Below are 71,466 nucleotides of genomic sequence, written 5' to 3'. Positions count from 1 at the left end.
TATTTTATTTTTAGTTTTAAATAAATCTCAAAAAGTAGAAATAAATGCTTTTGGGCTTAAAAAAGACCTAAGAAAAGTCATATTAGACGACCTGAGACCTCTTTCTTTGGTTGTACATAGCTGGCTATCCTAAAATTTCCAAGAAAGACTTCCACTAGGATCATTAAATCTTCATTAGAAGGGAACTGAAATGCCATTGAGTCCAAAGGCCTCACTTTACAGAAGAACAGACTGAGGTTCAGAGGTTCAGTGAGGTGCTCAGGATCTCACCACCACAAGAGTCAAGTTTTCCTACTCCCACCCCCATCAAATGAAGAAGCCTCCTGGGATAGCAGCCTGCACCCCAGCTTGAAACTCACTCACCAGGACAGGAGTTCCTCAGGCCTTCTCTCTCCACATGGAAGAAGAAATCTTCTCTGGGAACTGGAAGTCCTGGGCAAAGAGAAGATAATGGGTTTGAGCCTAGAGAGACACTTCTCATTTATTCTTCATTAGAATAGGGGGGATGCTAGGTCCACTGGGTGGTTCCAAGTGCAATTCAAAGATGGTTTTCAGGGTGCTTATTGCCAGGGGAAGAGGGCAGAGGGGAAAGGAGGCCATGCAAGCAATCTGGAATCAGAAGATCTTGATTTTGCTGTCTCCTTCACAGCAGGATGGCCACATCCCATAGATTCCATTTTCTGGACATTAGAAGTAGCTGGTAGCACAGAGAAGGGAGCACTAGGCCTGCAGTCAGGAAACCCGAGTGCAAATTTGGGTTTAGACAAATCCTGGCTATGTGACTCTGGGTAAATATTTTCATCTTTTTGCTTGAGCCTCTAGATCTGTGAAATGGGGATAAAGATGGTGCCCCAAACAAAAGGTTTTGGGGAAAGGATGATGTGCTATAATGCACATGAAGGAAGCTCTGAGCACAAGGCCTGGATCCCAGCAAATGTATAGAAAGACTACCTCCTTTCTCTTTCTCTCCCGGTATCTATAGAGACCTTTAGGGGATTTATGAAGGAAGAACAAGGGCCCACTTGCCGTAGTGGGGATTTATGAGTTATACCAGGGGCAGTGAGGTAAAAATTTATGCATTTTACCCAAAAGAACATTGCAACGACAAAATGGTTCCCCCCCAAGAGGAAGGGGGTTCCTTCTCCTATCCCAAGTTCAGTGAAAAGGGGCAGGATTGCTTTTCAGAAGGTTTGCAGATACAACTGCTGGGTTCCCATTCTATAATGCAAAAACCACTCGTAGAAGAACAGGCAGCAGAAGGACCCTGTCTCCTGGCGACAGGGGGCAGCCCTTGGGCCTTTCAAAGAACTGGTAAAAACCTGAAACTCTGCATCCTAGGGAGGGGATGGTGACACTCCTTTTGATGGCAGTTCCAGAGTTCCAAGGGAAGTGCTCCTTACCCAGGGAGAGCAAGTTCTCGACATTCTCCAGCATGACCTCCTTGTGCAGCTCTTTCTCATCCGGGTCCAACAGACCCCACTCCTCCGGGCTGAAGTCCACAGCCACATCCTTGAAGGTCACCAACTCCTAAAACACCAACACCCAGAGGATAGAAGAGTGGAAGCTGCTTCATAACTGACCTGATCCAATGCTCCTCAATTTACAGAAGGGACCTGAAGCATGGAGAAGGGATCTGCCCAAAATGACAGTCATTACAGGATTCAGAGCCAGCACTGAAACCAAAGTCCCCCAAAGACTAGTGGAATATACAGAAACACATTTTATTATTTTCAGGTGGAATAAAATTGAGAAATGTCTTACTAGGAAATTACTGCCTGTGCAAACAGGAAAGTTATGGGTTCTATCAGAGAGAGAGATGAGGATTTTTGGAGGTGAAATCAGACAGTACCATGTTAAGAAAATGGCATGAAGTGTTTGTGTGAAGCTAGCAAGTGTTGTGTATTGTAAGGCTAAAACATTTCCATGATCACTCTGGAAAAAAAAAAAAAGATCCTGTAAGTTTTCCAAAAGGAAGAAATTAAGTCTTATTTATTTTTCCAAATGCAAGTTTTCAACATTCATTTTTATAAGATTTTGTATTCCAAATTTCTGAATCACACACTTCTTAATGGATCCAGCACAAAAGTCATCAATTTACAGAAGCAAACTGAAGGAGAGAGAAGGGATTTACCCAAAGGTCACATCCTCTGTGAGAACACTTGGAAGCACAGCCATGCAAAGGCCTCCCACCTACACTGTACACAGCTGATGTGGCCACAGCTGCTGACATGTTGTCTTTCATGTTAGAACGGAAGCTTCTTGAGGGCAGGGACTGATTTTTCTTTCTTCGTATCTCCTCTATATTCCCACAGAGCCTCTTCCCTTTCTAAATGCCTGTTGCTTTGACCTAAGCAATGGTAGGAGGAGAAAAAGGCTTGGCATGAGCTGAACATGATGGAGTTATTCTAGAAGTATGTAATTACAGCTTTGGGGGCATGGAGGCTTTCAGGTGATAAAAAAAATAAAATGGAACAAAAGAAAAACTAAGGAAGCCAAGAAAGGCTGGACAGTTCCTGAACAATGTATACCATTCATTAGATAGGTTTGTCTTATATCGAATCTGCTGTTATGTTCTGCTGCTTGCTTGAAATTTCTTCTTCTCTTATTTTGTATTTAGGGTTAAAATACATTTTAATAGGGGCCATAGATGGTGCAGTGGATAGAGCATTGGCCCTGCATCCAAATTCAGGCTCAGACACTTAATTTTTCCTAGTTGTGTGACCCTGGGCAAAGTCACTTCACAGCAATTGCCTCGGGAGGAAAAAGAATATGATAATAATGGTGAAAAATGGCAAAGAGAAGGGATTCAGAGAGATTTGGGAAGGTCTGTGTGGTCTGAGGCAGCTGGAGCTGAGCAGCAGCAGGAGAACAATTTCTGCTCTCCTACCACCCAGGGAAAGGACAAGAGCTGATGAAACTTCCAGGGTCCTGCTCCAGACAACAGGGTCAAGGGGTTTTAGGAAAGTCCACAGGACCCAGAGAGTGTTTAGGTTATGTGTGTGTGTGTGTAGTGGGGAGATGGTTCTGGACCAAAGCAAAGACATGATACCTAGAAGATAAACACTCATGAGTGAAGAGATCCTCCTTGTCAGTGACCTATATTGAGGAAAAATTTAAACAAATATGTGGGGGCAGCAACTGGGGCACGGGAGTTAGTGCTCAAGATGCCAGAGGGACAGTGAATCAGTCTAAAACATAGCAGAGAGGAGGGCAGTGTTGTTATTACTGCATTCATTTTCCTGCCTATTTTTGTAAAGTAAGGATTCAATAATAATAGAGATGGCCAGCCTCACAGACCATCCTCCAGATCTGTGGAAATGGCCTCTTGGGCTGATATTGCCACATCTGTGGGCAGAATACACTCACCTGGGGTGGGGATCTGCAGCTCTCAGGGGCCATTCCCTCTGGCTCCAGGCTCCTCACTTGGGCCAGGCCTTGTCCTCTGCAGGCTATTGGGGGGAGGGGAGGGAGATGATTAAAACTGAACAGATGTTATTCCCTTCTTTTCCTGGAGAAGAGGATAGCCTACAAGACATTATACAGGGTGAAGTTCCAGGAGAGTTACCAAGCCTGGGAAATTTAAAAAGCACAACAAAATAAAAAAGCTCTCACAATAGAACATTATTGTAGTCAAAAGGAAGGTCAAAAAACAAACTCAAAAGACAAGATCAAATGTCGCCAATGTGAAATCTCAAAGAGGAATATGAAATGGTCACGAGTCCAAAAAGTCCTTCTGAAGGAAGACCAAAATGATTTTAAAACTCCAATAAGAGAAGTAGAATAAAAATTAGGAAAATAAATGGGAGTGGAACTAGAAAATCATGGGAATATAAAAAGTCACCAATTTGTTTTAAGGAAAGTACAAAAATCTACCAAAGGAAAAAAAAAAAAAAAAAACCTTTAAAAGAATTGGCCAAATGAAAAAGAAGGTACACTGAAAAAAATAATTTGTTAGAAATTTGGAAGATAATATAAATAAAATATACATGGAACGAATCCACTGATCACCTTCTGAAAAAGATCCCAAAATGAAAACTCCTAGGAACAATATACCAAATTGCAGAACTCCCAGGTCAAGAAAAAAAAATGGAAGCAGCCAGAAGCAACTCATATATTGTTCAGGCACAGTCAGCATTGCAGTATGATATTCAAGAAGGCAAAAAAGCATAGATTATAGCCAAAAAATAACAACAACAACAAGAAAAAATCCCGACAAAACTAAACATCTTTCACAAAGGAAAACTGTTAGGTTCTTACTAAGTGCTAATGAGATAATGAGATATTAGGTTCTTACTAAGTGCTAAGTCAGTACTTGACAATTCTCTAGTTCCGGCCTTTACTGGGAGTTTTTACTTGTGAATTCCTGAGGAAGAGCAAGTTCATTGGTTGAAGTAAATTTTCCCAGAAGCCCTTGCATTATCCCAAGCCCATTCTGTCCGAGAGATTTGAGTTGACACAGCAGATCTCCTCCCAGAGAGAGATTGGCAGCTTCTGGAGACAACAGCACGTTACAAATTGGCGTCCACATGTAGGGCAAGGACTTTTGCTTATCCTGACAAGGACTTATTCTGAGCCCTTCAGAGGAGCTAGACTGGACCATCGCAATTGAAAACATTTGTGAAAAAGGGAATTTTCAAACTTTCTTGAGGAAAAGGACAGAGTAGAACAGAGAAGTCCAATTTTAAAATAAAAGACTCAGGAATAGCATAAAAAAGTAGAGATGAAACCCCCAAGGAAAGAGCAGAGGAAGCCTAAGGTTGGGAGACAATCATGTCTTGTATTCAACTCCCAGGACCTGTGCTGAGGGAGCTGGGAAGCTGAGTAAAAATTTAAGTGTCCAGAAGTGATTTAGGTGGGTAGCTAAAATAGGAAAAACCGGATGATTGTGTCCTGAAATCTAACTGGAAGATGGGGGAGGGTTCCTAAGACTCTTAGGTAGATTTTAGGCTTAGAGTCCTGAAAGGGAATGTGGAAATAGGGAGCCACATGCCTGGGAAGCAGTGCAAGATGTGCAGGTCCAGAGAAGCTAGCCCAGGAAACAGCTTTAATTCCTGCAACCAAGAAAGGTTCCTGGGGGCAGAAGGCAGAGCCTGTGCAACCTCATGAGAAATCATGCCTGACGGCTCACAATCAATAAAATAAACAGGGGCAGGAAGAGAGCTGGGCAACCTGGGTGCAGAAATGGAGGCTGAAAGTGGGACTCCTGGGTTACTATGGGGAAATCCTACCTTTGTGCAAATATGACCCAATAGTAAGCTTGAGGAAGAATGTGAGAGTGGATATTTGTGAAGTGTTTGGGAACCTGAAAAAGAGGTAGGGGCCAATTCATTAAATAGCCAGACCTGGCAGGAAATTGTTCTGACAGATGGGGAGGACAATGGACATCAGGAGAAATAAGAAGTGTGAATCCTTATGCAAGGATAGCCACCAGAAGTCAGAACTTGTGAGGAGCCCTGGCTCAGACCTACCTGGGACCTACCCCGATAGAGATGTGCTGCACTAAGTAGAAAATGGTGGATCCAAGAGAATACCCAGAAATCTCAATTCCAAGCCTTCCTGCTTCCCATTAATCTACTCCAGTATAGTCCTCCTAGTTTCAAGAGCCCCAAGCTGACTAGCCTGAGAAGTCGGGAGGGTGGGACCTCCCAAAATCATCCAAGGTGATAATCTCTGAATGCTGCCTGCCTCCCCTCCCCCAGTCCTTACCATCATCACGTGGACAGTGGCCACTGGAATGGCTCTTCTCCAGCCCTAGACTCCTCCCAGGCTTCCAGACTCCACCCTAGGATTCTTATTTCACCTGGCCCCTTACCCACCAGGCTGCTCATCTTATCTCCCACTAGCTCCCCCTCCCCCATGCTTCCAAGAAGTTTTATTGGAGGAAGGATTCAGGACTTTTATCTTGCTGCAGGACCTGGCAGACCTCAGCCTCCCTCACATCCCATTCAAACACAAATCAAGACATCTTCCTTTTATCTGTGGTTCTCTTCTAGAATAAAACATTATCAAAAGAAATTTCTTAGGTTCAAAAAAAGGAAAACTTTCTAGAAGCCATTATGATTTTCATGTTACTCAATTTCATATTCACTCTGGATATAACATTACAAGAAATTATGAAAGAAAAATTGCCCTTCATTTCTAGAACAAGAAAATAGAAGTCGAAAGAGAAACAAAAATCTAGTGTTCACCAACAGAAAGAGATGAAAAGAGGAAAATTTACAAGAATATCCTAGCAAAATTTCAAAATTCCCAGGTTGAGGAGAAAATATTGCAATCCAACAAGAAAGTAAGACAGACTTCGACACTGCAGAAATAGTCAGGATTTCACAAAACCAGCAGTTTCTACTCTGAAAGACCATAGGTTTTGATTACATCCTGAATAATTTAGCCAGAAATCTGGAATATAATATGGAATGAATGGGGGAAATAGACATATGACAAACTGAAAAACTTTCATGTCTTTGTAAGAAAAAGACCAGAACTGAATGGAAAATTTAATATAAAAGATCCAGAAAAAGGAAAACATTAAAGACTAATTCCACAGCACTCATTAAATGCAACTATTTACTCATACACATGAAACTGTAATCAGTATAAAGGTAGGTAGTTTCAAAGGTTGGGACTGAATTGTTTGTGATGGAGCAGGAAAGGGTAAAAGGAAACAATTATAAAAAATGGGCAAGAGGAAGAACTAATACAGAGAAAACAGATGGGGAGAGCTGGCAACGTTGTAACCTTTCTCTCAGACTTATAGAGGAAACAATGTATACATCGGGAAGGATGTAGAAGCCTTCTGAAAATATAGAGGAGAAAACAATGGGGGATGGAGTGGAGGAGGGATTTTAAACTGGATTAGAATTGGGAGTGGGAGAGAAGATAAAGTCACAGGAATAGGGTAAAAGCAGGCTTGAGAAAGAAAATGGTGAGTAAAAACAAGATGGAAGGACATTCAGCTGTTTGGATGGGATGTTGAAAGTGGTTCTTTGCCACTTTAAAAATGAAAATTTTTAAAAATTAAAATTGCAGTATCAATCAGGAAATCCCTGACCAAGCCTGTGGTGTTTGGCTGTGATGGAGACTCCTGGGCTGAGAGAAGTGAGCTCAGTGGTCTTAGAAAGACAAAAAAAGACTTCAAATGAAGAGTGAAATGAGCAGAATCAAGAGAACACTGTAGGTAGCAGGGAGGAGCAGGCCTGGAAGTGAAAAGGATCTGAAGAGGAAAATGACTCCCCTCTCTCATCCAGTAACAGAGACCCGGGAGGCAGAGAAGCCTTTGGGATCCCAGCTGGGATGAGTGTCAGAGCTCTGCCTCCCATTGGTACTCTGCCATCCCATCTTCCTGACTCACCACAGCCTGACTGCTTGATCCAGGAAGAAGGGAGGCTAATCAATGTTGAGGATGGAAGGATGGCTCTATTTGGAGGTACCAGGGAAAGCTGGGGAAGCCTGGGATCCAGCCACCTGGTATAGGGAGAGGGGAGGGGAGGTCTGAGTGCCCTAAAAGAAGGAGGGGCAGGGAAGCTGGAGGCTTGGGAAAGTAGAGCCAGGTAAGGTTTGGGAGAAAGATGTCAGCTCCTGACAGGAAGATCAGGGACGCTGCAGTGACAGAAGGCTCCTGGGGGACAGAACCTGGGAAAGCAGCATGACTGTGTCCTGAGGTCCACCTAGGAGCTGGGGAGGTTTCCTGGCACCCTCTGGTAGAGTTTTAGGCTGGGTGACTGTAAAGCAACCTGGACGCAGCAAGTCAGGGTGAGGATCTCATAGGGCAACAGCCAAAGAGCCTGGGGGACAGGGGGGAGAGAGAGGCAGAGCTTGGTAAGAGTTTTTAATGCCCACGTCCAGAGTGGGTCCTCGGGGCAGGCAGAACTCTGGAATCTATCCGGGGCCCAAGTCGGAAGGCAGAAGCACCACGTTTCTACCCGGGATCCAGGAACAAGGCGGGGCTCCTGGGTCCTTGTGGGCAAGGTCTGAAATTGGGGAAAAGTGAATCAATTTTAAATCTGGGGACGGTAACCTCTGACGTTTGGGAAGCACTTGGGGTTTGAAAAACAGTGACGGCGGGGAATGGGGTGGGGGGCTGGGGAGGGAGGCCTTGTGGTGCTGAAGGTCAGATTATAACCAATTAGCAAAGACAAAGGCAAGTAGCAAAAGCTCAGAGGTGAGTAGGGAGGCGGAGGGGGGGGGGTAGATATGCCGGGAGGTGGACGGACCTACCTGGGACCTGCCCCTGCACAGCTGCCTTGCAGGAGGCAGAGGGATCTCTAGTCCAGAAGTCCCGGTTTCCAGCCAGCTCTCGGAGGAGATTTCTCCGGGGCCCAAGAGTTCCCACCTTAGCCAGCCCAGAGACTTCCCAAAATGAGCGGTCTCCTTTAATCACACCCAGAACCAGGATCTCAGGCCCGGAGCTGCTTCCCCGCCCCAAACCCCTCCCCCATCACGTGAAATGTCTTCACCACGGGAGAGGCCCCACGTCTGCCCTGGACTCCTCCCAGGCTTCCAAACTCCACCCCAAGGCTCCTATTCCACCTGGATCAGCACCCACCAGGTGTTTCCGCTGGGAGATCGCCTCCTTTTCCCACTCTCATTCCCAGCTTTGGGGCTCCCTCCTTCCGCTCTGGAGCTGAAAGCATGGAGAGAGAAATCCTGGGCCGCAGCCAAACAGGAAGTAGTGGGTCCCGTATTTGAGGTGCTGACTGCAAGTCGACTTTGGGAACTTTGGGGGATTCTATTTACCTTCAGGTGTTAATGCAGATTGGATTAGATTTTCTCCTAATCTAAATTAGAATGAGGGCTCACTTAAAGAAAGACTTGTTCTCCCATTACAGTAATGGGGATGTTTGAGCCTCTACAGGGAAATCATTAAAAATCTGACATTAAGGTGATAAGATTGGGAGCTGTAGGAAAAAACATTCGGCATAATTGGATCACAATGACAAAATCCAGAGTCAAATGGTCAGAAGGATGAAATGATTTTTCCATGGAAAATAATTCAGAAATAAATTGCTGTTTCACTGGCCATTTTTCTTCATATTTTAAATCAAAAACTTTATTGTTATGCTTCTAACTTTTCTTACATTGGGATTTAGGGAAACCACAGTATAAAAAATGCTAATCTAAAAAGGGATTCTGAGAGTGTGATGTGATTGCCTATTTAGAAAATTCACTAGTATTTTGATTTGGTAGAGAGGCAAGAGCTGAAATAGAAAAAAAAAAAAAACAAAAAAAACAGAGCCTTTAGGAAGTTTTTCATTAATAGAGTGCAAAACCAGGAACAAGATAACACCAGCTTAGTGCTCAGTTTGAAGCAGTTTCCAAATACAGCACACAGGCTGCTCAAAAGTTAGATCTCAGAGAATTCCTTGCATCATAGCCTAGATCTCCCTCCCTGCCCCACCCCCTCCAAGTGCTCTGGTATCAGTGTTGTAAGGGTTAAAAAGCCTCTAGGAGCAGTTCAGGGCATGTGGGAGGACCTGAGCAATGAGAGGTTCTGAGGCACAGGTGAGTCCTGGTGGAGGTGGGGCATAGCCCCAAGAGGTGATGTCTGAGCCCAGGTACCATGTCTCCCCCCTTAGTGCTCTCAAAGCCTAGCACGCCTCCCTCCCTCTTCTCAGCCAATCTCATTATGCCAAGTTTCTAGAGGACCTCTCCTTCCCCTGGATCCTGGATAATAAATATGTGCTACCCAAGAATAAGCTTCTCTTTCGCTTCACCCCTACCTCCTGGTGGTCTGTCTCTGTGGGATCCGGGTTGGTACCCGAAGTAGGGTAAGTGTGGCCTAGCCCTGCTGTCGATGGATGAGCATTAAGAGTAGCTCTAGGGGGAGCTACAAAATTAGGGTAGCGTTAAGTGTGAGCAGCACATCCTGATTAAGCAACCAATCTGGTCTGAAAACTTCAAACAAATCTAGTCTCTATGATTCACAAGGCAAAGTTCAAACATGGCAATCCCATTTTCCCAAAGATTCTAAATTTGTTTCAAGGAAAAAATGTCCACAAGGATATCAGTAACTCAGAAAGGTTCCTGTTAGAGTCAGACTGGCTCAGAGTGCCTTCCCAAGATTCTCAGGTTGGGCTTTCCACCAACATCCAGAAATGAGGCAGGGCCAAAGTGGGGACTTTCCAGGTATCAAAAGGTTCTTCTGGGGGAGGGGGGGAGTAGATGCTGAATCCTAAACTGGGTACTCAGCAAGGGATACATTCAACACAAGCAGCAACTGTGGAGTTGTTAGGCTTCCCCTCGATTCCCCATCAGGGAGCCAAATAATAAAGTTTGAATCCTCTCAATTCCTGGTAGTCATGAGATCAGTGGCAATAAGAGAGCTGTTTAAAATCCCCTTCTAATCGACCATAGAGGTTTTAAAGTGAAAGAATTCATTTATACTCAAAATATTAATTGCAAAATTAAAGTTTATTGTTGGATAGAAACCAGTTTGCTAAGAGACTGACTTCGATAGTGGCATTGGGAAATGGCATTTGGCACTGAGAATGCTTTCTCAGTGGGCAGAAGGATCTTAGCAAAGTGCTTGGGCTTTCTGGGAAGAATGAGTCCAGATACTGCCCTTTTAAAGAGTCTTGGGGCTTCAGGACTCAGGTTCCTGGGCTTAGATGCTTATCGGTTTTCAGCCCAGATCTCCTATTGGAATTAATAACATGTCCAAGGAATGTCTTTAGACCAGGATTTCTAATTGAATAAAAGGCTCCAGCATCCTGGAAAGATAACTTATCTAGGGAGGATATGGCTTCCCCAGAAATGGTTGAGATTCTGAAAGGGATCACAGATCAAAAGGAAATCGTTTCTTAAAGGGAACACAACTTCAGTAAAGGGAACAGTTTCCCTCCTGCTTCACCAGGAGCAGAGTGAGCTTTCAGATCTAGCATCCAGCCCAGGCAAATGCCTGTGGCACAAAACTAGAGAATTCTCATACAAAAAATGTCTCTCAAGTTGTAGACCAATGCCGTTTTCTAAATGGCTTAAAGAGACTGAATCCATCAGTATTAAATATTCTTCTGAATCTCCACATGGGGAAATCCAAAGAAGAGCAATCACAAGTCATAATTTTGAAAACTACGATGGGGAACAGGAGAGAGAATGAGACCATCTACAAAGCACTGAAAGACTGAAGGACCCTAGCAGGAGGAGTTTTTTTTTTTTTTTGGTTTTTGTTTTTATATCTTGGGAAATTTCAAAACTCATTACTCCAAGAAAGAGCAGTTAGGATACCCTGGTCATTTCCTCTAGATATGGAGAGAGCCAAGTCCTTGATCAGAAAGGAGCCTGGAAGAATAAGTAACAATAAGTAATAGCATCACAAATGTTATGTTGGGAACATGGCAAACTTGGAAGACATTAACTCCAAACACATTAACTTTGTTTATATGTGGACATGTTGTCAGAATTCTTCAAGCTATTATCATTACTGAGAAGTTTGAAAGAAAGGTGAGGGATGAGTTTCATATGATGGAGTGCTTCTAAAAAAACAAAGCTGACTAGAAGATGATAAAAGAGCAATCACTTCATAAATTTGGGTGTGAAAGAAGTGACACAGAGTCTGCAGGTGGGATATGTTGAAAATACTGGAACCTTACTCTCCTCAGAGTTGAAGAAGAAATAGCCTGGAAATCTAAAAGTCTGTTTTGAGGTTTCAGAGAGATGGAAAACTGGGGAAAGGATAGCAGAAGGATTTGTAGAAAGGAGGGGGAGAAGATAAAGGAGGAACTCCTAGGAGAGCAAGGGGGAGAGATAAGGTAACAGAGATAGGGTAAAAAGAAAGGCTGAGGACAATAGTGAGTAACAATAAGATGGAGGGAACTTCACAAAGTGTAATTATAAAAAAAAAATAGATAAATCATTGTTTAATTTGATTTTAAAAATATAGAGAAGAAAACCAAATAGAATAAAAAAAGAAAAGGGTGCATATTTCATTATGATGAAATCAAAGCAATCATAAGGAGTAATTTTGCCTAATTTGATGCCAGTAAATTTAATAATTTAAATGAAATGGAAGAATATTTACAAACCTGTAAATTACCCAGATTAGTAGAACAGGAAATATAATGTCTAAATAGAGGTATGTTAGAAAAAAAAAGAAATTGAACAAGACATAAAAGAGTTCTTAAGAAAAAAGCACCTGGACATGATGGATTTACAAGTGAAATCTATGAAGGATTTAAAGATCAACTAAGTACAATATTAAATGTATTATTTGGAATAATCAGCAAAGAAGGCATTCTACCAAACTCTTTTTAAAAAACAAATATGATACTTATACCTACACCAGGAAGAATAAAAACAGAAAGAAAATAATAGGCAAATTTCATTAATGCATATGGATACCCAGAGAAGGAACACTGGGAAATGAATGTAAACTGTTTGCATTTTTGTTTTTCTTCCCAGGTTATTTTTAGCTTCTGAATCCAATTCTTCCTGTGCAACAAGAAATTCAATTCTGCACACATATATTGTATCTAGGATATACTATAACATATTTAACATGTATGGGACTGCCTGTCATCTAGGGGAGGGGGTGGAGGGAAGGAGGGGAAAATTTGGAACAGAAATAAGTGCAAGGGATAATGTAAAAAATTACTCATGCATATGTACTGTCAAAAAAAAGTTATAATTATAAAATTATTTTTAAAAAATGCATATGGATACATAAGTCCTAAATGAAACACTAGCTTAAAAGATTTATTAGATCTTACAAGTATATACATTTTGACTAAGTAGGATTAATACTAGGAATGCAGGGGAGTTTTAGCATAAGGCAATCTATGAACATGATTGCTTATATCAATATTAAAGTTTAAAAAATCATCATAATAATAATAAATGCAGAAGAAGATGTGGATAACAATACCACATTGTTTTTTGCTAAAACCAAATCATACAAAAAAACAAAACAAAACAAAACAAAACTTGAAAAGTATTGGTCTAAGTGGATTTTTCTTAAATTGATTTTTAAAAATTTATATAAAACTATCAGCAAGCATTACTTGTAATTTGGATAAGCCAGTAAGATTAGGCGTGAAACAAGAATGCCCACTGTCACCAATGTTATTCAGTATTGTACTGGAAATCATAGCAATAATAATAAGAGAAGAAAAAGAAATAGAAGGAATCAAAATAATAAATGAGTTAATAAAACAATCTTTATTTGCAGCCCATATGATCATATACTTGGAAAATTACAAAGACTCAACTCAAAAGTTATTTGAAACAATTTACACTTTAAGCAAAAGAGCAGGACATAAAGTAAATCCACATAAATCATCAGCATTCCTATATATCATAAGCCAAACCCTACAAGAAATAGCCCATTTAAAACAATTCTAGACAGTCTAAAGTACCTATGAGTACACCTGTTAAAACAAACATGGAGAGTATATAAACAAAATCATAAAAAGACTTTTTATACAAATAAAATCAGATTTAAATAACTGGAGAAATAGTCATTCTTCGTGGGTTGCCCAGGCAAATATTTTTAAGATGACAATTTTACCAAAACTAATTTATATATTACTTAGACATGCCTATATATAATAGGTCATTTATACCAAATTTTTTTTTACTAAATTATAAAAAATAATAACAAAATTCATTTGGAAGAACATGAAGTCAACAATATGAAAAGAACTATTTTTTTAAAATATAAGAAGGGAGTTTTAGCAGTACCAGCTCTTGAGCAATATTAAAAAGCCATAATTATTAAAACTATTGAGATCAATGGAACAAAAGAGACATTGCAGCAAATAAATGAGATTAACCTTATATCTGACTTCTGATGAAACAGTCAAAGCAATTTATAATTAAATGAAAACAAAAGCTGTTGTAATGCTAGAGAAACTGATGCAAGATAAAGATTTGAGAGTTTTAAAATATTTTATCACAGGGAGAGTATGGACTGGAGGAAGAACAGGATCCATGTTGAGCCCAGTAGGCTGGATCAGACTCTTGTCTCAAAGTATCCAACAAGGAGTGAGAACTCTAGGGACTCTTGTAGGGTTCCAGTGATCAGGGAAACAAAAGCAGAGTGGGGTAGAACACTGGTGAGCAGGAACTTCCAGGCAAAGACCATAAATTTAGTTTTGACAGGTTGGGGGTAAGGAAGGATCATAAATTCTGATAAATTGGGAGATACTAATCTGAGGTAGAAGATATCTAAGATAAGCCATCTGGAGTTTATGACTTTTTGGAATGCTAGAATTCAGGGCTCCCAGCCCTAATTATCTCAGTTCTAATGGGAACTGATCCAATCACTTTGGGGAGCAAAATGGAATTAGGGCCAAAGAGTTATTAAACTATCTCTATTCTTTGACCCACAAAATATCACTGTGAGGTCTATTTTCAAAGAGGGAAAAAGGAAAAGAATCTGCATGTACTAAAATGCAGTTTGCTTTGTGGGGGCAAAGAAGTGGAAATTGTAGGAATGTCCATCAGCTGGGCAATGAACAAGGAGTGGTCACATGTGGTGATAGCATGTCATTGGGACAGAATACTACTCTGCTATAAGAAATGATAAGCTCAAAGTTCTTAGGGAAACATGGGAATGTTAGGGATGTAGAAGACCCTTACCCAAAATGACTACTCAGAGATCACTCAGTAGAAGGCAGAAAAGATAGGAGGGCTGAAGAAGTAGTAAAGATACACAGCTTTTATAGAAGAGATTACATCACAAGGAAGAGAGCATTGAGAAGGGGAGGACGAGGCATCTAATGGGTTACTGTTTGAAGATTGAAATGGAAGGTGTCTGATACAAAGGATTACATCATAAATTAGGGAGCACTGAGAAATATGTGCCCTCTCTCCTAATTGAATGTTAAACATGGGTGCCAAAGGCAGATTAGAACAGGATGCTTTGTTTTCCTTATTCAGAGAGGAATCATCAGTCAGACCTTCAAACTTCAGATTACTGAGCTGACAGCACTTAATAATCTAAATATTGATACCATTGAACAAGGATAAATGATGTCATCATTTCTGGTTGAGTAACTCTATCTAAAGTTTTAAGTCAATATTGGCTTGTACACACTGTACTTATGTAGGTCACAGAGACATAGAAATAATTTTTAAAATACAGAAAAAGAATTTAAACATTCCTGTAAGTTCATTTTATCTCTCCATTCCACACAGGAAGAATACAAAGCAAAATTAACCCAACCCACGCTGTGGGCCATTCCTGCTGGCTCCAGATTCCTTGCCTGGGCTAGGCCTAGGTCTTCTGCACACTGAGCTGGGGAGGATTCCATTTGGGAGAGACTTCTTTCCCTTTTTTTCAGGGACAGGAAGCTGGCTACAAGGAATTACAAGAGTGAGGCCCTACAGGAGTTATAATGACCATGACCCTACCTTAAGGGGAGAGAGACCTGTGTGTATGGCAATTCAATCCCTTACTCAAAATGATTATTCAGAGATTTCTCACAGTGAAGATCAGAAGTTTTATTAGAATCTCGGGAGAAGCTGGCAGTTCTAGGTTCTCAGAGAGAGGAGGCCGATTTTTACGAAGGGTAAGAGATGATTTAAATAGTCAAAATACTGTGGTTAGCTTGTTACAAGGTTTGCAAATGCTTGCTTGAGCTGATATTCGCACTCTATAGTATATTTTTCATTTTTCCTAAACCTTTCAGACCTTCCAATACTAAAATTTTATAAGGAACCACATAATCCCTCACAATAAAACTTATTTAGAGGTAAATAATCGATTAAGCCAGAGGGTTTAAAGGTTTCTAAGGAGACTTTCTCAGACTTTCTCAATCAACCAATAACCATAGCTGGTTTGGAGGCTTCTGGACTATCTCCAGGCCATTAAATAATTCATCAGGTTCTTCTCTAAGCAGTAGAGTGAAGGCCAAGGGGTTATCTCTTAGAGGTTTTCTGCTGGAAGAACAAGTCTTTTGCTTTTCTTCACTACCCTCCAATGGTAGTGAGGTAAAAATTTATTCGTTTTGTGATCACAAAGGCAAAATGGTTCCCCCCAAAGAGGAAGGGGGTTCCTTCTCCTATCCCGTGTTCAGTGAAAAGGGGCAGAATCAGTTTTCAGAAGGTTTGCAGACACAACTGCCGGGTTCTCATCCTACAATGCAAAGACCACTCATGGAAGAACCAGGCAGCAGGAGGACCCTGTCTCTTGGGGACAGGAGGCAGCCCTTGGGCCTTTCTAAGAACTGATAAAAGCCTGAAACTGCACCCGAGGGAGGGGATGGTGACACTCCAGTTCATGGCAGTTCCAGAGTTCCAAGGGAAGTGCTCCTTACCCAGGGAGAGTAAGTTCTCAGCATTCTCCAGCATAACCTCCTTGTGCAGCTCTTTCTGATCCAGGTCCAACAGACCCCCACTCCTCAGGACTGAAGTCCATAGTCACAATGTCACAAACTCCTAAAACATCAACAATCAAAGGGCTTGAGAATTGAAGCATGCTTTATAATTAATCTAATCCAATGCTCCTCAATTTACAGAAGAGAATTGAAGCATGCAGAAGGGATCTGCCCAAAGGTGACAGCCCTTACAGCACTCAGAGCCAGCAATGAAAGCAAAGTCCCCCAAAGACCAATGGAATATAGAGAAACACATTATATATTTTCATTTGGAAAAAAATTGAGAAATGTCTTATTATGAAATGATACTGCCTCTGGCATCAGAAAAGTTATGGGTTCTATCAGAGAGATATGAGGATTTTGGGAGATGAAATTAGTGCTATATGTGAAGCTAGTAAGTTTTCTGTATTGTAGAGCTAGAACATTTCCATGATCTCTGAGGAGAAAAAAAAATCTTGTGAATTTTCCAAAAGCCAGAAATTAAACACTATCCTTCTCCCCCAATAATATTTTTTTATTTTTCCAAATGCAAGTACAGATAGTTTTCTGTAAGGGTTAAAAAGCCTCTAGAAGCAAGGAATGTAGTTCAAGGCATGTGGGAGGACCTGAGGGATGAGAGGTTCTGAGGCGCTGGGGAGTCCTATGTGGAGGTGGGGCATAGCCCTTGAGGCAGTGTCTGACTCCAGGTACCACACCTCCTTCCTTAGTGCTCTCAAAGCCTAGCATGCCTCCCTCCTTCTTATCGGGCCAATCAATCCCATTATGCCAGGTTCCTAGAGGACTTCCCCCTTCCCCCATATCATCAGTGGGGTATAAATATGTGCTATCTCAGAATAAAGTTCTCTTCTTCACCCCTACCTAATGGTGGTCTGTCTCTATGGGATCCGGGTTGGTGCCCGAAGACGGGTAAGTGTGGCCTAGCCATGCCATCGATGGACAGGCAATAAGAGTAGCTCTAAGGGAAGCTACCAGGTTAGAGTAGTCTATAGGGGTGTAACAGTTTTCAACATTCATTTTTGTAAGATTTTGTGTTTCTAATTTCAGAATCACACACTTCTTAATGGATCTGGCCCAATAGTTATCAATTTACAAAAGCAAACTGAAGCAGAGAGAAGGGATTTACCCAAAGGTCATATCCTTTATGAGAATACTTGGAAGCACAGCCATGCAAAGGCCTCCCATCTACACTGTACACAGCTGGTATGGCCACAGCTACTGACATGTTGTCTCCCATGTTGGAATGGAAGGTTCTTGAGGGAAGGAACTGATTTTTCCTTCTTTGCATCTCCTGTATATATACAGACAGCCTCTTCCCTTTCTAAATGCCTGTTGCTTTGACCTGAGAAATGGTAAAGAGAGAGAAAGGCTTGGGATAAGCAAAATTTAATTAAGTGATTCTAGAAGTATCTAATTACAGCTTTTGGGGCATGGAGAGGACTCAAGATATGAAGAAAATAAAATGGAACAGAAAACCTACCAGGAAACAAAGAAATGCTGGACAGCTCCTGAATCACAAGTAGCATTTATTATATAGGTTTGCTTTATATTGCATCTGCTTTTATGTTCTGCTGGTTACCTGAAAGTTTTTTTCTTCTCTTATTTTGTATTTAAGATTAAAATAAATAATAATAATAACCACCCAAAAAAAAAAAAAAGGTCCTTTAAACTCCTTTAAAAGAATTGGCCAAATGAAAAAGAAGGTATACTAAAGAAAATAATTTGTTAAATATTAGAAAGCCAATATAAATAAAATATACATGGAAAGAATCCACTAATCATCTTCTGAGAGAAACCTCAAAATGAAAACTCCTAGGAATATTATAGCCAAATTTCAGAACTTCCAGGTCAAGAAAAAAAAATTGGAAACAAAACCAATTCAAATATTGTTCAGGTACAGTCAGGATTACAATATGATATTCCAGAAGATAAAGAAACATGGATTATAGCCAAAAATGAACTACTCAATAAAAGATCTTTTGAGGGAAAAACTCTCAACGAAAAAGGAAATTTTAAAGCATTCTTGATGAAAAGGCCCAAGCAGAACAGAGAATTCAAATTTTCAAATAAAAGACTCAAGGGTAGCATAAAAAAGGAAAGAGGAAAGAAAAAGAAATAACTAAGTTAACAAGATTAAACTGTTTATGTCCCTACATGAGATAATCCTTAAGAACTGAATTCCCACTGGCTTGTTGTTTGTCCTTCCTTCTCTAAGAGGACTCAGATGTTGGGAAGGGAAAGCCAAGATTGGGAAGTTAATTAATTGAATTAGGAAAGCGGAGGAGAGTGGGAGGTGCAAAGTCACCAGCCTCACCTCCTTCTCCAGAGCTACTTGGTTTCAGTAGCCAGATATAGATCAGGGTGATTGGAGATGGCCCAGGAAGCAGGGCCTTGAACTTAAGACCTTGACCTTGACCTTAAACTAAACTCTCAGTCAGAAGGAAGCAACACCTACAGAGGGATTAAAGCCTGGAAAGGATTGAAGCCAACAATAACCTCTTTTACCTAGTCAAAAACATCAAGTCTGGAAAAGTCCCCAGGGTTATTGACCATAGGGACAGGCAGGAGTTTACATGAAGAGACAGGGAATAAATTGATTTTGATAGGATGGTTTAAAATTGAAGATGGGCTCACCTTCTCTTACTCCTACTCCTCTGATTCCCTTCCTCTCCCCCACCTCCTACAGACCCAAGAGATAGAAGAGGTTGGGGACCCCAGCTGGGAAGAGAATATGTAGAACCTCAACGTCCCCTGAGTCAGAAATCTCCCTGCCACAGATACTCGGTCCTCCCAGGATCTCTTCTCCTCCAGGATATTAAGCCATCCCTTCCAGATGGTGCTGAAGGTCAGATGATCCCCCCATTAGCAAAGACAAAGGCAACTAGGAAAAGACAGGAGGAAGCCCTCCGGAATGACCAGGAAAAATCAGACACTGGGGGACACACAATCCTGTGTAAGATGAATCCTCCGCAGGGATATTATCTAGACAACAAACTGAGTGAGGGATCCAGTAGAATATTAAGGGTTCTGAGATGGAGTCCTCAGGGAAAGAGCAGAGGAAGCCTAAGGCTGAGCGACAATCAAGTCTGGTATTCAGCTCCCAGGACCTGTAGTGAGGGAGGGGGCAGGGAGCTGGAAAGCCTGGGCAAAAAAGAAGTAAATTTTAAGTGTCCAGAAGTGATATAGGTGGGTAACTGAACCAGAAAAAACTGGATGGCTGTGTCCTGAAATCTAACTGGAAGATGGGGGAAGGTTCTTAAGACACTAGAGTAGATTTTAGGCTTAGAATCCTTAAAAGAATGTGGAGACCATGAACCACGCATCTGGGAAGCAGCCCAAGATCTGTGGGTCCAGAGAAATGGGCCTGGGAAAAAGCTTTAATTCCTGCAACCAAGGAGGAAGCAGAAAGACAGAGCTTGTGGAACCTCATTAGAAATCAAGTCAGAAGGAACACAACCAACTCAGTAAACAGAAGCTGGAGGCAGAGAAAGGACACTGAGGTCCAGAAGCTGAGGCTGAAAATGGGACTCCTGGGTTACTATGGGGAAAGCCTGCCTTTGGACAAATATGACCCAATACTAAGCTGGGGGAAAAGGGCAACACTGGATATTTGTGAAGTGTTTGGGAATCTAAAAAAGAGGTAGGGGCCAAGTATTTGTCAAGAGGGAGGGAAACTGTTCATGAAGAAGGGACCCAGACACTCCTTGAAGGAGAAAATCTCCTTCAATCCTGCCTCAGTGAGAGACCACTCCAGGGAATCAGATAAAGTGGTTTGTCTAGGAGGGGTTGGCTCCTTTCTAAGCTACAGAATTCCAACCACATTCAAGTGAAGATCTATACAATTCTAGCTAAACAGAAACCCAGCTTGTAGATAAGAGAACCAACTTGGAACTCCACCACTAGCCCAGCCCACAGGGAGCAGGCCTCCCTTGTAGCCAAAGCTCCTATTCTAAAAACTGCCATTTTAAACTCATTTCTTTGCAGAGAGGTCCTAACATTCCATGCCAAGGAAACCTCTGCCACTGGAATGATATTCTCTTCTACAGCTATCCTCTCTTTATCCTCACCTATATCCCGAACAAGACCTAAGCCTGTCGGTGAGGATCTCTCTACTAGAAACTTCCCCTTCAGACTTTGCCTGGAAGGAATTCAGCCTTTCTATTCATGCATAGTAAAGGCTGCCTTCCCCATACCTACAATAAACCTCTTTTATCAGTCTAGCCTTTTCGGGTCCGTAAATTCCTTTACAGAGAATCTCTACTCCACCAGAAGGGGGTTCCCCAAAACACCCTACCCTTGCTACGAATCCCAAGAGGGTGCAGGGGAGCCTAACCCCTCCATTTGGTTCCCTGAACCCTGAACCTGCTACCAGACTTCATCATTTAACACCCTAACCACCAGGAACCCTACTCTCATTTTGATTCCCTAAGTCTAAGTTCCCTGACAGAAGGGAACCCCAAAACCTAAACCTCATCAGTTAAGTTGTGTTCCCTTTAAGAAACTATTTCCTTTTGATCTGTAATCAGTTTGGAGTCTCAGTCCCTTCTGGGGAAGTCATATTCCCCCAGATAACAAGATGCCCGAACCTTTGATTCAATTAGATTTACTTAGATTTTAGATATATGTATTTTAACCCAGAAAGATGGCAATTATTGAATGCCATCTTTCTGGGTTAAAATACATATATCTAAAATCTAAGTAAATATTGGCTAATACTCAACATACTTTTATGCAGGTCACAGAGACCTAGAAAAAATAAAATACAGAAAAGTAATTTAAACATTCTTTTAAGTTCTTCACTTTATCTCAACTCCACTCATAGGTCATGTACAGCTTGAGAGATTAAAAAAATTTTTTTTTAATTTTAAAAAATTGAAAAATTTGGGGAAAAAAAAAGAACTACCAAAATTGTGTGGAAAAAGGAGCTAGTTGTGGTCAGATTATTTTTTGGGGTGTGGGGGGAATCTCAAAAGATGGCTCCAAATAGCTCCCTACCTCATGTGTGCACACAAGGTGAGCAGGGGAGCTGGAGATCGGCAAGTGGGGAAAAAGAGCCCCGGTAAGAAATCCCCACCCGGTCCTAGATTTGGAGTGAGGGTCGCTTGCCCCCTCCCTCTTGCTGGAGCAAGACATGCTGACAATGTCCTTCCTGCTGGAGCTCTCTAACCCCAGCCTCCAGCTCTGATGTCTCCAGCCATGTTCCTCTTAATAGGGGTCTCTAGACTTACCTAAGGTGGCATCATAAATGAATTAAAAAAATATAAATCTATATAAATTCATTAGAAAGTTATTAGAAATTGAATAAGATCCTGTAAGCTCTTGAGAACCTCAAAGACAACAGTATTACAATCAGCCAGGGTTGTTTAGAAAATAATAAATGAGGTCATCTGTTAGGGAAAAAATTAGGAAAATAAAGAGGATTATAGATAGTCTGGGATAAGAAAGAAAAGGAATAGATAAGATATAGAAGCAGAAGAAGGAAAATTCTGTTTTGAAGATATTTAATCAAAGTCACTGGAGAGACTTAATCTTTTTTTTTTTTTTTTTTTTTTTTTTAAGGGATTTGCCCAGGGTCACACAGCCAAAAAAAGTTAAGTGTCTGAGGCCAGAGAACTGAGATCTTCTTGACTTCAGGGCTGGTGCTCTGTTGGAAAGATTTATAGAAAGAGAAAAATTGAAGTAGTGAGGTTTGAAGGTAAAAAGGATTTGGAATTTTGAAAGAAAAGCTTGAGGGTGCCTTGGAAGTGTCAAAGCCTTGACACTTTTGATATATCAAGATTTGGTGTTTCAGTGATATGGACAGTATAGTAATATATTGGCCAGATGAAATTATTTAAAAGTAGAATACTAAAATTCTGCTCTTGAAAGACCATTAAAAAAGTATACTTAAAACAAAACAAAAGATCCTCACCACAAGTAGCTGCTATGAGAACAGCGAAGCTCAAAACCCAAACACAGAAGACAATGACTAGACAATATCTACAAGGAAATGCCCAAAGAAATTCAAAGGAAAATGCAGATGGAACCTAGGTCTATTAATAACTAGATAAATAGGCAAAATGAGCAAAAAAAGTTGCAAAATTCAAATGGATAAATGAAAAAAAAAGTAACTGAGTTATGGAAGAAAGGTGCATTATTTGTGAATAGACAATATTTTTAAAAGAAAAACTTCTTTCAATAAATTGCCCTAATAGAAGCTAATAATTCTATGAGATAATGAGTTATATTACCTTATATTGGAGTTTTAATAACAAGATAACCCTCACTTAGTTCCACAAGAAAAGGGTAATATGATCTCATTCTTTGTAAAACTGGTGATCTCTGGAGAAACTTGGGACTTGGATGCAGTTAACCTTCACTCAATTTTTTAGAACACTGTCTCCATCTTGTGAGATAGTTTTCACAGTTCACTTCATCCATAAGCACTCTTGCTTCTAAGTGTTCCCCTCTTTTAAATGATATCCTATTTATCTTGCCTGTAGGTTTTTTGAAAGTTATTTCTTTGCTTGTTTTTTTCTCCCATTATTTTGTGAACTTGTGGGCAAAGATTGTTATTTACCTTTTTGAAAACCCCTGTCATTCAGCATCTGACACAAAGGAAGCATTTAATTAGTGTTTATTGTTGGACTGACTTAGCCTCACAGCCTAGATTTGATATTTTCCTCATTTTCTAAAATGTAGAAATGGAGGCAGACAGATAAATCATTAAGTATAAAATTATGACATAAACTGAGATCTTTTGGTGGGCCATATGTAAATGTATCACAGACCCTGGGAAAAGCCTGCAAACTCCCAGTTAAGTGGTCCCATTCAATTGGAGATCTTGATCAATCAGCCTCCATTGAATTGCCACAAACAAGTCTCTATGGCTCAAACTCCCAGTTAAGTAATCTCATTCAGTTTTATGGGCCAGAACTTGAAGCAAGCTGCTAAGTCAGTGGAATTGATAGACAATAGTTGTTTAGCATAGTGCTTAACTGTTCTCTAGTTCAGTACATGTATTTAGTACTTACTACAATTCTACAAGATTCTTTAAGAGAGCATATATAAACTAGGAGCCTCAACCAGGCAGGGAGATTCAGAAGCCAGAGAAGGCACTTGGGGAGAACTTAGGGAAGACAGAGAAGTGGTGGAAGTCCTCCTGCCTTCCCCACAGAAACCAAGACACATTCAGGAGGACCTCAAGAAGCTGGCAGAAGCACAGGACTGGTGGCAGGAGCTTAAATTTTCAAAACCAAGGAGAGAGATAGGCCTCTAAGAAAAGTAACCATCCCCCAGGAAAGGAGACAAGACTTGGAAAGAGACAATAAAGGATTTGGACTTTAATCCCTGGCTGCACTTGCGATTACTGAACTGAAAGGAAGACTGCCTCAAGAAACCTCAGGAAACCCCAACAAGAGAATAATAAACCAGCGGGTTTCAGGCTGAAGGAAGTTTAGCAAGTTAGCAACTCACTTAGCTAGCAATTCTAATAGCCTACAAAGTGACAAAAGAGAGAGCAAAAAGGTTTTAATTTCTCCACAGTTCTTGGCAAGACAATATACCCTGGGCTGTGATCCATCATTTCCTTCTTTTCTATCTTTTCGGGAATAGAAATTCTGGGGAAAAGGACTGGAAGTCTTGGTCACTTTTATCCATTTTATGGTGAGAATGATGCTCACTTCTCATGAGAAACAAATAAAACTTTCTTTACACCTTGAGAGATCTCTGAAATTTATCATGCGGGCTATGTATCACACACAATCAATTAGAATTAGAAATGTTAATTTCAGAAAGTCAATATTTAAGCATCAGAAATGGCAACTTGCTTTTTAAAATTATATATATGTATGTATATTTATTTATTTATTTATTTATAGCTTTTTTTATATACAAAACATATGTATGGGTAATTTCTCAACATTGATCCTTGCAAAAACTTGTTTCAACTTTTCCCCTCCTTCCCCCCACTCTTTCCCCTAGATGGCAGGTAGTCCCATACATGTTAAATATGTTAAAAGTATATGTTAAATACAATACATATATATGCATATTTATACAGTTATCTTGTTGCACAAGAAAGATCGGATTTAGAAAGAAGGTAAAAATAACCTGAGAAGAAAAAACAAAAATGGAAGCAAACAATAACAGAAAGAGTGGAAATCTTATGTTGTGGTCCATACTCATTTCTCAGTGTTCTTTACACTGGGTGTAGCTGGTTCTATTCATTACTGATGAATTGGAACTGATTTGGATCCTCTCATTGTTGAAGATAGCTACATCCATCAGATTAGATCATATAGTATTGTTGTTGATGTGTATAATGATCTTCTGGTTCTGCTCATTTCACTTAACATCAGTTCATGTAAGTCTCTCCAAGCCTCTCTGTATTCATCCTGCTGGTCGTTTCTTATAGAACGATAATATTCCATAACATTCATATACCACAATTTATTCAGCCATTCTCCAATTGATGGGCATCCATTCATTTTCCAGTTTCTAGCCACTACAAAAAGAGCTGCCACAGACATTTTGGCACATACAGGTCCCTTTCCCCTCTTTAGTATCTCTTTGGGATATAAGCCCAGTACTAACACTGCTGGATTAAAGGGTATGCACAGTTTGATAATTTTTTGAGTATATTCCAAATTGCTCTCCAGAAGGGTTAGATTTGTTCACAACTCCACCAAAAATGCATCAGTATCCCAGTTTTCCCACATCCCCTCCAACATTTTTTGTTATCTTTTCCTGTCATCTTAGCCAATCTGACAGGTGTGTGGTGGTATCTCAGATTTGTCTTAATTTGCAAGAAATGGCAACTTTGTAAGGAAAATTCAGCTACAATAAAATCTGGAATTTCAACTTCATTGCCATTCTGCATTTGCTGTTTTAGAAGAACCCCTAAATTTAAAGTGAATGACTTTCCATTAAATTTCAGCACAGTTGAGAGCCCATAAGACTGTTCAAGCAGGATCACATATTTAGAACACTTGGCCAATTTCAGGGCTCTGCTACTTCATCAATGGGATTTGTTCACTGAAAATCCATATGGAAGAGGATCATACTTTTCAATGTGAAAGGGAGAAATACCCATTCAAAGTGAATGATAAATTAGCTGGATTTACATTAGGAATCCCAACTCAGTTTAATTAGGGTTAGTTCTAAGGGAATTTAAGTAGAATGATTAAAAATAAATTTAAAATACTTAATCCTAAACTATGGCACTCTTCTGGGGTCAGATTTCTAAAATTACTTCCCCTCAAACCAACCCAAGACAATTTAACAAGATAAGGTCAAAATGGAGACCTACCACATTTATACGTATTTTAAAAGAAAATTAGAACATGGAACACATGACTTATTCACAGATGGAAAGCGAAAGAATTTGGGAATAAACAAGAGAATGAAGAGGAAAATTAAATAACAAAAATAATTTAAAATCAGACAAAAACATCTCTTAATCATTATTGATTGAGAAAGGAGATTAAAACAATTGTTTTCCCCCATTAGAAAGATTCTTCTGTGCACACCAGTCTTGGGATTTCAAAGAAAAACTCGATCTATTTTCAGATTTTATACACAGTATAAAATTGCAATGTCTAATGAGATCTCTGCTATAGGAAGAGGCCTTCCCTCATTCATTATATTCACATGTTTCATCTGCAGCAAGATTTCTGCAAAAAGGATGAGATTCAGCCTTTCTGCAAATACATTTCGTATGTTTCTTTCCAGTGTGAATATTGTGATTTATAGTGACCTTTATGTTCCAGGTAAGGGCAATTCTTCCTTCAGCACATATGTAAGTCTCTCCACTCTGTATCCTCAGATGTAAACTCAGAGATGAACCTGGGACTAAAGACCTTCCTATGCCAAATCCATAAGATATTTGTTCCTAAGCAGAAAATCTCTGCTGACTAATAAGCTCTGTCCTCCATTTTTTATAGTGTTATCCATGATTTCAATCTTTCTAAGAATTTTCTGAAGGCAAGTTAGGGATGAAATAAGCCTGAATGTTTGTCCATATAGATTATGTGAATGAGATTTTACCAAGACTGTGGCGCCACATTCAGTACATTCACAAGGCTTCTCCCCAGTGTGGATTTTATGATGGTTTTCAAGACTGTTTTTGTATTTGAAAGTCTTTCCACTTTGCTTACATTCATAAGCCTCCTCTGCAGCGTGGATTCTCCAATGGGAAGTAAAACTGCTGTGCTGGGTGAAAGCCTTTCCACATTCGTTACATTCATAAGGCTACTCTCCAATGTGGATTCTCTTATGTGCATCAAGATAGGAGCGCTTTACGAAAGGCTTTCCACATTCATTACATTTATAAGGCTTCTCTCCAGTGTGGATTCTCCAATGGACAGCAAGACTGGAACGCTGTGTGAAACTCTTTCCACATTGATTACATTCAAAAGGCTTTTCTCCAGTGTGGATTCTCTGATGTTCACGAAGACTGTAACTCTGTATGAAAGCCTTTCCACATTCATTACATTCATAAGGCTTCTCTCCAGTGTGGCTTCTCTGATGGACAGCAAGATGGGAGTAACATGTGAAAGCCTTTCCACATTCATTACATTTATAAGGTTTCTCTCCAGTGTGGATTCTCTGATGTTCACGAAGACTGTAACTCCTTATGAAGGCCTTTCCACATTGATTACATTCATAAGGTTTCTCTCCAGTGTGGATTCTCTGATGGACTGCAAGATGGGAACGATGTGTGAATGTCTTTCCACACTGGTTACATTCATAAGGCTTTTCTCCAGTGTGGATTCTCTGATGGTGAGCAAGACTGGAACGCTGTATAAAAGCCTTTCCACATTGATTACATTCATAAGGCTTCTCTCCAGTGTGGATTCTTTGATGTGCATCAAGGTAGGAACACTTTGTGAAAGTCTTTCCACATTTGTTACATTCATAAGGCTTCTCTCCAGTGTGCATTCTGTGATGTTCAAGAAGACTGTAACTCCATTTGAAACTCTTTCCACATTGATTACATTCATAAGGCTGTTCTCCAGTGTGGATTCTCTGATGTGCATCAAGATTGGAACGCTTTGTGAAAGTCTTTCCACACTGGTTACATTCATAAGGCTTTTGTCCAGTGTGGATTCTCTGATGTTGAGCCCAGTTGGAATAACAATGGAAATCCTTTCCACATTGATTACATATGTAAGATTGTTTTTCTGGGTGAATTCTCTCATGTTTAGCAGGAGTAGACCGCTCTCTCAAAGTCTTCCCATGTTTCTTACATTCATGAGGTTTCTCTCCAGCATGGATTCTGTGGTGCTTGGCAAGGGAAGAGAGTACAAGAAAAGCTTTATCACATTCATGACACTCAGGTGTTTTCTCTTCAGGATGTATATTCTTATCTTTAGCAACACTGGAACTCTTTCTTAAAGCTTTCTTGTGTGTATTCCATTCACAATGTTCCTCTCCAGTGTGGTTTCTTTTGTGCTTGGCAAGATCAGTCCTGTATTCACGATATTGACAAAGGTCTTTCCATGAGATCATTTTCAGATTTGCACTCATCTCCTTCATATCAAACCATGTCTCTACATCTGAAAGAAACAAACACACACTTGTATCAATATACCCTCTAATGCTGGCTGATAATAAAATCATTGACTTTCCATTGCTCCAGGCAAAAAGTTTTAAACTGAAATGGAAAGATTCAATCATTTTTAAATGCTATTGGCTCAAACCAATAAAGTGATTCAATTAACACAGAATTCCACACACAATACAAAGACATTGGACCCTCCCACAATAAACCTGACATAAAGGCTAGGTTAGAAAGGAGACTAGAACCTCTGAATCAGAGTGATTTTGATTTAATGTTTGTTCCTTAAGAAAGAATTAAGGAAGTTAGGTGGATCAGTGGATAGAGCATCAGCATTGAAATCAAGAGGACCTGAGTTCAAATCTGACCTCAGACACTTAATACTTCCTAGCTGTGTGTTCCTGGACAAGTCATAAAAATTACAAGAAAGTAGATAGCCATGTAAGGCTCAGAATACAATATCTTTCACTTTTAGTTTATGGAAATTTATTATTATAGATTTTGATTCCTCCCTTATGTTCTGCTCAACATAAAACATTTTTAAAAATTGTTCTTTTCTGTCTTTTTCTATTTTGTTTTTAGTTTTAAATAAATAACAAAAGAGTAAAAATAAATGCTTTTATACTTAAGGAAGGCCTAACTCATATTAGACAGTCTGAGCCCTCTTTCTTTGGTTGTAGATAGTTGGACATCCCAAAATTTCCCAGAAAGGCTTCCACTAGGATCATTGATTCTTCATTAGAAAAGAAGTGAAAGGCTATGGAGTCTAACCTCCTCAATTTACAGATAAAGAGACTGAGGTTGAGAGGTTCAGTGAGATTTTCACAATCTCACTACCACAAGAGTCTGAAAGGGGATTGAAGCCAGTTTCCCTGCCCCCAGGCCCATCACATGAAGAAGCTTACTGGGATAGCAGCCTGCACCCCAGCTTGCAACTCACTCACCAGGACAAGAGTTCCTCAAGCCTCCTCTCTCTATATGGGAGATGAAATCTTCTCTGGGAACTGGAAGTCCTGGGCAGGGGGAAGATAGTGACTGTGAGTCTTGAAACTTGCCATTTATTCCTCAATGGAACAGGACTGGGGTATAAGGCCTACTTCGTGGTTCCAAGGGCAACTCAAAGATGGTTTTCAGGGCACTTATTGCCAAGGGAAGAGGGAAGAAGGAAAAGGAAGCCATGTAAGCAATCTGGAATCAGAACATCCTGCTTGTGCTGCCTCCTTCACAGCAGGATGGCCACATCCCACAGCTTCCATGTTCTGGACATTAGAAGCAACTGGTAGCAGAGAGAAGGGAGCACTAGGTCTGTAGTCAGGAAACCCAGAGTTTAAATTTGGATTTAAACACGTCCTGGCTATGTAACTCTGGGCAAATAACTTCATCTGTTTGCTTTAGCCTTTAGACCTGTAAAATGGGGATAAAGGTGGCGCCCAAAACAAAGGGTTTTGGTGAGGATCAAGTACAATAATCCTCATGAAGAAAGCTCTGAGCATACGGCCTGGATCCCAGCAAATGTATGGAAAGACTTTCTCCCTTCCGTTTTCCCCCCTGTATCTGTACAGGCCTTTGGGGGATGTATGAAGGAAGAACAAGGGCCCACTTGCTGTGCTGGGGATTTATGAGTTAGTTACACCAGGGGCAGTGAGGTAAAAATTTATCCTTTTCACAAAAAAGAATATTGCAAACACAAAATGGATCCCCCCAAGAGGAAGAGGGTTTCTTTCATTGTCCAAAATCAGTTTTTAGAAGTTTTATAGACAAAACTGCCAGGTTCCCATTGTACAATGCAAAGACCATTCATAGAAGAACCAGGGAGTAGGAGGACCCTGCCCCTTGGGGACAGGAGGCAGTCCTTGGGCCTTTATAAGAACTGATAAAAGCCTGAAACTGCACCCGAGGGAGGGGATGGTGACACTCCTGTTGATGGAAGTTCCAGAGTTCCAAGGGAAGCACTCCTTACCCAGGGAGAGCAAGTTCTCGGCATTCTCCAGCATGACCTCCTTGTGCAGCTCTTTCTGATCCAGGTCCAACAGACCCCACTCCTCTGGGCTGAAGTCAACAGCCACATCCTTGAAGGTCACCAACTCCTAAAACACCAACACCCAGAGGACATAAGAGTGGAAGCTGCTTCATAACTGACCTGATCCAATGATCCTCAATTTACAGAAGGGACCTGAAGTATACAGGAGGGATCTGCCCAAAGCTGACAGCCCTTACAGGATTCAGAGCCAGCACTGAAACCAAAATCCCCCAAAGACCAATGGAATATTTTCTGGTGGAATAAAATTGAGAAACATCTTACTAGGAAATTACTGCCTGCAATCAGGAAAGTTACAGGTTCTATCAGAGAGAGAATTTGAGGATTTTTTGGAGGTGAAATCAGACAGTGATATGTTAAGAAAAGGGCATGAAGTATGTGTATAAGCTAGCAAGTATTATGTGCTGTCAAGCTAAAATATTTCCATGATCACTTAGGAGAAAAAAAAAAATCCTGTGAATTTTCCAAAAGCCAGAAATTAAATCTTATCCAGATGAAAACACTATCCTTTCCCCTCAATAGTACTTTATTTTTCCAAATGCAAGTACAGATAGTGTAACATTCATTTTTGTAAGATTTTATGTTCCAAATTTCAGAATCACATACTTCTTAATGGATCTGGCCCAATGGTCACCAATTTACAAAAGCCAATGAAGGAGAGAGAAGGGATTTACCCAAAGGACACATCCTTATTATGACATATTTATGAAAATGATATTATGAAAACACTTTGAAGCAGTTATGCAAAGGCCTCCCACCTACACTGTACAAAGTTGATATGGCCACAGCTACCGACACGTTGTCTTTCTTCCATGTTAGAGTGGAAACTTCTTGAGGGAAGGAACTGATTTTTCCTCCTTCACATCTCTATATTCCTACAGAGCCTCTTCCCTTTTGAAATGCCTGTTGCTTTGACCCAAGCAATAGTAATGGGAGAGAAAGGCTAAGTATGAGCTGAGTATGATGGAGTTATTCTAGAAGTGCCTAACTGCAGCTTTGGGGCATGGAAGGGTCTCAGGAGATAAAATAAAATGGAATTCAAGAAAATATACTAGGAAACCAAGAAATGCTGGACAGCTCCTGAACCATGGGGAGCATCTATTATGTAGGTTTGTTTTATATTGAATCTGCTGTTATGTTCTGCTGGTTACCTGACATTTTTTTCTTCTCTTACTTTGTATTTAGGGTTAAAATAAATTATAATGGGACAGCTAGATGGCATAGTGAATAGAGCACTGGCCTTGAAATTAAGAGAACCTGAATTCAAATAAGACCTCAGATTTTAATATTTCCTAACCCTGGGCAAAGTCACAAGCTCAATTTCCTCGGCAAAAACAAACAACCAAACAAAAATATAATAACAACCATCAAAATGGTCAAGGGACGGGATTCAGACAGACTTGAAGATCTGCATGATCTGAGGCAGCAGGAGGACAATTTCTGCTCTGCTCCCAGCCAGTGAAAGGACAAGAGCAGGGGAAGCTTCCAGGGTTCTGTTCCAGACAACAGGGCCAAGGGTTTCTGGTAAAGTAAATGGCTACAAGAGTAGTGGCTAGAAGGTATATGTGTGTGTGTGTGTGTGTGTGTGTAGAGAGGGGAGATTGTGCTGGACCAAAGCAAAGACATGATATCTACAGGACAGACACTAATGAGTGAAGTGGTCACCCTAGTCAGGGACCTATATTGAGTGAAAATTTAAACAAACATATGGAGGCAGCAACTGGGGGAAGGGAGTTAGTGCTCAAGATACCAAAGGGACAGTGAATCAGTCTAAAACATAGCAGAGAGGAGGGCAGTGTTGCTATTACTAGATTCACTTTCCTTACTATTTTTGTAAAGGATCCACAGATAAGAGAGATGGCCAGCCTCACAGTCCACCCTCCAGATCCATGGAAATGGCCTCTTGGGCTGATGTTGCCACATCTGTGGGCAGAATACACTCACCTGGGGTGGTTGTCTGCGGCTCTCAGGGGCCATTCCCTCCGGCTCCAGGCTCCCTGCTTGGGCCAGGCCTTGGTCCCTTGCAGGCTGTTGGGAGGGGATGATTATAACTGAACAGATGTCCTTCCCTTCTTTTCCTGGACAGGGGGCTAGCCTACAGGAAATTACAGAGGGTGAGGTTCCAGGGCAATTACTAAGCCCCTGGACCTGCCCTTAAGGCAGAGACCCCAAACACCTGAGGGAGAGAAGCTGAAAGGAGGGGCAGCTTGAAAAATGAAAATGGAGAGAGAAAAGGCAAGATATTACCTGAACTCTCTCCAGGTTCCTATGAAATAACTTTCAATTAGGAGTGGAGTGACAGGGGCATGTAGGGGGGCACAGTAGATAGAGCACCAACCTTGAAGTCAGCAGGACCTAAGTTAAAATCTGGCCTTGAACATTTACCACTTCCTAGCTACGTGACCCTGGGCACAGTCACTTAACCCCACTTATCTCAGAAAAAAAAAAAAAGAAAGAGTGGAGGGACAGAACCTATTATTTAGGCACAATCAGGATTGCAACATGATATTCCAGAAGGCAGAGAAGCATGGATTACAACCAAAAAATAACAGAAACTACACAACAAAACTAAACATCATCTTTTAAAAGGAAAACACTCAATGAAAAGGGGAATATTCAAACATTCTTGATGAAAAGGCCAGAGCAGGACAGAGAATTCCAATTTTCAAATAAAGGACTCAAGAATGTCATAAAAAAGAGGAAAGAAAAAGAAAAAAACATCAAAGTAACATCAAAGATATACAACAAGTCCAAAAGGAGTTCCTGGAAGAACATAAAAAGGAATTCACAATTCAAATAAGAGATCAATGAAATATTAGGGGAGGGGGGAATGAAAGCAATCCAAGAAATTATGAAAAGAAAGTTAATCAATTAGAAAGAGGTAAAAAAAATCCTTGAAAAATAGAATTGAACCAGAGCATTTGAATGATCTTATGAGACACCAAAAAATAATTAAACTAGGAAAAAAAAGAAGAGAATCTGAAACATCTCATTAGAAAAATTGGAGAACAGAACAAGGAGAGACAATATAAGAATTGTTAAACGACCTAAAAGTGACTATTTTAAAAATATTCTGGATAAAATATTACAAGAAATTATAAAAGAAAATTGCCCTGAAGTTCTAGAATAAGAAGATAGAAGCAGAAAAAGAAAAAAAAAATCTAATGTTCACCAACTGAAAGAGATCAAAGGAAGAAAACTTACAAGAATATCCTAGCAAAGTTTCAAAATTTCCAGGTTAAGGAGAAAATATTGCAATCCAACAAGGAAATAAGACAGACTTCAACACTGCAGAAAATAGTCAGGATTTCACGAAATGCAACAGTTTCTACTCTAAAAGATCATGGGTTTGGTTACATTAAATTTCATAGAATAAAAGACCTGGAGTTAAACATCCTGAATAATTTACCCAGAAATCTGGAATATAATATGAATTGAGGGGGGAAAATTGACATTTGACAAAGAAAAGCTTTCATGTATTTGTAACAAAAAGACCTGGACTCAATGGAAAATTTAATATAAAACATCCAGAAAAAAGGAAAACATTAAGCACTAATTCCAAGGCACTCATTAAGGCAAACAAGTTACTCATACATATGAAACTGTTATCAGTATAATTGTAGGTAGTTTCAAAGGTTGGGGCTGAATTGTGTAGGATGGGGTAGGAAAGGGTAAAAGGAAACAATTATAAAAAATGGGCAAGAGGAAGAACTAGAACTGAGAAAGGGGGGGGGGCAGCGGAGAACTGGTAACACTGTAACCTTCCTCTCTAAATTTCTCAGGAAACAATGTATCCATCAGGAAGGATGTAGAAGCCTTCTGAATATATATAGTTGAGAAAAGTGGTGGATTAGGTAGGGCAGGGACTTTAAACTGGATTAGTATTGGGAGTGGGAGAGAAGATAGTCACAGGGATAGCGTAAAAGGGGGCTTGAGAAAGAAAATGGGGAGTAAAAATAAGATGGAAATGATGGGGGAGAACTCCCATCTCTGACAGAGACCCCCTCCTTCAGGGCAGTAAGGGGTCTCATTCAGTGCAGATTTGGCCAGAGATGTGGCCTCTATTGAGTTGAGCCCCTCCCAGTAGTTCAACTCCCAAGATAAGCCAATCTCTTTTGAGAGGCCTGGGACCACTGACACCATGGAAGGAATCTCATTCAATGGAAGCCCAAGCCTTAGACCACTGATAAAAGGCGATTCTGAACCCCAAATCTTTTAAGTGTGAAACAGGATTATCCGTTGCCAAAGTAACCATATTGGCCTCCAGGATTCCTGCCCTCTGTGAAGATATTCTCTTCTCAGTGTTAAACCTTTGCTATTTCCCTGACAGGACCTTTGCCACTAAGAAGAAGGTCTTCCTCACAAGCTGGCTTCTCAAGTGCCATCGGGTTTGTGAATTCTTGCACATTGGACCTGCACCTCTGATCAGAGGGGATTCCCCACCCCAATTCTCACACTTCATCACAACTACCACCAGACCGCAGCAGAAGGACATTCACTTGTTTGGATGGGATGTTCAAAGTGGCTCTTTCCCACTTTGAAAATGAAATTTTTTTTTTTTTTTTTTTTTTTGAAGAAGAAGAAGAAGAAGAAGAAGAAGAAGAAGAAGAAGAAGAAGAAGAAGAAGAAGAAGAAGAAGAAGAAGAAGAAGAAGAAGAAGAAGAAGAAGAAGAAGAAGAAGAAGAAGAAGAAGAAGAAGAAGAAGAAGAAGAAGAAGAAGAAGAAGAAGAAGAAGAAGAAGAAGAAGAAGAAGAAGAAGAAGAAGAAGAAGAAGAAGAAGAAGAAGAAGAAGAAGAAGAAGAAGAAGAAGAAGAAGAAGAAGAAGAAGAAGAAGAAGAAGAAGAAGAAGAAGAAGAAGAAATTGCAATGATCCCCATCAATCAGAAAGTCCCTGACCAAGTTTGTGGTGTTTGGTTGTGATGGAGACTCCTGGGCTGTGAGAAGTGAGCTCAGTGGTCTTAGAAAGACAAAAAAGACTTCAAATGAAGAGTGAAATGAGCAGAATCAAGAGAACACTGTAGGCAGCAGGGAGGGGCAGGCCTGGAAGTGAAAATGATGGGAACAGGAAAATGACTCCCCTCTCTCATCTAGTAACAGAGACCCGGGAGGCAGAGAAGCCTTTGGGATCCCAGCTGGGATGAGAGTGTCAGAGCTCTGCCTGCCATTGGTACTCTGCCATCCTTTTTACCTGAGTTACAACAGTGATAGTGTGATTCAGGAAGAAGGGAGGCTAATAAATTTTGAGGATGGAAGGATGGCTCTATTTGGAGGTACCAGGGAAGGTTGGGGAAGCCTGGGATACAGCCGCCTAATATAAGAAGAGTGGGGAGATGAGGTCTGAATGCCCTAAAAGAGGGAGCAGGAAAGCTGGAAGCCTGGGAAAGGAGAGCCCAGGTAAGGGTTGAGAGAATGATGTTCTGATTCAGCTCCTGACAGGAAGATCAGGGACACTGCAGAGACCAAAGGCTCCTGGGGGACAGAGCCTGGGAAAGCAGCATGACTGTGTCCTGAGATACCTAGGACCTGGGGAGATGGCTGGGACCTTCTGGTAGAGCTTAGGCTTGGTGACTGTAAAAGTAACCAGGACACAGCAAGCCAGGGCCAGTGACTTGTCTGATAGAGCCTCTACCGGGAGATCACTAAAAATTTGACATTGAGATGATATGATTAGAAGCTATAGGGAAAAACATTCAGCATAACTGGATCAGAATGACTCCATTCTACTCTGAAGGCAGTAAGTCCAAAGGGTCAAATGGTCAGAAAGATCCAGTGATTTTTCTATGGAAGAAGTGCATTGATGTCATTTCACTGGCAATTTTTCTTCATGTTTTTTTTTTTTTGGTTTTTTTTTTGAGGCTGGGGCTAAGTGACTTGCCCAGGGTCACACAGCTAGGAGGTGTTAAATGTCTAAGACCACATTTGAACTCGGGTCCTCCTGAATTCAGGGCTGGTGTTCTATCCACTGTGCCACCTGGCTACCCCCTTTTCTTCATGTTTTAAATCTAAAACCTTATTTATATTATTATTGTGATTCTAATTTTTTCTTTTTTTTTCTTTTATAATTATAAATTAATTTTTTCTAATAAGAAGTCAGGAAATCCTAAATCTAGTCCTAGCCCTAATCTTAGGCCACAGAATAAGTCTATCTATGATTGAAAGTTGGATCACTATTATCTCCTTGTTCTATTTCTCTGTAGAATTCCCTTTGAGTTCTAGCTAGCTTTGTAATAGTGTTACTATTGCAATAAGCTTTCCCCCTTGGATAGGAGATGGGTTTAAGCCTGTAAATTCTTTTGAGATACCATGTGACACCAGTCTAGGCCCCCAAACTTTTGGGGTCTCTCACCTAGGATGCCGGAGAAGGCAGAAGTGCTTTAGGGTAGCTTTTGACAAAGATGTGCCAGTCCTATTTCATGTTATTTTGTCTGTGTCTGTGACTCCATGTAGAATGTCTGTTTCGTGTTTGTTCTGTGCACTATAAAATTGCAACCAAAAAAATATTCCTGAAACATCTCAGTTTTGGGATTGTTAGCAAGATCAGTATAGCCCAAGTCTCTGTTTGCTCACTCTTCTCATCACAGAATTGGAAGGAAATTCAAATTCTGCCTTATCTGCAGGAAGAAGGGAAGGCAAACTGTGGGGACCACACACAACCTTGCCCGGATATCCCCAGCCAGCTTGGGGGAATGGGGATGGGGGGTCAGGCTCCATGGTCAGCCTTCCCTGAGCCCTGGCACTTGAAACTACCAAAGGGACGTCCTGGCACCCCAGCATTCAGCAGGCTGTGTCCAGGAACTGCCTGGGAAGAATTCATGTACCTCTGGCAGCACACAGCATGACAGTGTGAGATGAGAAAACCAGGCAGTCTCTGCATTTGGTAAGACCACCATTTTCTGTCTCAAATATGGATATCTCTTAGCTATAAAATTTATGGCAAATTATTTTATCTCTGCCCAATTTTCTGATTTGTCAAGAGTAAAGTGCTTAGCAAAAACATGTATATGAATATTAATTGCTTTACTGGATATAATTGCTTCATATTTTATAACTTAAGAGCCAGCATATAGAAATGGTAGTTACTATTTTATTGTTGTTATTATTATTACTAAATTAACTTGATATGGAATCATGTCAAGGATTTCTACTTATATAGTGGAATCACATGATCAATTTGGACCTTTGGAAGGCAAACGTTATCCTGAGCATTCATGTAAATACTTAATACATAAATTTGAAAGAATATAATGAGTAGAAAAGTAAATGAGGCTTCACAGCACTAATTTTTTGTGCATGAAAGGAGTTTTAAGAACAACACTTTAGAGAACTACTGCTTTGGAATAATGGCTCCACCATATTGCTCAGTTTTGCTACAGTACAAACTATTCACCTGATTCTGCTCACTTCTCACTGATTCAGTTCAGACAACTCTCCCAAGGTTTTCTGACACTGTGCCTTTCTTATGTCTCCATAACCTTCCATTATATTTCTATATCATTGTTGTTGATGTATTTACCAACATATGGGCATCCATAGCAAGGATATGTTTAGAACCTGGACAAAACTTCTTCTGGTTTTTGGAGTATCATGAATTATGTAGGATTCAAGCCCAACGTAATAAGCCAACTGGAGTTAATGTACAAATCACCTTTAACCAATTAGCAGGTGAAAGTCCATATGCAGACAATTCAGCACAGATTAATTACCTCATAGCAGTGTATGAGCAAACTGCTGCTGCTGCAATTAAAACTTTGGGCACCCTCCCAGGGAAAGATTGAAGGGAAGCCTTCACAAAAATAGAGCAACGTCCCAATGACCTTTTGCTGATTTCACAGGACATTTGCAAATAGCTGTCACAAGAACCATTGGAGAAAATGCAGCTATAAGAATTATTTTCAGACAACTGGCTAAGGAAAATGCCAATGACATTTGCAGAAGAATTATATGGGGACTACACAAAGGTGGTCCTTTAGAGGAGAACATAAGACGCTGTGCCACAGTGGGAGCAAACGCTTATTATACCCAGACCATGCTGAACATGGGAAGACAGGGTCCCTCCTGGAAAGGGATTTCTAGAGAAAATAGTAGATGCTTTCAATGTGGGAAAGTAGGACATCTCAGAGCTCAATGTAGACAAAGAGGTAGAGTGAGAGGACAGGGTGAGAGAAGACCCAAAACCCTATATCAAAAATGCAACAGAGATTTCCACTGGGCCTCAGACTGTAGATTGACCCAGGGAAATGACAAGTGGGGCCCATCTCCAAGATATCAAACAGATGGGGCATGATGACAGCTGAGGTTACACCTTTAGAAGTTCAGGATTCTGATGTGATCAATCAACAACAATAAAAAAAAATCAGATGACAGAAAGGAGTTACATAATCTATCAGCCAAAAAGCAATCAGATGGGAGAAAGGGATTATAATTGGGGAGAATACAGGCTGTTTTAACCCAACAGAAGGGCAGTGTCCAGTGGGAGCAGCTCAAATGTAATTGCCAGTTGATGAGAAATCTAGAAAGTAGTTAATAGAAGAGACTAGATAGGTTAACTACTTGGGAGAAAGGGTTTGCTTGTATCTCTACAGATGGAAAAGGAATCAGATGGGTGCCAATGAGAACCTGGAGAGACAGAAAGAGAAAAACCTCAAAATAAAGGAGAAGACCTAAAAAACATCTGACACTGAAAGAGCATGGTTCATAAGACTGTTAAAGAACTTTAAAACCAGCAGAAATCATTGGATTCCCTGAGATGAAAAATTGTTCATAAAGACTGTTGCAGGACTTGAAAACCATCAGGAATCATTGGACTCCCTAACACATAATAATACTATTACAGAACTTCAAAACTTGCAGGAGTTATTGTATTCCTGGCACATTAATTAATGGATAATAGATTCCTTTTGGACAATTTTTAGGACTTTTGGACATGTATAATTCCTCATGTTGATTCATGTTATTTGTTACATCACTACTAGCCTGTATTACATTGCTGTGTGCTTATGTAATTTATGTAATTATGTGTAAAACCTCCCATATTAATGGATTTATGTATACCTGTTTCAAATGAGCCCCTTCAGAAACCCGCTAATCTGATTTGATTTCTTATTTCCTTTGGTGTTTTCATCTCCCTTCCTGACACATCAGGGAGGGCATGATCACTTCCTTTCATGGTGTTTTCACCCCTTTTTTGAGCAGTCAGAGAATCACCTTCTTTTTTGGGGTTCTCACCTCCTTGAGAAGTCAGGGAGGCCATGACCACCTATGTTCTTAAAAAAAAAAAAAAAAAAAGAAAGCAGGAGATGTTATGGGCCAGAACTCTGTACTTGAAACAAAGGATTCTTACAAGGTCCTAAGTCAGTGGAATTGATAGAGACAATAGTTATCTAATTTAGCATGGTTCATTATGATTGATTTAATCTTACAAGGAGATGTTATGGGCCAGAACTTGAAACAAGGTACTAAGTGGAACTGAGGAGACAATAGTTAAATCTAGTTTAGCATTGATTTAATCCTACAACAAATAATGGTTTCCTAGTGATATAATGATAGGTTTGTACTTAGTGTGGGGCATATAAGCCAGAAGCTCTCAGAGCCAGAGAGACAAGGCTGGAGGCTAAAGCCTGGAGTACAAGCCCTTGGACTAAGATTCATCCCATCTCACACCACCTTGCTGGCAGGGTCTCCTCCTTCGCTTCTCCACTGAAACCAAGATTCTGGAAGGCCTCCGGAAAACTAGCCGAGCCCCAAGTAAAGGAGATAGGATTTTGAAGGAGATAATAAAGGATTTGGACTTTAATACTTGGCTGCACTTTTGGTAATTAAACTGAAATGAAAGCTGCCTCCAGAGACCCCAACAAAACCTCAACAAAGAACATTACATTTTAGAGAGAACATTACACTAGCATATATATCAACTATTATAACAATTGCTCTTTTATCTAAATCTCTTTTAAAATCTGTTCAGATTGCTCAATTCTCAGATAAATTAGCAAAAATATATATCATAATTTTTAGAACAAATTTATATAGATAATGAGTTATAATAAGAATTGAACTTAGTAAAACAATCATTAATGTGGTTAGGGAATCATGTAAACCATTTGGAATCTCGATTTCAGTTAACTTTTTAGCAGAAAACATGACAAGAAATAGTGTCCATGGACTTGATCTTGTCAATGTACCAACCAAATATTCTAGTGGTTAAAAAGATAAATCATGTAAATAATCTGACTTCTATGCTTTTGCATTTTGTTTCTCTTTCATGTTTTTGTTTTCTACTGATTGGCTTAGCCTTCTGTGCTTTTAAGTGTGTTCTGCAATCTTTCTCAAATATGAGAACTGAAGTCCCTAGACTTCATATTTTAAACAAGAATTCAGAGTTGTTGAGGGCCAGGAGGTGAGAATCCATTCCAGGTCTTGAATCTTACCGTAACTTGGCTCACCAACTTCCCTTTTCTTATTGAATAGCAGAGATATACTTAATAATATATTAATGAAAAAACCTGGAAGCTGAAGCAAAATGCAAACTCAGCTATACAATGGATAAAAGACATACCTTTGAATTTAGGAAAGGTAAAGCAGCCCACAATGGAGATTAAAGGCATTTGGGGAAAGGTTCTTGAGGACACTGGGATGACAATTTTACTCTGATGTATATCTCAATCATTTACATCTCGGTTGAAGTGGCCAAGATCCTGGCTTAATCATTTGCATCTCAATAGATTGTGCTTGTTAGGAAGGCTATAGGAATATCAAAGAGTGTATTTTGTGTCAAATCTATAAAATTTGGAGGTATATATATATATATATTTGTCTCTCTGATCAATACAATTGAAGAGTTCATAATGAATTCCCTCCACCTACACCCTGCAATAACACAGTCTTATTTCACTACTGGAACTTAACTTCAAGAAGACAGGGACTCCTAAAGAGGCAGGGGAGGGAGGGAGGGGGAATCAAGGCAACAGAGTTGTGTAAAAAGAGAAGCTGAGAAGGACAATATTGAGTAACAATAAGACAGAGGGACCTTCACAAAATGTATAAGAACCAACAAAATAGACAAATCATTGGTTAATTTGATTTTTAAAATACAGAGAAGAAAACCAAATCACTAGTATCAAAAATTAAAGGGTGCATAGGTCACTATGATGAAATCAAATCAATCACAAGGTGTTATTCTGCCCAACTACATGTCAGTAAATTTAACAATTTAAGTGAAATGGAAGAATATCTACAAAGATATAAATTAATCAAATTAGCAGAAGACAAAGTAGAATGTCTAAAGAAAGGTATTTTAAAAAAAAAGAAATTTAAAAAGACATAAATGAGTTCCTAAGAAGAAAACACTAGGACCAGATGGATTTACAAGTGAATTCTATGAAAGATTGAAAGATCAATTAAATATATTAACTGAATTATCTGGAATAACTGCAAAAGATTATTCAATTAAGCTCTCCAATAAATATTATGACTTTCTAATCTCTATTTTGCCTCAGTTTCTCTGGCATTACAAAACCTTAATTATTGTTATATTTCTAATTTTTTTTTATATTGAGATTTAGAGAAACTAAAGTGTGTGGAATAGCCTGACGCCTGACTCAAAATGACTACTCAGAGATCACTCAAAGTGAAGATTAGAAGTTTTATTAGAATCTTGTGAGAAATTTTATCTGTTTCTTGGAGCCAGCATGAGTTTGTTATCTCTATAAATAAACAATCACCTCATATTAAAAAAAAAAAGAAAAAAAAAAAAGAATCTTGTGAGAAGGCAGTCCATCCCCTGAGTGCTCAGAGAAAACAGTGAGAATATTATGTTGTGACTCACATTCAGTTCCCCCAGTCCTCTGGGTGAAGATGCCTGGTTTATCATAAGATCATTGGAACTGGCATCAATCATCTCAAGTAATTAATATATCTTTGGAATTCTCATATTTTGTCTCGATGAGACTTTATTTCAAACTCTCTGGAAATAAGCAAGATCTTTCCTTCCCCCCCCCTTCTCTGTGACCAATCTATTCCCCCATCACCACCCTAGAATACACTGTGCTTACCAGCTTCTTACAGCTTCACAGAATTTTCTTTATAGGCTATTACCCATGTCAGTTCTGATAAAGGAAGAATTTTCACATCTTCTGTCTTTTTCCTCCATACATCCACACAGGTCAAAGATAAATCATTCATTTGGTCCCAGGTTCCATAAGGAGACACATTCCATAATAAGATATTTCTCTGCTTTCTTTCACTGACCACAGAAAATCCTTTTCTCAATATTCCATTGACCTCTTACTATGGCTTCAAGTCTTGACTCTGGTCCTCATTGAGGATAGGACCTTTGGGTAAATGTCCTTTCTGTTCTTCAGTTTCCTCACCTCTGGTGGTGAGGGTTGGATTACATGAGCCCAGAAGTCCCTTACAGCTCTAAGTTAAAATCAAATATGTAAGTTTTTAACATTGCAAATTATGTATCCATTTTGCTTTTACCAGGGTAAATGTTGTGAAATATCATGTAAACACAATAACCTTGGGAAGGGGATAAACTGAGAAGCTCCTCTCTTAAGAATGAGGCATCCTGCCCATCAATTGGAGAATGGTTGGGTAAATTATGGTATATGAAGGTTATGGAATACTATTGTTCTGTAAGAAATGACCAGCAGGAGGAATACAGAGAGGCTTGGAGAGACTTACATCAACTGATGCTGAGTGAAATGAATAGAACCAGAAGATCGCTGTACACTTCAATGCTGTATGAAGATATATTATGATGGAAGTGGATAACTTCAACATAAAGAAGATCCAACTCACTTCCAGTTGATCAATGATGGACAGAAATAACTACACCCAGAGATGGAACACTGGGAAGTGAATGTAAATTGTTAGCACTACTGTCTATCTACCCAGGTTACTTATACCTTCGGAATCTAATACTTAATGTGCAACAAGAAAATGGTATTTACACACATATATTGTATCTAGATTTTACTGTAACACATGTAAAATGTATGGGATTTCCTGTCATGGGGGGGAGGGAGTGGAGGGAGGGGGAGATAATTTGGAAAAATGAATACAAGGGATAATATTATAAAAAAAAAAATTACTCATGTATATATACTGTGAAAAAAAATTCCAAATAAAAAAAATATGTTCACAATTTCATAAAATCACAAGATCTCTCTCTATTTGGGGACCTCAGTCTTTATTTTTTAATTAAATTTTTTTTTTCAAAAAAAAAAAAAAAAAGAATGAGGCATCCCAGGCATCTAGGTGGCGCAGTGGATAGAGCACCAGCCCTGAATTCAGGAGGACCGGAGTTCAAATCTACTCTCAGACACTTAACACATCCTAGCTGTGTGACCCGGGCAAGTCACTTAACCCCAGCCTCAGAAAAAAAAAAAAAAAAAAAAAAAAAAAAAGAAAAAGAATTCGGCATCGCATCCACCTATGCCCTAATTGTGAATTTAGATATTGCAATCACAGGTTGAGCTACAGCTAAAGGCTGCAGGTGTTCTGTCACCTTAGATAAACAGACATTTCTCTCTTGTTCCCCCAACACAAACCTTTTCAATAGTAGTTAAATACCTAAGGAACTGACTGGTCAGCCAATGGGAGAAAAAGGGGGAAGATGAGGCTTCTGCCTCAGGGTCTATGTAATCCTGTGTTTGTACTTGCGCACTCCTCTAGGGACTCATTGGCTGTTGGGAGTTGCCTTTTCTCCCCAGATTGTTAAAAAAACAAAACAAAACAGTTCTGATCCTACAAGGAGATGGTATGGGTCAGAACTTGAAACAAGGTACTAAATGGAATTGAGGAGACAGTGATTTAATCCTACATGGTTTCCTAGTGATATAATGATTGGTGTACTCAGTGTACGCATATAAGCAAGAATCTCTCAGGGCCAGACACACAAGTTCAGTTTCTGAAGTGAAGACAGATTTATTCCATTTTCTACCTTTGTGCTGGCTGGAGACATTCCGAGGGAGCTAGAGGCAGAAGCTGGCAGAGGCAAAGGACTCTCTGGCAAGAGCTCTCAGGAATCAAGGAGAGAGATACACCTCTAAGAAAGCTAACTGGGTCCAAGGAAGGAGACAAGACTTGAAGGAAACAATAAAGGATTTGGATTTTAACGCCTGGCTGCATTCGGGGTGATTATTTACAGAACTGAAAGGAAGGCTGCCTCCAGAAACCCCCTAAGAAACCTGCTCCCAGAGAACACATTTTAGGGAAGAACATTACACCCACACACTGTATTTGACTAATATAAAGACTTAAGCTTTTGGGATAAGAATTCATTATTTGGTATTATTCATTTTAAACAAAATCTACCCAATTAAATGCATGAGGTTTCTTTTTAACACTGTAACTACATTTTCTACAATTTAATCATAATTTAATTCATAATCAAAAGAAGAGTTCATTTTCTAGGGACACGATCATACATTCTCTAGAAATCTTTTTCCGTTTTTTAGCAACGTTTCTTATGTTTTGCCCAAATCCCGAAAAGAGAATAATTAGAAGCATAACACCGTCAACAATGGTACAGCTTAAAATATGAAGCAAAACTTCCAAATTACCCTAACTCAGTTATCTTATAATCATATTGGATTTTTTTTAACCACTGTGTCCTTTTTTCCATCTGATTCTCTAGACTGATTGCATTCAGATTCTACTCCAGAATAATTCTGATGCGGCCACATTCAATTTTTATTCTTCCAAATCCTAAACATGGCCCCTTAAGGTCAAACCTTAAGGGCTGATCTACCCTAAGTGGCTCCAGCGGCGCGATGACCTTCCTGGGAGAACACAGGGGGCTTTAAATGGGCCCGTGCTAATTTAGATTGGGAGAAATGTGCTAACCAAACCCAAGGGATCCGGGACCAGACTCTAGGAAAGCGACCGGCATAGACAAAGCGAAGACTCCAGATATTAGTAGCTGGGCTCGCTCAAAGCCTAGGTCTGTTTCCACTTCTCAAAAGTCAGGACCAGGGTGTGACCCGGGCGTGTGGACACCTCCTGCCTTGCTTAATGCTGGCTCAGCCGCAGGCAGCCAGGAATAACGGCCAACTGAGGCAAATAAGGGCATCCCTGCGTCTGAGACTGAGTCGCTTAGAGGCGGGGGAGGAAGTCTTACGGTTTGGGGCTTCGGGACGCGGCTTCTGCTTCGGCCTCCGCACGGCGCCCCCCGGCTCGGAACCCGCGGGGAAGGACCCGTCCCGGTTCTCGTCAGTCACAGAAAGAACCTGTCGGCTTGTACCTGGAGACGCCTCCGAGCGCTCAGCTGGAGTCCGAGTCTTCAAGTCGCCCACAAAACTAGACTCCCTTCTGCTGGAAACGCTGGCTTTCCGGGAAATCTCCAGACTGCCTCCTCCAGGTCGGACCCGGCTCCGCGACGAGAGTCCCCAACCTTGCGGGGAGCGCAAGGAGATGACCAGCCGGGATGGGGGGTGGGGTGGCCCAGGTGGAACCCGAGCCTCAGGTAGGAGTCCCGAAGCCTGAACGGGTAGAGAAGCTGCTATAGCAGTGGCCAAGGCGTCCCACGTGAGGGGGCAGGGCTTGGGGAGCAGTGGGCGGGACCTGAGGCCCCGGGCGTGATGGGAGGAAACGGGACCTCGGGGTAGGTGGGGTTTCCCGGAGCAGGAGGCCCCTCCCGGGGGGGGGGGCTGGGATCCCTCTCCCTGCCTCCCTGGCAGGGGTTAGACAGAAGCCCCAATTAAGTTTTCTCGAAAGCGGGAGAGAGACTGAAGGACGCAGCCCCCCGCCCCCAGAAGGGAGTCCCCCGGTAGAGGCCGGAGGAAGCCTTTCTAGGTTTCCCCCCTGCCCGGTCCCTCTCCCACTTAACCTACAATTGGCCAGAGGAACAATTCCCGGGACGTCCCAGGACCGCCTTCTTCCCCGCCCCACGGGGCCTAGGTTTTTGTCACCGCTCCGCCCGAGGGAACAGATCCTGGGCTAGAGCCCCGCTCTAGAGCAAGTTCCGCTACACCGGCTGCTTTAAGGCGGTTTCCAGGCTGGAAGCCCTTCTCAGAATTCCGCCCCGGGTCCGTTTGTGCTCCGGCAGCCCATTGCTCAGATCCCCCCTTACCTGGAGGCTCGCCCCGTTCCGTAGGGACTCGGCTCGTGCCCGTTGCTCCTCGTGTGCTCTTGGCTTCTGAGAAATTGCTCTTCAACTGCTCTGGGAACTTGCCCCCGGCTTGTCTCCCACAGGTGGAGACTCTGCCTTAAGCTGAGGTCTGATTTCCTTTTGGGTAGCCGCGATCGCTCTGCCTCCTTCCCCGGAGCTGCGGCCTCTCTGCCTCCTTCCCCGGAGCTGCGGCCTCTCTGCCTCCTTCCCTGGAGCTGCGGCTTCTCTGCCTCCTTCCCTGGAGCTGCGGCTTCTCTGTCTACTTCCCTGTCAGCTGAGGTCTCTGCCTCCTTCCCCCTTCCCAAAGTACAAACCTTCACTTCAAGGCCCCAGGTGCCCCCAGCTTTTGGTTCAGTTGTTGCAGCCCTCATAGGATCCCCGTCCTGCCTGCCCCGAGGACCCGCTTTGGCTGCGGGCACCGAAGCTCCTGCGTGGCCCCTGTCTGGTCCCTCAGTTTTTAGGGTGCTGTCCTACCAGATTCCAGTCCTGGCTCCCTCTGCCCAGGCCCCCTTTAGGGACTCCAAGGTAAGCTCTGCCAGAGGGTCCTAGGGGTCCTAGGCAGACTTCAGGACACGGTGGCGCTGCTTTCCCAGGCTCCGTGTCCACCAAGAGCCTGCTGTCAGGGCAGTGGCCCCGCCCTCTCTGCCATGAGCTGTGTCAGAATGAAGAAGGAACCTCGAAACTCTAAAAATCCCTGAAATAGCAAATCTCCTTCTACTCTGCATCAGCGAGGGACCCCGCCCGAGGGAAAGCAAGCAAGACAGTTTTCTTCTCTTACCTAGCAAAAAGAATTCCAATCCTATTGAATTTAAGAAACTCACTGAAGTCCAGCTCAAGCTGAAACCCAAGGAGTATCTGAGCCAACTTGGAACTCCACCAGTGAGCCAAAGCTTGTAGCCAAATCTCCTGTTATAATGGAGCCAAACTACACTCTTCTCTTGGGACAGGTGTCAAGTCCGGGCTAGCTCCCTGAAAAGCTCAGAATCAGCCTGAGTCAGAATAAGCAAAAATCCTTGCCCCAGGTTGGGCGTTAAAATGTAAATGTTCTGTTGTCTCTAGATTTGCAATCGTTCTCTGGGACAAGATCTCTTGGGGAGCTTCTGGGGAGGCAGCCTTGGCTTTACTTCTGTATTGTGTCTTTCAAAGTCTTGAATTTTTTCCTGTCAGAATCTCTCCAGCCAGATTCAGTCTCTACCTCCCTCTGAATCCAAAGCCTCCAGTCAACACAAAGATAGAATTTTGAGTCCCCTTCTTCCTGAATCATGGCTCTGAATCTCCTCCAGCTTCTCTGAAGTTGTCCTGGGAAGTCTTGTCCTTGACCTTCCAGACTGCCCTTCTCCAGACTGACTTCTTTCAGACTCAATGTTGCCTCCTTTTATGCTCTCAGAGAATGGGCTTGTGGGTCCTCCCGGGGACTTATGGGAACTCCTACAACCAATCAACTAGCTCCTTTTAAAGATGTACACTTTTTTAAATGTGTAAACTCCTTTTCAGAAGTCTAAAGCTGTAAACTCCTTTTAAAGGTGTGAACTAAAGGTGTGAACCCTGAGCTAGAGAATTGTTAAGTACTGACTTAGCACCTAATAAGAACCTAACATCTCCCACTTTCTTTTGATTTAGAATATAGGATGGTGATGACCTTGAAACATAAATCCATCAATATGGGAGGTATTACACATAATTACATAAATTACATAAACACATAGTAGCATGACACATGCTAGAAGTGATGTAACAAATAACATGATCAAATAATCATAAATTGAGAATTTATACATGTCCATAAGTCCATTGTCCATTAGTTCAGGTGCCAGAAATACAATAATTTCTGCAAGTTTTAAAGTCCTACAATAGTCTCATCTTGTATTAGGGAATCTTTAACAGTCTCCTTATCAGCCATGCTCTTTCAGTGTCAGATGTTTCTTAGATCTTCTCCTTTATTTTGAGGTTTTTCTCCTTTTCTGTCTCTCTCCAGGTGCTTGTTGCCACACATCTGTTTCCTTCTCTGTCTGTAAAAATACAAGCAATCCCTCTCTCCCAGGCAGTTAACCTATCTAATTTCCTTCTATTTACCACTTTCTAAATCTCTTCTCATCATGTGGCAATAACATTGGAGCTGTTTGCACTGGACACTGCCCTGTTGGTTTAAAAGGCCTGTACTCTCCACAAGTGTAATCCATTTCTGCAATCTGATTGCTTTTTGGCTGACTGATCAGGTAATCCCTTTCCATGTGATTACTTTTCGGCTGATAGATCACATCAGAGTCCTGACCTTCTAAAGACTCTTTGGTGTAACCTCAGTTGCCATCATGCCCCACCTATCTTGGGGCATGATATCTTGGAGCTGGGCTCCACCTCTCATTTCCCTGGTTCAATCTACGTTCTGAGACCCAGTAGAAGCTCTTGTGACATTTTGGACATGGAGTTTTAGGTCTTCTCTCAGCCTTTCAGACCCACACTTAACACCACATACTGAGATAAGATCAAAATGGGTCCATGATTTAGACATAAAGAATGAGATCATAAATAAATTAGAGGAACATAGGATAGTTTGCCTCTTAGACTTGTGGAGGAGGAAGGATTTTGTGACCAAAGGAGAACTAGAGACCATTATTGATCATAAAATAGAAAATTTTGATTACACCAAATTACAAAGTTTCTGCACAAACAAAACTAATGCAAACAAGATTAGAAGGGAAGTAACAAATTGGAAAAACATTTTTACAGTTAAAGGTTCTGATAAAGGCCTCATCTCAAAAATATAGAGCATTGACTCTAATTTATAAGAAATCAAGCCATTCTCTCAGCCTGTCTTCTCATTCTATCTCCATATCTACACTGAGCTCTTAGATGTCCAACTTTTCCACATTGGAAACATCTATGAGTTTCTCTATTAGTCCTTTGCCAAGAGAGATCCTGTCTTCCCATGTTCATCATAGTCTGGGTGTAAAAAGTATTTGTTTCCATTATAGCACAGCCTCTTATGATCTCCTCTAAAGAAGCATCTTTGTCCAGTCCCCATATAATTCTCTTGCAAACCTCATTGGCATTTTCCATAGCCAAATGTCTGGTCATTATTTCTGTAGCTGCATTTTCTCCAATAGTTCTTTTGACAGCAGTTTGCAAACATCCCACAAAATCCGCAAAAGGTTCATTGGGACCTACAGGCTAAGTTTGGGAGACTGTTCAAAGTGCTAGGAGTTTTTTTTTTTCCAATGAAAGCTGGGGTGCACTGAAGGAGACCTTCATGTCTTGCACTCTTTATGGGGCTACATCATCTTATGTTAAGATGTTATTAGAATGACCTAGAAAAAATAACAACAAAGTTCATATGGAAAAACAAAAGGTCAAGAATTTCAAGACAATTAATGAAAAATAAAATCAAATAAACGTGGCCTAGTTGTACCAGATCTAAAATTATATTATAAAGAAGCAGTTACCAACACCATTTGGTATTGGCTAAGAAATAGACTAGTTGATCAGTGGAATAGGTTAGGTCCAAAGAACAAAATAATTAATAACTCTAACAACCTAGTGTTTGACAAACCTAAGGACCCCAGCCTTTGGGATAAGAACTCAATGTCTGACAAAAATTGCTGGAAAATAGGAAATTAATATGGCAGAAACTAGGTATTGATCCACACTTAACACTGTACACCAAGGCCAGGTCAAAATGGGTTCATGACCTAGGAATAATGAATGAGATTATAAATAAATTAGAGGAACATAGGATAGTTTACCTCTCAGACCTGTGGAACAGGAATGAATTCATGACCAAATAAGAACTAGAGATCATTATTGATCACAAAATAGAAAGCTTTGATTATATCAAATTGAAAAGTTTTTGTACAAACAAAATCAATGCAGATAAGATTAGAAGGGAAACATTTTTACAGTCAAAGATTCAGATAAAGGCCTCATTTCCAAAATATATAGAGAATTGACTTCAATATATAAGAACTCAAGCCAATCTCTGTAATGTTCTGTTGTCTCCAGAGACTGCCGATCGATCTCTGGGAGGAGACCTGCTCTCTCAACTCAATCTCTCTTAACTTGCTCAATGTTGTTTCTTTTATCCTCCCAGAGAATGGGCGTGGAATAACTCAGGGGCTTCTGGGAAAAATACTTTAACCAATGAACTTGCTCCTCCTAAGCATGCAAGCTCCTCCCCAGAAGTTCAGAGGGGTAAAACTCCCCTTAAAGGGCAGAATCAGAGAATTGTTAAGTACTGACTTAGCACTTAGTAAGAACCTAATATCTCATTATCTCATTAGCACTTAGTAAGAACCTAACATCTCCCCCTTTCTTTTGATTTAGAACATAGGGTGGTCATGACCTTGAAACATCAATCCATCAATATGGGAGGTATTATACATAATTACATAGATTACATAAACACATAGTACCATAATACATACTAGAAGTATGTAACAAATAACGTGTTCAAATAATCATAAATTGAGAATTTATAAATTTCCATAAGTCCATTGTCCATTAGTCTCATCTAGTGTTAGGAAATCCAAGGATTCCTGCTGGTTTTAAAGTTCTTTAACAGTCTTCTTATTAACTCTTTCAGTGTCAGATGTCTCTTAGATTTTCTCCTTTGTTTTGAGGTCTTTCATTTTTCTGTCTCTCTCTGATAGACAAGGTGAATACGGCTCGTTGGCACCCAACTGGTTCCTTCTCTATCTGAAGAAATACAAGCAAACCCTCTTGCCCAGGCAGTTAACCTATCTGGTCCCTTCCATTCAACACTTTCTGGATCTCTCCACAATACCTGGCTATTATCTAAGGACAGTGAAGCTGCTCACACTGGACACTGCCCTTCTGGTGGGTAATAAAACCTGTCTGCTGGAGCCAGTGGATCTTTGTCAAAAAAATTTAAATTAATGGTATATAGAACTAAATTTAGAAGTTCTCTAGGGTTACCTGTGGTTCCCCCTTTCTTTTGTTTTTGGAGGAGTGTCTTAATGTCTCTGTTTCTTCTCTCTACTGTTGCCTGACCTTATGAATTAAAAGGTATTACAGTAGTGTGTAAAATCTTATACTGCGCACTTTTGTGAAGACAGAGACCAAAAAATTCCCCAAAACTGTAAAAATAAAGTGAAAAATGGTATGCTTCATTCAGTCTACATCAGTTCATTCCCTGTGTGTGAAATAGCATATTTCACCAGAAGTACGTTGAAAGTGTCTTGGATTATTGTATCACTGATAATAGCTAAGTCATTCATAGCTGATCATCACACAATATTGCTGTTACTGTATATACTCTTCTGTCTCTGCTCACTTTTTGTTCCATCGGTTCTTGTAAGTCCAGATTTTTCTGAAAGTGTCCTGATGGTCATATTTATTTATTTATTTTAGTTGAAACACCTTTATTTCATAGTTATTAACTATTCTTTTCAAGGATATTATACAGAGCATTCAACAGATTTGCCTTCTCCCTCTTAAATCAGAGTAACACCGAATTAAAATACCTCATCAGATATCTTCTAACTACATAAATAATGAACTTGGTATGAGAAATAGTGAATTAAACTTTAATCCATATATTATTAAATGTTTTTACACATTGGGGCAGCCAGGTGGCACAGTGGATAAAGCACCAGCCCTGAAGTCAGGAGGACCCCAGTTCAAATCTGATGTCAGACACTTAATACTTCCTGGCTGTGTGACCCTGGGCAAGTCACTTAACCCCAATTGCCTAAAAAAAAAAAAAAAAAAAGAAAAGAAAAGAAAAAAAGAAAATGTTTTCACACATTTAAAGAAAACAGTTCAACAAATTGAATTAGCTAATTTACAGAAGGTCACACTTATCTGGAGATCACTTATAAAATCATTACCACACATGTATGGTATTAGATAAGAAATTTAACCTCTCAGGGATGGCTGCTGGTCGTTTTGTTGTTGTTTTTTTTTTTTTTTTGCTGAGGGAATTGGTGTTAAGTGACTTACCCAGGGTTACACAGCAAGGAAGTGTCTGAGGCCAAATTTGAACTCAGGTCCTTCTGACTTCAGGGCTGGTGCTGTATGCATTATACCAACTAGCTGTCCCCTAAATATTGTTTTAATATCATCTTCATTGGTTGCATATTGATCTTTTTTTGTTTTTGATATAATTTGGCTCCCTATTCGTATATTTTTATTATCTATTTCTTCAGGTAACTCATTTAACTTTTTTCCCCTCTGAGGCTAGGGTTAAGTGACTTGCCCAGGTCATACAGCTAGGTGTTAAGTGTCTTGAGACCAGATTTGAACTCGGGCCCTCCAGAATTCAGGGTTGGTGCTCTATACACTGTGCCACCTAGCTGCCCCGGTCTTTAGTACTTTTAAGCAAAAAATATTTTCCTTGATTATTTCTTTTAATAGGGCTATCTTTACTTTTGTTTTGTTTGAGGTTAATTTAGCTGAAACATGAGAGATTCTGTCCCACCTTGCTATTTTAACTCTGAATTTCTATTTGAAGTGTCTCATTGATAAATAACATATTGTTGGATCCTGGTTTCTAATCCATTCTACAATATGCTTCCATTTTAAGGGTAAGTTCATCACACATTCACAATTATAATCGTTAACTCTGTATTTCCCTCCACCTTATGTTAGGATTCTTACAAGGTGTCTAGTCATTGAAATTGATAGAAACAATATGTATTTAAGTCAGTATGATTGATCTGACCCTACAAGGAGATGCTATGGGCCAGAACTTGAAACAAGGTACTAAGTGGAATTGAGGAGACAATGTTTAAATCTAGTTTAGCATTGATTTAATCCTACAACAAATAATGGTTTCCTCGTGATATAATGATTGGTGTATACTCACAGTGTGGAACATATAATCGAGAAGCTAACAGGGCCAAGTGGACTTTGGGAGATTCACAACTAGAATTGACTTCCTGGAGATTCACAAGCTCATAGAAACCCACAATCCCACTCTCAGAGGCGAAGTCAAGATCCATCCAACTTCCACCTTTGTTCTGGCTGGAGACATTCAGACAAAAGCTCTTGGGAACCAAGGAGAGAGATAGGCCTCTATTAAAGCTAACTGGGCCCAAGGAAGGAGACAAGACTTAGAAGGAAAAAATAAAGGATTTGGACTTTAACTCCTGGCTGCATTTGGGATTAATGAACTGAACTGAAACTAAAGCTGCTTCCAGAAGCTCCCCAAGAAACCTGTCCCAGAGAACGATTATATTTAGAGAAAAGAACATTACAATCTTATTCTATTTTTTTTTAAACTAATCTCTCCTCAAAAGTTTGTAGTTTTCTAATTATTGTCATCTGTATTTGGGTCTCAAGCTTTCCTGTTACCATAATAACTAACTTTTTTTTTTTTAGTTTGCTTTCTCATTTTTCCAGCCTATTTCTTGACTTTGGATTTCATGTTAGAATTCTGCTCTGCTGGGGCAGCTAGGTGGCGCAGTGGATAGAGCACCAGCCTTGAATTCAGGAGGACGCGAGTTCAAATCTGTTCTCAGATACTTAACACTTCCTTGCTGTGTGACACTGGGCAAGTCACTTAACCCCAGCCTCAGGGGAAAAAAAAAAAAGAGAGAGAGAATTCTGCTCTGCTGCTTTTACTGCTAGGTTAAGGGGTATGTAAGCTTTTTGTGTTTCCAAAGTGGTATGATCCATGGAAGATATGATCATTGCCCTCTTATTCTGTGCTCTGATTCAACTTAATTGCACTTCTTCAACCTAGGATTCTTATCAGGAACTAGTTGATGGGTGACAGAGCTGCCAGATGTCTCCCAATTATTGCCAATACTAGCTCAGGGGATGCCATGGAATCTTTTTCCTAACCAACAGAATGGTTTCCTTACCACCCCGCTGCTACTGTGGGCTCTAATGTCCATATCCAAAGATAATTTCAGGGCACCAAGCTCCCAGATGATTCCCACCCCAGTGCCCACAGAGACCTTTTTATGCCTTTTTTTTTATGTCCTCTTAAGTTATCCTGGGCTGCAAAAAAATGATTCACTGAGAACTTTGTCTTTTTTGCTCATGATTTATTTAGGTACATTTATTTTAGTTGTTAAAGACAGGTATATTACAAGACTATACAAGCATTCTGGTCTTATTCCACCATCTTGGATCCCCACCCATTTTCTTTTGTATATTATGTACCTTCTCTGTTGAATTTCTCAACCTTTTCATTTTAAAATACTACAAAAGTTTGTGCTATAGTTTCAGTATAATTCCCGTTAGACCTCCATCATAGAATATTGTAAGAGGCTGTGGAAAGAGGCATGGAAACACAGATTTAGAGCTGAAGAAGACCACAGTCACTGAGACCAACCTCCTCATTTTAAAGAGGGGTAAAGTGGGGCACTAGGAGGTTGTTCCTTGTCCAAAGTTACAATTACAAAGCCTTTGAGGCAAGATTTTAAGCCAAGTCTTCCTGACTGTAAACTCAGTATTTTGTCATTAAAATACACTGCCTTCCTTTACACTGTTTTGAACATCAATTTCAAGAAAAAGTGACTAAACTGTCTACGCTATAACTCATGACTATTCTAAGAGGTTTATGACCCAAATAATAATAATAATAATCACTAGCACTTAAATAGTCGTTTCATGCTTGCAAAGAGCTTCAAAGACATTACCTCATTTGATCCTACCATCATCCTTGAGGTATTAAGAGTATATACATTCTACAGATGGGGAAAATGGAGACAGTTGCCCATGATCGTGGGTAGTAAATGTTAGAGACTGAATTTTAACTTGTCTTATAGCCCCAAGAGCAGCGCTCTATGCACCATGCCATCTACACGTCTAATGAAATCATTACAGAGCTAAATTTTTGAGTTACCAAAATATTTATACCAGAATCTTTTGTGTCAACAAAGAACAGAAAACAAATGAGTATTAATCTATTAGAGAATGGCTGATGAAGTTACAGCATATGAATGCTATGGATTATTTTTGAAGAATAATGAAAAAAAACAATAATATTTCAGAGAAAAATTCATACATTCATAGGGTTTTTCCATAGTATGAAATTTGGGATGTCTTATTAGGTCTGTGCTGAAGCAAGAGGTCTTCCTTTATTAAATAGAGCCTAACTTTTACCTCTAACATTGTTCCCATACATAGGCAAATATGAGTCTATGTCAAAGTTTTCCCACAATCATTGCTTTTATAAGGCTTCTTTTCACTGTGAATATTCTGGTGTTTAAGGACATTCCTTTTCAGCAATATACATTTCACCATTGAGCACAATCAAAGTCTTTCTTTACTATGTATCATCTGATGTAAAGGAAAATATATTTGACTGAAAGTCTTCCAACATTGAGTACATATTAAGTGTACCACTAGTATGAATTTTCTGACATTGAAAAATCTTCTTTTGAATGTCTTTCCCCACAAAGTAATTATAGTTTCTATCTAGTATTCATTATAGTGGTAAGATTTCTACCTAGTAAGGATGGGAAATATGGGATGACTGTTAACAGAAGGCTTTATCTATTTCATCTCACTTAATTAATTAATTGATTATATTAATAAGGTTTCTAGTCAGTGTGGACTCTCTGATGTTCAGCAAGACTGGATCTGTGTCTGAAAGTCTTTCCACATAGATTACAGTAAAAAGGTTTCTCTCCAGTGTGGATTCTCTCATGTTCAACAAGATTGGAGCTGCATCTAAAAGTCTTTCCACATTGATTACATTCAAAAGGTTTTTCTCCAGTGTGGATTCTCTGATGATCACCAAGACTGGAGCTCCTTATGAAACTCTTTCCACATTGATTACATTTATAAGGTTTTTCTCCAGTGTGGGTTCTCTGATGTACAGAAAGTCTGGAGTTGAATCTGAAAGTCTTTCCACATTCATTACATTCATAAGGTTTCTCTCCACTGTGGATTCTCTGATGTTCAGCAAGATTGGAGCTGCATCTGAAAGCCTTTCCACATTGATTACATTCATAAGGTTTTTCTCCAGTGTGGATTCTTTGATGCACAGAGAGTCTGGAGTTGAATCTGAAAGTCTTTCCACATTTATTACATTGATAAGGTTTCTCTCCAGTGTGATTAGTCTCATGTTCAGCAAGATTGGAGCTTCCCGAGAAAGCCCTTCCATCTTCATGAGATTCATGAGGTTTCTCTCGAGAATGAATTTTTTGATGTTCAGCAAAACTAGATCTCTGTCTGAAAGTCTTTCCACATTCATTACATTCATAAGGTTTCTCCCCAGTGTGGATTCTCTGATGTTCAGCAAAACTGAAGCTCTGTCCAAAAGTCTTTCCACATTCATTACATTCATAAGGTTTTTCTCCAGTGTGGATCCTCTGGTGTTTTGCAAGACTGGAGCGGAATCTAAAAGTCTTTTGACATTGATTACATTCGTAAGGCTTTTCTCCAGTGTGGATTCTCTGATGTTTAGCAAAACTAGATCTACAACTGAAAGCTCTCCCACACTGCTTACATTCATAAGGTTTCTCTCCAGTGTGGATTCTTTCATGTTGAGCAAGACTAGAGCTGCATCTGAAAGACTTTCCACATTGATCACACGCATATGGTTTCTCTCCAGTGTGGATTCTCTGATGTACAGCAAGACTAGCCCTCTGTGTGAAACTCTTTCCACAGTGATTACATTCATAAGGTCTTTCTCCAGTGTGGATTCTCTGATGTACAGCAAGACTAGAACTCTGTCTGAAAGTCTTTCCACATTGATCACATTCAAAAGGCTTCTCTCCAGTGTGGATCCTCTGATGTATGATAAAGGATGAGTTTTCAACAAAAGTTTTGCCACATTGATGACATTCATAAGGTTTCTCTCCAGTGTGGATTTTCTGATGTTCAGCAAGATTGCGCCTGCATCTACAAGTCTTTCCACATTGATTACATCGATAAGGTTTCTTTCCAGTGTGTTTTCTCTGATGTGCAATAAGAGATGAGTTTTCACTGAAAGCTTTACCACATTCATAACATCTATAAGATTTCTCTCTAGTATGAATTCGTTGATGGGAAATAAGGGATAATTGTCGCTTGAAGACCATTCCACATTGCATACATTTATGTAGATTTTCACTAGTATGAAATTTTTGATGACGAATAAGGGATGACTGTCGCTTAAAGGATTTATTACATTCATTACATCCATATTTTTTTTCATTTTGAGTTTTCTGATGATCAACTAGCTTCGAATTTTGTCTAAAGGCCTTCCTACCTTCATTATCAACATAGTGCATTTTTCCAGTATGACTTTCCTGATGTTTAATTAGGTCTGAATTCAAGCTGAAGACCATCTCACATTGATTACATTGATAAGTCTGTACTTCAGAAAGCTTCTCATGAGACTTAACAACCTTTCTCTGATCAGTAAAGCTTTTCCTATATTTACTGTCCTGAGAGCAGAGTTTCCCTGAAGTTATTTTCAAACATGGAATTAAAACATAACATTGTCTGAAACTCTTTCCATCTTTATCAAATTCAGAGTAATTTTCTTGTTTTTTCTTCATCTTGATATCAGAGTAACAGATTTCTCTTAAACTGTCACAGTGACCATCATTCACAAATCTTTGGTGTTGTGACTCTTCCACCGAAATGCACATCTCTGAAGTAGTCTCCCTTATTTCAAGCCTAGTCTCTTTATCTGAAGGAAACAAAGAAACAAACATATATAGGGACACATGCACAAATATGTCTTCTTCCCTTTATTGACAGAAAGTAACTAATCTATAATCAAATCCCCTAGAGAAAGAAATTTTCAAACTTAAATGGGCAGAATCAATCATTTAAAAATTCCATTAGCCCCACATCCCTAGGATGATGTAATGGACAAAGAGCTTTGCATACAACAGCAGGATCCTTACAACATACCCACGACACAGGCAGGCCCAGTATCTTTATTACACTTATAATTCAGGCCATGATTTATGAATGGCTGACTAATCTCAACTAACAGTTGAGAATAAAACTCAAACACTGACTGGGCATGCTCTATCCATAGTATTAGATATCCTTTCTCCATTGCACCTTTTTAAAAAAAAAATAAGTTATTTTATTATTTCATGTTCACTTGTTTTAATTGCAAGGATGTGTGCAGGATATTGAATACAAGCAGCAATTTAAACAAGTGTCCAAGTAATACACTCAATATGTCAGTAAAATAATTTTAGAGGTATTGCTGCACATGTATGATTTTGTAAACTATATGAGAAAACTTCTGTAAAATTAATTTGAATCTGATGCTGAGTGAAATAAGCAGGACCAGGAAATCGTGTATACTTCAACAATACTATATGACGATCAATTCTAATGGATGTGGCCCTCTTCAACAATGAGATGAACCAAATCAGTTCCAATTGAGAAGTAATGAACTGAACCATCTACACCCGGCGAAAGAACTCTGGGAGATGACTATGAACCACTACATAGAATTCCCAATCTCTCTATTTTTGTCCACCTGCATTTTTTATTTCCTTCACAGGCTAATTGTACTCTATTTCAAAGTCTGATTCTTTTTGTACAGGAAAACAACTGTTTGGACATGTATACATATATTGTATTTAATTTATACTTTCATATATTTAACATATATTGGTCAACTTGCCATCTGCGGGGGGGAGGGAGGGAAAAATTAGAACAAAAAGTTTGGCAATTGTTAATGTTGTAAAATTGCCCATGCATATATCTGGTAAATAAAAACTAATAAAAAATTAATTTGAGTTCAGACATCTTTGAAATATTAAATTTGGTTCAACTTTTAAAGTTATATTTTTCTCACACAATGTAGTTAATTTCATTGTGTTTACTAAAAATGGTAGCTGCTGTTTTTACTTAACTATTTGAAAAACAGTTTCTTTGGGAAGGCATCGCTTTACCACCAAGGATTTAAAACTCCTAAAGACCTCTTGGAGGGCAAGAATTGCAAAATCCTGGGAAGCACACAATTACTCTGCTCTGGATCTCTCCTCTTTCCACCCCTTTGGAAGAACTCCATCCCATCTGGAATCCTTTCTTCAAATGCCTGTGGTTGTTTACACCTCTTGTGGGGCTGTGGTCTTCCCTATTTCTCTTTATTTACCAGTTTTGATGCATTATCACAGGCATTCTTTGTGAATTTTGTAAGCTAAGCTAATTGTATCCAACTTTTCTTATATTGTATTCATCTCTATGGATGAGTGAAATTGGAAACTGATAACACATTTTATTTTGTATTATTTAATTACTGATTGAAAATTATAGCTAATCAGAGGAATCAGAACTGTGGATCCAATGGAGAGCTGATTATCTGGGCCTCCATGGTGAAGTTTGTAGAAATTTAACTTTCCTTTTCCTATGGGCTCCAGACTGACCCCAAGGACTCTGAATCTGTCAAGTATTATCTGCCATTGAAGGGAGGAAGGGGGGAATGCAGAGAAGTGAGTCTGGTCCAAAGAAGTATGCCCACTGTAAGGCTTCCCAAAGGATGTTATTCAGCTGTTTTCCCACTGCCTTAAGTTCTAGAAATCCTTCTATGAGTGAACCCAAACTTGAGCCCACTTCCACGTTAGACCAGAGAGTCTGAATTTCATTTACATCACTAGTATCTTAGACAATCAACTGCTATAAAAGAGCTGTTTTGATTGGCAGATGGATCCCATGGCTCGTCAGATAGCTACCAAGAAGCCATGGGATCCTAATTATTGGCGATTGCTAATCTTGCTAACTGTACTCAGACCTTTGTGCCTCAATTTATCACAGATTTTTAGCACAATTGGTAGCCCCATGAGACTCTAGCCCCCAGGACCACTTTTCAGAAAGACTCTTCTTGGAGGATTATCCTGGAAGCTGGACGCCACCTTTGGCCTTGAGTAAAATTTTCTCTGAGCCAGATATGCTCCTGAATGGAAAATCTTTATCAATAAACCAACTAGGAAAGTTTCTAGAAATCCTAGAAGTAGAATTGAAATGGACAAAATAGATTTAAAATTGATTGCAATACTGGATTTTTAGTAAAGATTTCAAATATGAAGAAAATTCATAAAGAAGGGAGGATTGAAGAAAATTTTATAATCCAACAATTTTTTTTAAAGTGTTAGTTGAGCAGCAGCTAGGTGGCGCAGTGAATAGAGCACTAGCCTTGAATTCAGGAGGACCTGAGTCCAAATCTAGTCTCAGACACTTAACACTTCCTAGCTGTGTGACCCTGGGCAAGTCACTTAACCCCAGCCTCAGGAAAAAAGAAAAAAAAAAGTGTTAGTTGGTCAAAGCAAGACAGCTCTTCAGCTGTAACTTTCTCTTTAGTGTAGTGGGCCATATATATAATATTATATTGATTGATTCAGATTGATTATAAACAGCAGTCATTTTTGCCCTGGCCAGAAAGAAACCCTGAGGTATGCCCCTCCCAGATTCATTTGTTCATTTTTAAAAAATTTATTTAGATTTTTTTTGGATTAGTGAAGAGGAGATTCTTTGCCTTAATCACTGGATGGGCTGGCTTCAGTCAAATTGAAAGAAGATCTTCTTAAGAAAGCCCAGGTCTCCTACCACATCTGGGGTCATCTCCAGGCATCCTGATCCTGATCTCCTGGACCCTAATGGCTCTGCAGGAGAACGTGAGGCCAGTGACTTTGCCCAGCCTCCCTCCCTTCAATCCAAGTCACCTGCATATCATGGCGTCACCGTCCTGGTGCCATGGACCTCGAAGGACAAACACCCAGTGAGTCAAAGTAAAATCCCTTTTCAGGTCATCAACAATTGGCTACTTAAATTCATTATGTGTGATCAGCTTATAAATTGGCTCCATCATAAAGGAGGATGGACTGTGGGCAATCCTCGTACTCAGGACTGGCTGGGACGAGTGGGGGATGTCCCACTAGTCATTGCACCAAAGGGTCAATTATGGCAACTTCCTTTTTTTTTTTATTTATTTATTTATTTATTTATTTATTTTTTTTTTTTGAGAATGTTGTAAAAAATTACCCATGCATATGTTTATTATGGCAACTTCCTAATAATTCCTCTCCCTGCATCCCTTTGATCACTATTGCTGGTTTCTCATTTAATATCCTAGTACAGGGCAGAGTATTTCCATGAGAATCTTCCCAGAAAAACCGCTAGAGAAAAGACAAGTTGTCAGCTTAGCTGGGAATGATGAAACTGTTCTACAAAATGAAGTGAGCTTTGGTCCAGGACTGCTAGAGATTCAGTAGATGAAGAAAAACTGACCCTTTTAAGGGGAATAGCAGAGATCCTCCCAAGTACTAGTATCGGTGATGGTCACTTAGCTCCAGCCAATGTCCCAGTCAGGGCTGTGTCCATTTTTGGAAATGTGTGGAGGAAAGAGGCTAACTTTGAGAAGGAGACAGATGGTTTCTTCTCCAAAGTCATCCTGCTCACTGCCCAAGGTGACATCCAACAGTGAGGGATATTAGAAATATTAGGAAAGAATATCATATTTTGCAGTTGTGCTAAGTGAGATTTCTTTGGGTTTATTTGACTACCACATATAAAATCTATGTGGTTGTAACCAATTCTAAGAGCTCCAAAGAATAGTTAGATTCCTACACATATTAAACCTTTGCAGTATTTCCAACCCCAGTTCCTCCAAAAAGGATAAGGAAACACGTTCCTTAATTTGGCCATTAGGTCAAAAGCCAGAATTTTTACAGCCTTTGTGGAAATGATTCTCTAAGTCCTTATTGCATTTGCCCCATTTACAAATAAAGAAAGTTGGAGTGGAGAAGGTTTGGTTGAAATCTTAAAAGAGAGATTCAGACAGATAGGGCTTTCCTCTATCCATAACTTGAGTGTTATTACCACAATGCTGGCTTTGAAGTGAGCACTGGATAGTTAAATGGTCCCCATTGTGACCAAGTCGCTTTAAGAATCTGAAAGGAATGGACTTCTATGTAAAGCAGTGTAGAAATGTGTTCAATTGAATTAATGTCCCCCAAACTGTAAAATGTTTTGTTTCATGTTTTATAATATATGAGACTGGGTAAAAATTTTTTCTGAGGTCCTGAGCAACACTATTAGAAAAGCAACATCTTTTCATGATGTGTCTTGCACTGTCTCATTTCTTTAAAGTGGCCTTAATTATTGGGTTGATTATGAGGTTTTTATTCTTTAAAATGGTTACTAGTAAAATAAATAAATAAATAAAATGGTTGCTAGTGATTAAACTTTCTAATCACCAGAAGTCATTGAGATCTTATTAGCTCAACTGCTCAAATAAAACCAAAATCTAAGAAACTAAACCAAAGTGCAACTATCAGGGAGGCCCTTTATTGCTTCTAAAGATTGTCAGGTCTGTATAATCAAATGACATCTTTAAGTCTGTCTCATTACAACAGGTTCTGAATGTAGAGATGTGACTTTCCCATTAGGAGTTTGCTGCTCCTAAAGCCTTTCATGGAGCTAGTCAAGGCTTGATAAAATGATGGCAGCCTAGCCACAAGCTATATTGAGTGACATTTGGGTACTTGGGTAATCTGCTGCTACTATGAGTTTTTATTTCAGCTCTTGAAATATGATTCTTTCGTATAATTCTTGTCTATCACTCAAAGGAAATGCCACGTTTCCCTGCCTTCTGAGGATGTCTGCCTCTGGGCAAATTGAAAGAATGGCCTTGCTGAGGTCAAGGAAGGATCCCCTCATTTCGTTTCTCCATCTGGATAAACTAGAGCTTCTCCGGCTGTGGTATATCTGAGGCTACCTGTTATGCCCTTTGGTTCATGCTTATAGACGATGATTTTTACCTGAAGTCAAACACTTGGTTCTTCCCTTTTTCCTCAAATGGCAAATTCCATTGAGGAAGCCAAGTGTATAATGATGTCTTACTTTTTTCATTGTAACAAATATCGTGGTGGTCCCGCCCCCAGTCCAGTAACTCCTCCCTGTGACAGGGGGCTGCCTCTTGGGGAGGCATACACCTGCTTCACCTCACTCACCTGGGCAGGGGCCTCTGGGGTCTGCTCGATCAAGCATCCACGGACCTTCCCCTTGTTCAAAATGGGAGAGCAAATCTTCTCTGGGAAGAGGAAGTCCTGGACGTGGGAACAAGGAAGGGATGAGGAGGAGGGACACTTGTAATTTAGTTTCTTTAGGGCAGGGGGGCAGATAAGGAGAGTCACAGGGCATCCCCAGGACCTTTTCCATGATGTTTATTGTTGGGAGCTTTGGTGGGGGATGGGAAGGAGATCATTGGAAACTTCTTTCCTAGAGGGGCTGAACCCAGAGATTCCATTATCTAGAAACCAGAGGCAGCTGGGGGGTGGGGCAGTGGAGAGAGCTGGGGCTGGATTCAGGAAGCCCTCAGTGTTTTATTAGCCAAGAGCCAGGCAAGTCACTTAACCTCTGTTTACCTGGGCTTCCTCAACTGTAAAATGGGGGTAACAACATCACTGACTCACTGGCTCATTCTGCAGATCGAATTAGATCATGTTTGGATTTGGGTTGTTTTTTTTTAAGCCTCTAAAACAGAGTTAAATATATACAAATGTGGATTGTCCTCCTTTGCCATTATTTGCATTGGAATTCTGGGAAGGGGGAAAGGAAGAACAAGGACACACTTGCTCCCAGACTTCTGAGAGATGGACCAGGAACTGGGAGCTCCCCACTAACACTTGCTAAAAAGAACCTTCCAACCAGACCCGACCCAAACAAGCAGCAGTCCCACTGGGATCGAGGGGGTTCCTTTTGCTGCCTGAGCCATTTCCAGAGAGTTGTCAGACAGCATTCATAGAGAGGGAGGTCACCTCCGTGGTGACTCCCAGGCTGAGGTTCCACAGGGCGTGATCTGTGACCTCAGACTCCCCAGAACCACTAAGAGGCCACAAAGGAAACTCCCAGCTTTCCAACCCAGGATGCAAAGACCTTTCACTGGTAAACCCTCAGAGCTCCAGTTTTTCTAAGTGTTGACAAATGCCAGAAACCTAGCACACTGAGGAGGGGACGAAGGCAGTCCCTTGGAGGGCATCCTCGAAGTCCTAGGGGAAGTCCTTACCCACGGAGAGCAGGTTCCGTGCATTCTCCAGCATGACCTCCTTGTACAGCTCTTTCTGGGAAGGCTCCAAAAGGGCCCACTCCTCCGGGGTGAAGTCCACGGCCACGTCCTTGAAGACTACCAACGCCTAGATGATCAAAAACCACAGGATTTAGAACTGAGACTTGACAATTCACCTAGCTCAATACTCATTAACTTACAGAAGGAAATGGTGGCACTGAGAAGGGACTTGTACAAAAGTCATACACTTTATGAGCGTCAGAGCCAACACTTAGCACCACATTCATGAAAAGCCCAATGGGACATTGAGAACAGCTGTGGAATTAAAAGTTGGAATAAAATTAAGAAATGTCATTATGAATTATCTCCCTGGAATTGGAGAAATTACATGATCTATCAGAGATTTCTGAGGACCCGTAGAGGAGAAAGAGAGAAGCTGTTGTTGAACTTTCCTCCCAATCAGAACAGATCTAAGTGACATGTTATAAAGAAAACTTCATGAAGGGTTGGTGGGATGCCATAAAACACTGTGTATTCAGGGGGTTGGATGAGAGTCCTATGCTCACTGAAAAGAGAGTAAAGAAAAAGAAAAAGATGTAGCTTATTTTCTGAGTGGCTGAAATAAAGTCCCTAAAAGCATTCTTAAAAGGTATTAATCACAATCTGGTCTGAACTGAGTGGTGTGAGATTGTTTCCATCAACGGAAATCAAGATATCTATTTATAGTGTGGGCTTGAAGTTACTGCTCTGAGGATGCTGTGTTGTAGCCAAAACATTTGATGCCTTTGTTTTATGATTGCTTTCATTCGTTAATGGGAGGTATTCATTAATTTTGATATTTCGTAATATAGAACTAAGAGTAACTAAGAAGGGGATAAGAGGGTCTTTCTTTTGTTAATTGAAGTAGGGGTTTGATCTAATTTATGAGAAAGACACTATCAGTTTCCACATGAGAAATGAAAGATCTAAACATACCCTTAGAACTCTAGAACTTGGGAGAAGAGTCCAGAGGAGTGGTGGTGCACTGATGAACAATATACAGTCGAGTTTGATCAGATCTGAAAACATGTTGATACCTGGAATGCGTAATGTCTTTCTGCAACCTGTTCGATGTAGAGGGCTTTGGGGATGTGCTAGGGATTCAATGCCTATCTCATTTCCCCCATCTCCTTTATGTAGAGGTATGATTTTTTTTAAACTTAATATTTTTGGGGGGACTCCGGGGAGGAGACCAATTCTCTACATGTGGATAAAATTCTAATTTTTTTCAACATTCTGATCTCTAAATCAAGATTTGTGCTTGATTTAGAATCCCTGTTTTATCTTTAACTTAATTTATTACTATTATTTTGGGCTGAACAATTAAGGAATTTATTGATTTTTTTCTCATGCTTTTAGAGTCTCCAGACTTTATGTACTTTTCTTTTTCACTAAAGTTTTTTGAGTCACTGTTCATTTCACAGTCTGAGTTCTCACTGTAGTAAGGCAGATATTCTGTTGACTGATGATTGGTAACCTAAGTCACTCCCAACAGAAACTTCCAAATTTCTTTCCCTTTGTTCTGCAGCTTCTTTCCTTCTCCATCCTCCTACATCCATCCTTTACCATGAACTTCAAACCTCCATTAAAGAGAGAGCTCAGGTCACACATTCATTCTCACCTGACTACACTACTTTGAAAGGAAGCTTACTGTTACAATAACCTCATTGTCCTGTAGCATCTCATCAGTCTTGCTACTCTACCGCCTTATCACATGCTGCCTCCCTGATCAGAGGTTTAGGCCATGAACTCCCAAACTCTTATTTAAGGAGAGAGCCCAACTCTCATTTCATTTCTCACATGGTTGTAGTACTTTAGGACTCTGATTTCTCACCATGCCCTAGTTTCTGGTCACTTAACTTCTATTCCTCTTCACTTTTCAGCTTCCTCTTGTATGTTGTCTTCCCCCATAAAGTATAAGCTCCTTGAGAATAGGAACCCCTTTCTACATTTAAACTCCCAGCCTTTAGCACAGGACCTAGCACAAAGTAGGAGCTTAACAAGTATTTATTGACTGATGAACACTCAGTCACTCTATCAGCACCTTGTCCCTTCCCTTATTTTTCTTTCATAACTAAAGCCACTCAGCCTGTGCTCCTCCTGCTCCCTGCTTCCAACACAACGTCCACTCATTCTGCTACACTCATCATGTCCAAAAGAGACCTTAGCCCCTTCCCTCTTACTGTCCAAGGAAACACCATGCTCAGGAGTCCCTGAGAGACTCTCTTATCCAACTAATTGCCAAATCGCAACATCTCTGAGACACGTCCCCTTCTCCCAAAAACTGCAAACACCTTGGTGCAGGCTTTTACCACCTCACCTTTGGACTATTGTTATAGCCAACTGCTGGGACAGCCGACCTCAAAATTCTTCCCACTCAGGTGGACCAATGGAACAGGTTAGGTACACAAGACACAGTTGTGAATCACCAAAGTAATCTAGTGTTTGATAAGCCCAAAGACCCCAGCTTCTGGGATAAGAATTCATTATTTGGCTAAAAGTTCAGGAAAAACTAGGAAACAAAAACTAGAAACTTATACTATGGCCATCTTATACTATACACTAAAGTTAAAAGGGGTATATGACTTGGACCTAAAGGATAATATCACAAGCAAATTAGGAAAGCAACAAATACTTTACCTGTCAGATTTCTGAATAAGAAGAATTTATGAGCAAACAAGAGATATAATTAGATTATAAAATATAATTATGTATGAAATTATGGAATGGACAATAGCTAATTTAGATGATATTGAATTTTAATGATTTTGCATAAGCAAAACCAAGGGAAGCAAGAACAGAAGGAAGGCAGAAAGGTGGGAAGCATTTTTTTTTTTTTTAGCAAGTGTCTCTGATAAAGCCTCATTTCTCAAATATATGGAGAATCCAGTCAAATTTGTAAGAATACAAATCATTTTCCAATTGATAAATGGTCAAAGGATATAGATGGCAATTTTCAGATGAAGAAATCAATGCTATCTGTAGTCAGGAATAAATCCTGATTGAGTAAAGACTTGGAAATTAAAATAACTCTGGAGATACCACTTCACTCTTATCAGATTGGCTAATATAACAAAAAAGAAAAATGATAAATGTTGGAGAGGATGTGGGAAAATTGCAATGCTAATGTACAGTCAGTGGAGTTGTGAACTTATCCAACTATTTCTGGAAAGGAATCAAGCCGTTCATACTTTTTAATACAGCAATATTACTCTTAGGTCTGTATCCCAAGGAGAGACCATAAACAAGGAAACAGGACCCAAATATACAAAAACATTTATAGATGCTCTTTTTGTGATTGTGAAGAATTGAAAACTGAGAGGATGTCCATCAGTGGGCTGAACCATGGTAGTATATGAGTGTAACGGAATATGACAAGACAGATTACTTCAAAAAAGTCTAGAAAAACATAGATGAACTGAAGTAAGGTGAAGTGAACAGAACATTATCAGTGACATTACGTGATGATCACTATGACAATTGAGCTCTGCTCAGCAACGAATTGATCCAAAACAATTCCAAAGGACTTGTGTTGGAAAAGGCTACCCACACCCAGAGAAAGAAAAGAGCGTCAGAATTCAGACCGAAGCAGGCTATGTTCATTTTGTTTTTTGCCATGGGTCTTTGCTTTCGGCCTTGTTTGTTCTTTCCCAAGTTGACTAATGTGTAAATACACTTTACATGGTTGCACATATATAACCTATATCAAATTGCTTAGAGAAGAGGGGGAGAAAATTGGAATTAAAATTTTTTTTAAAGGAATGCAAAAAAATGGTCATCACAAGTAATTGTGTGTGGTCTGTGTTGTCTGTGTGTGTACGTGTTGGGGGGTACAGATGGTGCTCGTGATGCCAGGTGCCAAAGAACCCGTTCCCAATGCTTCCGGGGTGTGTTGGGGGTCACTCCCACTTCTATAAAACAGTCCCGACCATCCTCCCCGCCCGGGGAGAAGGCCTGGGGCTCCGGGGCTGGGGCGCACTCACCTGGGCCGGGGGTCTGCGCCTCCCAGGGGCCATGGCTGCTGCAGGCTGGGCCGGGAGCAGGACTCGGGCGGCTTCCTTCCTTCAGGAGCAGGAGGCCGGCCTGGGGGGATTGACGGAGCGTGAGACCCCCAGCATCACAGAGCCCCCCCCAGCAAAAGGGGGGAGATTACCATAGCTGCAGGAGGGAGGCAGCAGGGGGACTTCTTCCCTCCTCCTCTTCCTGATTCTTACCTGCCCCCCCCAAAACCCAGGAGGCAGAGGGGACTTGGGGATTCCCGATGGGATGGGAGCCTCGATGGCCCCTGAATCAGAGCGCCCCCTCCCGGTGGTCCTCCGCATCCCCTTTTCCACTCAGCCCACACAGAAGCCGGACTGCTCAGTCTGAAGGGGAGAGGTTGGGGATGGGGGGGGGAGGGCTGGGGCTGCCAGGAATTACCGGGGTCGGCCTGGGGCTGGGAGACACTGTCCTGTCCCGGGTTCGGCTTGTCGGTAGGGACCGGAAGGCTCTGGAAAAAAGGGGGGGCAGGGAAGGAGGCTCGGGGAAGGAGGGGTCTGGGCGGCAGGATGCGGTGACGAAATTGGGGAGAAGCGGGACATCTGAGTGACAGAAGGGGGCGGTAGAACCCAGGAAGCGGCTGTGCAGGGGAAGGCCCCCGGCAGCCTCTAGGAGCTCAGGCCCGGAGGCAGAGTGGGGACGGGGGGCAGATGTCTGGGACCCGGCGGGAGCCAGAACCCCGTGGAGGTCACGGGAGGCGGGCGGGAGCTTCGGTGTCTGCCCTAGGAAGGTCCCCTGCAGGGAGCGGGGGCAGGGAGCCGGGTCACATGGCTCCCGATAGCAAGGACTCCCAAAGGGGGCGGCCTGAAGGCCGGGCGAGCGTGACTCAATGGTATGGCGCGCCAGGGACCGGACAAGGGGCGGCCGCTCGGGAACGAGCTGGAGTCCACTCAACAGTACATCGGATGGCGGACGGAAGCCACAGCAAGGGCGGAAGCGAAGGGCCGCCGGGCCTGGCTGGGACCTACCTGGGACCCGCAGCCCAGGGCTGGCACAGGGCGAGGAAACGCAGCCCGGAGGAAAGGCGGCCTCAGCTCCTGGCCCCGCCCTTGCCTCCTACTGCTCCGGGTCAGATCTCAGGCCTGGCTTGCTTCCCCTCGGTCACGTGGAACGGCTGGGCCACTGGGATAACCCTTTCCCTCTCGACTCCGCCCACCCCAAGGCTCAAGCTCCACGGGAACAAAGCACCCAGCAGCCTGCTCCCCGTGACCGAGACCGTCCTCTGCCCACGGCGCCCCTTTCCCTGCTTTGAAACTCAGCCCTTCCTCCTTCCGAGCAGAATCTTCTGACCTTCTTCTAGCGCTCCTCCTACAGCACTCGTCTCCTTCCAAATCAGGATGCCCGGACCCTCCCTCCCGCTCCGTCCCTCCTCCCTCGTCCAGCAGGGCCGGTCCTCCCCACAGTCTGCCCCCCCCTCCTCCAGGTAGCGACCACCGTTAAACACGCCCTTCGCGTCCGGAACCCCCAGTCTCCCATTTCGGAGGGGAGCGGAAAATGAAAAAACGGGCCGAGGAGCGCTCATCCGCCGTTAGTGAGGCGCCGGGCATTTCGGGAAAATAGTTGGGAGCCACGCGGAAAAAAATGAGTTAAAAAAATGAACTCAAGGGAAAAAATGCTCCAAGTCACTAATAATTATAACAATGAACATTAAGCCGCTCTGAGCCCTCCAGTGCCCAGGTTGTCCAAGACGATAAGAAAAAAGGAACAAGTCTCGGAACCTCCGGGGGAAAAGGGACGTGGATTCACGGCTACTGAGGCTGGAAGCCCAGGGTTGGACTCAGTGAGGGCCGAGAATCCGAGGAAGAGGAAATGGCGGGAACGCATCAAGAACCGCACCCTTCTGTGAGCTGAGAGGCCCGTCCCGGGAGGGCGCGCGAGAACTCAGAGGGACCGAAGGATGGAACAGGCCGAGCCTCCCGCTAGTATTCCGAACAAAAGGAGAAAAGCCGAGGCACGCATGCGCAGCCAAGTCAGCGCCCAGGGACTAGCACGGGAAGACGTCACCCTTGTAATAACTGAGGTCACCGCGGGGGGTCTCTCCAGTCCAGTGGGGGGGGGGGTACGGGACTGACCGGGGAAACGGCTTTGTTGGCTCGGCAGTGTTTCCTGCAAGTGTGGGGGAGCCCCAGGGGTGCAGGAGACCCCCCCAGCGAGGACTGGAGCCCGCTCTCCTTGGGCCCCGAATCATCAGGAAATGGACAGTTTCGGAAAGAGGAGGCGCCCACTTCCCCACCCCATTTGGGTCAATGGAGGAGAAACAGGGGTTTCGGGCGCTCAAGAGAAGGGGCCGGGAAGGAAAGCTGGGCTGCCCCGCCCCTTCGTCCCACAGCCTTTGCTGCAGTGCATACGTGGCGCCGGGACTACATTTCCCGGGAGGCCTCGCGTTGCGCTCCATTCTTCCGGTGGAGCCCCTTTCTCCAGTCCTTGCGCCCCCGAGTCCTCACAGATCCCTAGTGCCTCCGTGTCCTCACAGATCCCCAGTGCCCCCGTCTCTCTAGAGCATCTCTCACTCTCCACTATAACCATGCCTCACTGCTAGTCCCGCCTCTTCCCCTCCCCCACACCTGGACCAAAGCAGTTCTGCGCTCCCCTTCCCCATCCCCCACCACTCTGGCCGTGACTCAGTCTCCCCCAGAAGCCGCTTTCTCTCGATCACTCCTTCCCCCGCCTCCAGGAGGGTCTGGGGCAGAGAGGGGAAGGATGCAGGCCTCTGGGAGCCTCCCCGGGATTCCCACTTTGGAGTCATCGATCCCTCTGGGGTCAGGACTTGGTGACCAGGGACGCCCACGCTCTGCTCTGGGGCTGCTTGTCCTACTCCCGCTTCCCTCGGTGGTCTCCCGCGGCAGTCCCTGACTCTGTGGACCTCCGTAGCGGCGGCGACCCCGGCTGTGGTGGCGGTGAGTCCCAGAGCCCCGAAGTTGGCTGTCCCCCCCCCCACTCTCCAGCTCTGCAGTGCTCCCCCGACACTCCCCCTCTGCTGACTCAGCCCCCTCCCTCGCCCCCCCCCCCCGCAGACTCTCCTCCCCCTTCTTTATGTCCAGCACATAGTAGGTCTCCTCTCCCTCTGGCCCAGTTCCGGGTTGACCACATCTGGCATGCGCCTGACATTTCGGGAGGGGGGGAGGGGGAGTGTGGGGCTGACCCTTCAGTCTGGAGGAGGAAGGGCAGGTGGGAGCTGGACTCAAAGAGGCCTTGGGGGAGGGTGGGCGGCTGCCCAGAGGTCGGGGACTCTAATGGCGGTGGCCCTTCCAGGGACAGAGCCCCTGAGGAGGAACGGGTTCCAGCGGAGGGGAGCCGGTGGGCCCTGGCGGAGTCCTGCTACCAAGAGAAAGCGTGGACCAGTCCAGCTGTTGCCTGGAGAATGGGAGCCCCCAGAGGCGCAGCTGAGAAACTTGGTAGTTCTCTAGGGGGCGGGGTGCAGACCCCAGACCCAAACGGTCTCATGAGGCGCGGGCAGGCTGA

The 71,466-nt window shown here is 41.4% G+C and overlaps 3 protein-coding genes across 6 annotated transcripts in view; all 3 read right to left on the bottom strand.

The window, feature by feature from the left end:
* LOC141564943 (uncharacterized) overlaps window positions 1-8,408 on the bottom strand; it is a 15,534-nt gene extending 7,126 nt beyond the window's left edge. Inside the window, exons 1-4 of the mRNA XM_074307807.1 lie at window positions 8,215-8,408; window positions 3,367-3,449; window positions 1,401-1,527; window positions 364-432 (exon numbers count right to left, since the gene is read on the bottom strand). Coding sequence (XP_074163908.1) covers window positions 364-432; window positions 1,401-1,527; window positions 3,367-3,399 — 229 coding nt within the window. The 5' untranslated portion in view covers window positions 3,400-3,449; window positions 8,215-8,408. The remainder of the gene's footprint in view (window positions 1-363; window positions 433-1,400; window positions 1,528-3,366; window positions 3,450-8,214) is intronic.
* Window positions 8,409-25,719: 17,311 nt separating this feature from the next.
* LOC141564954 (uncharacterized) lies at window positions 25,720-45,867 on the bottom strand. The gene is made up of 5 exons (XM_074307835.1): window positions 45,006-45,867; window positions 31,829-31,979; window positions 29,807-29,933; window positions 28,791-28,859; window positions 25,720-27,844 (listed from the first exon to the last, which is right to left on the bottom strand). Exons 2-5 carry the CDS (start codon window positions 31,859-31,861, stop codon window positions 26,538-26,540), a joined length of 1,536 nt encoding a protein of 511 aa, XP_074163936.1. The 5' UTR covers window positions 31,862-31,979; window positions 45,006-45,867; the 3' UTR covers window positions 25,720-26,537.
* An 8,119-nt stretch (window positions 45,868-53,986) lies between these two features.
* Window positions 53,987-70,005, bottom strand: LOC141564944 (uncharacterized). 4 transcript variants are annotated; one of them, XM_074307809.1, is made up of 6 exons: window positions 68,973-70,005; window positions 68,386-68,455; window positions 67,950-68,049; window positions 63,928-64,054; window positions 62,873-62,968; window positions 53,987-57,585 (listed from the first exon to the last, which is right to left on the bottom strand). In XM_074307809.1, the coding sequence occupies exons 3-6, from the start codon at window positions 67,980-67,982 to the stop codon at window positions 55,505-55,507; spliced, it is 2,337 nt and encodes a 778-aa protein (XP_074163910.1). In that variant the 5' UTR covers window positions 67,983-68,049; window positions 68,386-68,455; window positions 68,973-70,005; the 3' UTR covers window positions 53,987-55,504. The 4 variants fall into 4 exon arrangements, with proteins under 4 accessions (XP_074163910.1, XP_074163909.1, XP_074163911.1 ...); XM_074307808.1 differs by having other exon boundaries at window positions 68,386-70,005; XM_074307810.1 differs by lacking the exon at window positions 68,386-68,455.
* Between the last annotated feature and the right edge of the window lie 1,461 nt (window positions 70,006-71,466).

This window comes from Sminthopsis crassicaudata, chromosome 3 (assembly GCF_048593235.1).
Source record: "Sminthopsis crassicaudata isolate SCR6 chromosome 3, ASM4859323v1, whole genome shotgun sequence".
Lineage (NCBI taxonomy): Eukaryota > Metazoa > Chordata > Mammalia > Dasyuromorphia > Dasyuridae > Sminthopsis > Sminthopsis crassicaudata.
This window is presented reverse-complemented; position numbering and strand designations above follow the sequence as displayed.

Bases quoted from the DNA above. Each gene is read 5' to 3' on its own strand.
- LOC141564954 (XM_074307835.1), bottom strand. From the start codon at position 31,861: ATGGCCCCTGAGAGCCGCAGACAACCACCCCAG. The intron at 28,860-29,806 runs GTAAGGAGTGCT...CCCCCTGCCCAG, and splicing joins CGAGAACTTGCTCTCCCTGG to GACTTCCAGTTCCCAGAGAA. The intron at 27,845-28,790 runs GTGAGTGAGTTG...TGTTTCTTTCAG, and splicing joins CTTGAGGAACTCTTGTCCTG to ATGTAGAGACATGGTTTGAT.
- LOC141564944 (XM_074307808.1), bottom strand. From the start codon at position 67,982: ATGGCCCCTGGGAGGCGCAGACCCCCGGCCCAG. The intron at 64,055-67,949 runs GTGAGTGCGCCC...TTGATCATCTAG, and splicing joins GGCGCAGACCCCCGGCCCAG to GCGTTGGTAGTCTTCAAGGA. The intron at 57,586-62,872 runs GTGAGTGAGGTG...TGTTTCCTTCAG, and splicing joins CCCCAGAGGCCCCTGCCCAG to ATAAAGAGACTAGGCTTGAA.